The 57,554-nt window shown below is 55.0% G+C and overlaps 2 protein-coding genes across 4 annotated transcripts; both read left to right on the forward strand.

Moving 5' to 3' along the window:
- The first annotated feature begins 4,351 nt into the window (after positions 1-4,351).
- CCDC88B (coiled-coil domain containing 88B) lies at positions 4,352-18,234 on the forward strand. The gene is made up of 27 exons (XM_081153588.1): positions 4,352-4,421; positions 4,698-4,837; positions 4,981-5,092; positions 5,175-5,244; positions 5,319-5,377; positions 5,466-5,549; positions 5,629-5,772; positions 5,976-6,121; positions 6,250-6,331; positions 6,482-6,640; positions 7,147-7,293; positions 7,445-7,553; positions 7,746-7,882; positions 7,966-9,093; positions 12,015-12,142; positions 12,221-12,338; positions 13,130-13,225; positions 13,305-13,445; positions 14,000-14,256; positions 14,489-14,632; positions 14,822-15,008; positions 15,141-15,286; positions 15,536-15,634; positions 15,793-15,959; positions 16,495-16,701; positions 16,861-16,929; positions 17,742-18,234. Exons 1-27 carry the CDS (start codon positions 4,362-4,364, stop codon positions 17,795-17,797), a joined length of 4,392 nt encoding a protein of 1,463 aa, XP_081009714.1. The 5' UTR covers positions 4,352-4,361; the 3' UTR covers positions 17,798-18,234.
- Positions 18,235-20,215: 1,981 nt separating this feature from the next.
- Positions 20,216-30,711, forward strand: RPS6KA4 (ribosomal protein S6 kinase A4). Of its 3 annotated transcripts, none has more exons than XM_081153432.1 (17): positions 20,216-20,373; positions 20,470-20,541; positions 21,187-21,405; positions 21,496-21,611; positions 22,132-22,239; positions 22,477-22,557; positions 22,639-22,742; positions 22,834-22,984; positions 25,291-25,455; positions 27,353-27,481; positions 27,624-27,757; positions 27,878-27,971; positions 28,266-28,439; positions 28,532-28,726; positions 29,035-29,194; positions 29,383-29,546; positions 29,809-30,711. In XM_081153432.1, the coding sequence occupies exons 1-17, from the start codon at positions 20,319-20,321 to the stop codon at positions 30,001-30,003; spliced, it is 2,316 nt and encodes a 771-aa protein (XP_081009558.1). In that variant the 5' UTR covers positions 20,216-20,318; the 3' UTR covers positions 30,004-30,711. The 3 variants fall into 3 exon arrangements, with proteins under 3 accessions (XP_081009558.1, XP_081009560.1, XP_081009559.1); XM_081153434.1 differs by having other exon boundaries at positions 20,470-20,495; XM_081153433.1 differs by having other exon boundaries at positions 20,247-20,373; positions 29,056-29,194.
- The last annotated feature ends 26,843 nt before the right edge of the window (positions 30,712-57,554 follow it).

Consider the following 57,554-nt stretch of genomic DNA (forward strand, 5'->3'; position numbering starts at 1 on the left):
GAGCAGGAAGGTAGAGCTGGCCAAGTGTCAGGTAGTGGGGGCTGGGATCTTTTCAGCTACCAGGGCCCAGTTCTTGCGGGCTGCACCTGAGTCCCTGGGCACCTGGCCTGGCACTGGGCACATGGCCCTGAGCCCCACCCTCCCTGGCGTTGGCTTCCACTGCCTCCTTCTACCTTGTCCCGTCTCAGAAACTTGGCTGGTGGGGGAGGGAGTCCCTCAGACTCAAGACAGGAGGTCCAGGAGCCCAGAAGGCCCTGGAGGCTGTTTTTTAGTTCTTGAGCCTGCGACCCTGCACCACCTGGTTAGGGAGCTTGGCCTCCAGGCTGCTGGGGTGCCAGACAGGGCTCTGGGCCTGCCGCAGACGGAGAGAAAAAGCCTCTCTTTGACTCAGCCCTCGGTTCAGGACTCTGGCTGGACCTGGCCACCACCTACCTTGGCCTCCTTGAACTGTTCCTCCCCGTCCCAGAGCCCTCCTGTTCTGGCCTTGAGGTTGGACCAGGGCTCTCCAGAGAACTCCAAACCAGAAGGGAACTGGGAGATAGAGCCCCCCCCCCCCCCCCCCCCCGTGGAGAAGGGAAGCTGGGCCCCTGTGGGAGGAGACTGCAGGGAGACAGCAGCAGTTGACTGTGTTGTCCATTTCTCTGCTGTCTTTCTCCGACTCTCACCCACTTCCTGGGTCCTCATGCCATCAGCAGTGGGCACTGAGCTCCCTTAAAAACTGCCAGAGTCCGACCCGTGTGGTTCAGTGGTTGAGCGTCAACCCGTGAACCTGGGGGGGTCACAGTTAGATTCCAGGTCAGGGCACATGCCCGGGTTGCAGGCTTGATCCTCGGTAGGGGGTGTGCAAGAGGCAACTGATCAATGATTTTCTTTCATCATTGATGTTTCTCGCTCTCTCTCCTTCTCCCTTCTTCTCTCTGAAATCAATAAAAACATTAAAAAAAAAACAACTGCCAGAAAAAGCTATCTGAGAAGGGCAGTTACTATGGCACGGTAATAATAGCAAAAGATGCAAATATGTACAATATTTGTCAACACGAGCGTTTACATGCCGGGACAGCAGCATAGTAGAGTGCCACGCAGCCATTAAGGACAAGGCCGATGGTCCCGAACAGAAACGAAGCAGGCTGCAAAATATATTGCAAACAAGGAGATGCAGCGCTGTGGGTGTGGTTGCAACCATCTATGGTAGATGGACTTGGGCAGCTGCATCTCAGAAGGACCCAGAAAATGCTAAGGGGGGTCGAGGACTGGGAATTGGGAGTGATGAGGGGAAGACTTGATTTTTTTTTTCCTATACATTTATGCACTCGACATTTTTAAAAGACATTTATAATTTTTTAAAATAGGTTTTTATTGATTTCAGAGAGAAGAAAGGAGCGGGGGAGAGAGAGAAAAACATCAATGATAGGAGAGCCTTTGATTGGCTGCCTCCTGCATGTTCCCCACCAGGAATCAAACGGCAATCTCCTGGATCATATGTTGATGCTCAGCCACTGAGCCACAGTAGCTGGGCCACTCTTGACATTTTTGATCATGTATCTGAAAAATTCTTCTAAGGAAAAATTTATCCAAAGGAAGGGGACCACTGCCAGCCTCTGATGAACATCCCTCAGCAGCTAATCGAGCCTGGAAATCCCAGGATCCCTGTGTCAGGGGATGAGGGAGCCCCTCTGCACCCTCCACGCCACCCTCCACCCCAGCCTCCCTCTGCCTGACTCAGCTGAACCAAGTCTGAGAACCAGACTGAGGTGCAGCCAGGCATGTCTGAAGTGACAGATGTGAGAGCAATTGTGACACGGCCCCTGCCTCTGAGGCCAAGGAAGGCTGTGACCTGGAGATGTGATGGGGCCCTTGCCCTGCAGGAGATGAGGCCCAGCTCTGACGCTTGGCTAACCCCAGCAGGTGCTCCAGAAGACTTCTTGGGTGGGAATCCTTGGGGGATACAGACAGAAGTAAAATTCACAGGGGGTCCAATTGGGACAGACCCTTGATATTATTACTAGTAAAGATAATCACCAACCCAGGGACCATTTAATGAAGGCTTGAGCCAGGCACCAGCTCATGGAACCCTCATAATTCTCTGAGAGGATTACCCTCATTTCAGATGCACTGGGGCCAGGGGGGTTAAACAACACTTCTGCTGACAGCCCTGCATGGCTTCCCATTGCCTGGTCAGACCAGCTCACCTTGGTCACGAGCAACTTTGCACTGTGGCCCCACTGCCTTCCTTCAGTTGGTTCTACTACTCAATAGCCGTGTGGCTTTGAGGAAGTTATCACCTCTCCGAGTCTCCGTTTCCTCCTCTGTAAATTGGAGATAATCCACAGTCCTTATTTCATAAACTCGTCTGGAGCAAATGAATTCAGAAGTGTAAAGCGCTGGTAACCATGACTGGCTACCATGTGCGTGCCACGATTGTTCTTATGACCCCATATTTTATCAAACCTAAGATGTCATCGGTTGTAAAAGAAGCCACTAAGGAAAAAAAGAACACTGTCAGTTAACTATGTCCCAAGGCTCTTTCATCACTAGAATCTTTATTTTATAAGTCCCGAAGGAGCTCTTTTTGACTTAAATGTAGATTCTCATCATATAAAATTCTGATGCACACATAAAAAGGAAAACAGAAGCAAAATAAATTGTTTACAGTGTTCGGAAAATTTTTTCACATTTAGAGTCTGACAGAGATGCGATGTCTGTGTTTCACACCACCTCCTCCTGGGAGACCTTGAGTGTTGGGGACCAGCTCCCCTTCCAGCAATCCATGAGACCAGCGTACAGCTCTTAGATCGGTCTCTGGTCAGCTCTTAGATCAGCTTTGCAATCGGCTTCTGCTTTGGAAGTGTTACTGACAAGGCTGGCTGTCCTCCCCGAGGGCTCCTACCACTTGGGTTCTGGGGTTAAAAGAGTGTTCTGCCCTTGCCTCTGGGTTTCTCCCCAAGCTGCTGACGCCCTTTCTGCAGAGTTAAATGCTTCGGAAGGGTGGGCACGTGCAGGTCTGCTGCCAGCCAGACAGCAACCCTACATGTAACCTGACTTCAGAGATAAATATGAGAAATAAAGTCTTGGAATGGGCAAAACATGAATAATTTCTAAACTTTATACCGGCCATATTTCCAGCTGCCACAGAGCCACTGTACACTGTTCCCGCTGCCTGGAATGCCCTTCCTCACTCCCCACTTTGCCCAGTTAACCCAGTCATCACTGATCTCAGCTCCACTATTTAAAAAAAAAAAGTTTTTATTGATTTTAAGAGAGAGAAGAAGGGAGAGGGAGAGAGAGAGAAACATTGATGTGAGAGAGAAACATCAATTGGTTGCCTCCTGCGTGCACCCTAACCAGGGATAGAACCCACAACCTGGGTCTGTGCCCTGACCAGGACTCGAACCAGTGACCTTTTAGTGCATGGGCTGACGCTCAACCAACTGAGCCACATTGACCAGGGCTCCACTTTAAAAAAACATTTAATTTAATTTTTTTTGTTTATTTATTTTAATTTTTTTGAGCCCCCTCTGGATGCCTTTCCCGAAGTCAAATCCCTTCCCCATCTATGCCCCTAGTATCGCTGCAATGTTACACTTTGAGTGTGTGTGATTTGGGGGTAGCTCTCTCCCCAGCACTGGCGAATGAAAGAGTGAGGCCTGTAGCGAGCAGTGGCGGAATGGAGAGGTTCTGGCCCTTTTGTCTAAGAGACAAATGCTGCTGGCCTCTGCACTGAACCGCTCCCCTCAGAAGTCCCACACACTTATTTTACAAACGGAAACTGAGGCCTATGAGGTCACTTGCCCATGGTCCAGACATCCTGTCTCAGTCCAGTGTGCATAGAATATGGGGGTGGGCTTCAGAGGGGGCTTGCTGGGGGAGGCGGCCTCTGAGCCAGGCTTCGCAGGCTGGGCGACAGTTTGGGTAACTTGGAGAAACATCAAAAGGAAGGGAAGCCAGCAGATGAGAAGACACAGGTGTGGGCACCCAGACTCACCCCATAAGGCTGGGAGGCCCCTCAGAGGCTCTGGAAGGTGCAAGGCTGAGGTCACCCTCTCAGGTTTCAAGTTGGGAAACAGAGGCCCAGAGAGGGGAGAACTCACCTGCCATTGCCATCCAGCCATGAGTGCTGTGGGCCTTGCTCCTGGGGGGCCTCACCTTCGCCTGTTAGTCTCAGTCCCTGAGGAGATGCTGGGAGGATGCAGCTTGGCCAAGTGGGGGCAGAGGAAGGGCTCTGGGGGTGCACAGGCGCCTGCACCCGGAAGGAGGAAGCTGTACAGGGTGTCTGTGGCTGGGCCCGGGATCCCCCCCGGGGACTTCCTCTTCCTCTCAGGGCAGGTGTAGCTGCCACAGCGAGACCAACACCCTGGCCCGTCATGGACGGGGGCAAGGGACCCAGACTCAGAGACTTCCTGGGTGGGAGCCTGGCCACCTGGGTGAGGCAGCAGGTGGAAGGGGTTGGGGAGGGGAAGTGAGCAGCGGCGAGGGGCTGGTGTAGGGGTGGGGGGAGGATGGGGCAGAGATGGGGTCTGAGGGGGGTGGGCTTAAATGTGAGGCGGGAAAAGGGGTCCAGACCTGTGGGCACAGAGACATTCAAGGATTTGGTGAGGAGGGGGCCGTGTGGGCTCAGGGGGCAGGTCAAAGGGGCTCAGGGTTCACTCTCCTGGGGGGGCTCTCTCCTGGGCCGGCTGACCTGTCTCTGCTTCCCACAGGCGCTGGGACTGGCTGGGCTGGTGGGAGAGGTGGAGGAGCCAGAGGGGGAAGAGGAGGAGGGAGAGGGGCCCCTCTGTTCGGAGAAGAGGTTCTTGCGACTCAGCGACGGGGCCCTGCTCCTCCGGGTGCTGGGCATCATGTAAGGGGCATGGGGGCCAGCCTAGGAGCTGAGGGGAGGGGTGGGACAGGCTGCTGGGCAGAGCCTGAGGTCTGGGGGCGGAGCCTGGTTGAGGGGAGGTGGGTCCTTGATACCTTTCCAACCAATGCCCCCTGTGTCCACAGTGCTCCTAGTTCCCGAGGGGGCCTACGGATAATCAGGGGCCATGACAGTCCCGCAGCCCATCGGGTGCGGAACCTGAACCTCCTGTGGGGCCGACTGAGGGACTTCTACCAGGTGAGGGCTTGGGAGGGGAGGCTGAGTTGGGGGCTCTTTGCAGGAAGGTCCATCTCATTATCTCCTCCCCCTTCCCCCCCAGGAGGAGCTGCAGCTGCTGATCCTGTCACCACCCCCTGACCTCCAGACACTGGGGTTTGACCCCTTCTCAGGTACTCTCTCCCACCACCCCTTCCTGCGTCTACCCTCCCGCCACCTGTTAACCCCCTGTGCTTGTGCCCTGCAGAGGAGGCCATGGAGGAGCTGGAAGGCATCCTTCGGCTGTTGCTGGGAGCATCGGTGCAGGTGAGAGGGAGGGGAAAGGGCAGGGTCCAGCTTTGGCTGCAGAGGTGGGACACTCCTGTGCCAGCCTCCCCAACTTGTTCCCCTACAGTGTGAGCACCGGGAACTCTTCATCCGGCACATCCAGGGCCTCAGCCTGGAGGTCCAGAGTGAGCTGGCTGCTGCCATCCAGGAGGTATGGCTTTGGACTGGCACTATCTGGGGACACCCTGCCCCTGACTTCTTAGGCTGAACTGCTTTCTCTACTCACCCAGGTGACCCAGACTGGGGCCGGCATAGTGCTGGCACTGGCTGGGCCGGAGCCTGGGGAGCTGGCGCCTCCAGAGCTGGAGATGCTGTCCCGGACCCTGAGGGGGACATTACTGAGACTGGCACGGGAGCGTGATATGGGGGCCCAGGTATAGGGCAACAGGGGTACAGAGGGCCAGATGTAGGAATGGGAGGACCACAGGGACCCCATATGTGGGGGAGATAGGTGCTGAGGCCCAGGTGTGGGGTTGGGGGTCTTGGGGCTGCAAGAGCCAAATTCAGCTTGTGGTGCTTGGGGGAAGATGTGGGAGGCATAGTTTACTTCTGACCCCTGACCTCTGATCTCCCACAGCGGCTGGCTGAACTGCTGTTGGAGCGAGAACCAGCCCCTCTGTTGCCCGAGGCTCCTGCTAGGACTCCCCTGGAGGGCCCCTCCAACCACCTGGCCCTGCAGCTGGCCAACACCAAGGCCCAGTTGCGGCGCCTGCGCCAGGAGCTGTGAGCGCAGCAGGGAGAGGGCAGATTAGGGCTAGATGGGGCCCAGCCCCGTGGTATGGGTGGGACCAGGCCTGGGAAGGGCTGCGGGTTGCTGGTCCCCAGACCCCTCCAGCGTCTCTTTCCTCCAGGGAGGAGAAGGCCGAGCTGCTGCTAGACTCCCAGGAGGAGGTGCAGGGCCTAGAGGCGGAAATTCGAAGGCTCCGCCAGGAGGTGCGTTCAGATGCTTCCCACCAGCGCAGTAGTTCCTAACCTTTCCCCCGCACCTCGCGCGTCCCATTGCCTCCCTGTGCCCGGGCTCCTTCGCGTCCCCAGTCCTGTGGCTGCGGCTGGCCTGTCCCAGCTCCGCTCCATCTGGCCCAGGCCCAGGCGCTGTCGGGACAGGCCAAGCGGGCCGAGCTGTACCGAGAGGAGGCGGAGGCGCTGCGGGAGCGGGCGGGCCGCCTGCCCCGCCTGCAGGAGGAGCTGCGGCGCTGCCGCGAGCGGCTGCAGGCGGCCGAGGCCTGCAAGGGCCAGCTGGAGGTGAGGCCGAGCCGGGCCTGGGGGGCGGGGCTTGTGGAGGGGAGGGGTCTGGGGCGGGGCCTGCCGGGGGGAGGGTAGGCCCTGAGGAGGGGCGAATTTGGGCCCGGAGAAGAGAGATTCAGGCTTTACCGAGGGTACAGCCGTGGCTCTGAGAAATGGGTAAAGGCCCTCTGGACGGTGGGGCAGACGGAGGGGAAAGGTGGGGGTTGAGGGTAAGAGTAGGCCCTGGGAGGGAGGGCGGGGCGGACTGTAGGGGCGGTGGTGTCTGGAGAGAGTCCCTAGCAAGGGGAGCTGATAAATAGGGCCCAGAGGGATGCAACCTTGGAAGGCAGCTTCTGGGGGGAAGAGTGGGGCCAGGTGCTAGGGAAGTGGTACCTGGAGAGAGCCTGCAGAGGACTGAGTGAAGGAGGGGAGAGGTGGGGCCTAGAGAGCCCCATGGGTGTGGGGGTCAGGTGGGGAGGAGAGGAGCATCCAACCACTGGCTCTCTGACCCTCCTTCCCCCAAGGAGGAGCGGGCGCTCTCTGGGACTCTGGAGGCCTCGAAGGCCCTGCTGGAGGAGCAGCTGGAGGCCGCTCAAGAGCGTTGTGCTCGGCTGCATGAGACCCAGCGCGAGAACCTGCTTCTGCGGACCCGGCTGGGCGAGGCTCACGCGGTGAGCTTGCCAGAGTGACCCCCATGGTCCCCCAGGGTTCCCTAGTGATCCCTATGACCCCAACTCCTAGTTTTCCTTAGTGATCCTCTAGCCCACACACTTGGCCTGGTTATGGTGGGGAGGGCTTGTCTGACCCTTCCCTCCCGGCCAGGAGCTAGACTCTCTGCGGCATCAGGTGGACCAGCTGGCAGAGGAGAACGTGGAGCTGGAGCTGGAGCTTCAGCGGAGCCTGGAGCCACTCCCGGGCTCTCCTGGGGAGGGTGAGTGGTGCCTCAGTGGAGGAACTGGGGCTGGAGGGCTGCCTGTGTCTTTCTGCAGCTGTGGTAGGGATGGTTTCTGACTTCCCCCCCTTCCCCCAGGTCTCTGGGGGTGTAGGGGTTTAGGTGAGGAGCCAGGGAGTGTGGCAGGACCAAGGGTGGGGAGGGATCCTCACCTCATCTCACACACCCCAGCACCCCTGCCAGGAGCGGCCCCCTCGATACATGATGAAGTGAGGGAGGCAGAGGCGAGGCGGCTACAGAGCCTGGAGCGGGAGAACCAGGAGCTTCAAGCCCTGCTACAGGTGTTACAGGGGCAGCCAGGTGGCCAGGTGAGTCCCCTTCCCCAACCATCCTAGTAGGTTGTTCCTGGTGGCCTCCTCTGGGCTTGACCATCCCTCTCATGTGCCCTCAGCTCCCCCTGCTGGAGGAGCAGAGTGAGGACTCTGTGGTTCCAGAGCTGGCTGCGGCTCCCCAGACTCACCTGACCTCAGACCATGGCCCCCAGGGCTTGGTTGGCCAAACCCGGGATGAAGACCCCCAGGTCTTGGACTTGGCTTCCCCAGCATCAGAATCCACCCTGGAGGGGTTAGTTGAGTGTCCCCAGACATCTGAGTCAGACCCTCAAGTGATGGAAAGGCCCCTTCAGACGGCTCCCATGGTCCCCCAGACCTCGGACTTGATGCCCCAAGAGTCAGATCCTGCTGTAGAGACACAGGAGTCCCTGAAGAAGGCTGGCCATGGAGCCCCTCTCCAGAACTCTGCCTCTGTGGCTCCACCTCAGGGTCCTGAGATAAAAATTCAGGCCCAGCTATTGTTGGGAGGAGAGACGGGGGAGTCAGTGCCCAAGGCCCAGGGCCTAAGACAGGAGGTCCCTGAGAGCAAGCCCGGACTCACAAAACCCAGCCTCTATGTGCAGTTGGAGGAGCAGGAGTTCCCAGGCAAGAGGCTGGACCTACCCAAGGAGCAAATGGAGGCCAGAAAGCAGGAACTGAGGCTGGAGGGGATGATCAGGGACCCAGCCCAGAAGCCGGAAATGGCTCCTGAGGCCCAGGCATTGGAGGGATCAATCCCAGGGGACATCTTGACCAGTGGTTACCCAGAGCAGGAGGCTCTCAGAGAGGAGGTGGCTCTGCTGAGGAGAGAGGCTGAAGCCCTTCGAGCTGAGCTGGAGGTTCAGGCTTGGAGGATGGAGGCCCGAGGAGCGGAGGCTGCTCGCCTGTATGAGGAGCTGGCTCAGGCTCGGAGGGCAGAGGCTGAGGCCCACCGGGAGGCAGAGGCCCAGGTCCAGGAGCAGGCCCGACTGCGGGAGGCCGTGGAGGCAGCCAGGCAGGAGCTGGAGGCTGCATCGCGGGAGCGGGAGGCACTGGCAGAGGCACTGGCGGCAACAGGCCGAGAACGAAGGCAGTGGGAGCGCGAGGGACCCAGGCTCCGGGCCCGGGCTGAGGCCGCAGAGGAGCGGCTGCAAGTACTGGAGAGCGAGAGCCGCCAGCACGTAGAGGAGGCCGAGAGGGAGCGACGGGAGAGGCAGGCCCTCAAAGAGGTATGTGGGTGCTTACGTTTGTTTGGGGTCAGGAAATGGGGTTCCAGGCCAGTGGCTGGAGTTTTGGCTTATTCATTCCATCAGCAGCCACTGAGCCCAGCATCGAGCTGGGACTGAAGATAAAAAGACGAGGTCCATTCCTGCCTTCCAAAGGTATGCCTGGCTTGGGAAAGGAGCAGATGTCCCCTACCTTTGATGGGGTGGCTGCGGAGGTGATAAGAGTGTGGGCAGGGAGCCAGAGTGCCTGGGTGCAAATCCTGGCTCTCTGACTACAGCAGTCGCTCACCTGCACCCCAGTGCCTCCTTTTGTAAAATGGGGGTACTCTTCGTAGCTGTGGTCTTCTGGAAGACCAGAGAAGGTGGTGGTGCAAGAGCCTAGTTCATGCTGGTCGAGACACATTGGTTATGAAGAGCAAAGTATTGTGGGAGCCTGCGGGAGAGGGAGCTGATGATGACAGAGTTGGGGCAAGGAGGCTTTGGGGAGGGTTCTGGGGAATGGTCAAGATTTCACCAGATGGGGAAGGGCATTTCATCCCAAGGGAACAGCCTGTGCAAAGACTTGAAGGTATCAAAGATTTTTAGGAGCCCAAGAGGAAGGGGGGGGATAGGGGCCCGAGAGGTGTGTTGGGCTAGCTTTTCAGGTGTTCGTATTCCATCCTCAGTCAGGGAGAGCCACCCAGGGGTATGGTGACCTGTGTGAGTCTGGGTTTGAGGAGGGTCACTTTGGTGTGCAGGGGCCTGGAACAATTAGGAGGCAGTGCCTTATGGTTCAGGTGGCAGGTGAGTCTGGCTTGACTGAGAGAGGAGATGGAAGAGAGAGGAGGCCGGGAAACACCTTTATTCATTCATTCCGGTATGTTTGTGGGTGTCTCCTTGGCACTAGGCCCTGTACCAGGCAGCCAGCATGCCCAGACTCGGAGAAGTGCTCCCAGTCTGGGGTGGAAACAGGACTGTGCAGGGAGCCGTGGGGGTTCAGGAAGCATGTAGGACTCAAGGCTGGGACACATGAGGGAAGGCTTCCTGGAGGAGGGGTGAGAATGGCAATGAGCATGGAGGAGGTTCAGGTGGGAGTTTGTATGGGTGGAGCGTGAAGTGGGGAGTGGAGGGAGGTGAGAATTCATTTAGCAGGGTTCCTGTTGGACAGGGCTTCATCTTCCTTCCACGGAAAGGAGTTGTGGCTTTTTTCGTGAAGGCAGTGGGAGCCACTGGAGTGGAGTGGTCAGGGCTGTGTGTGGAAGGGCCCCTCAGGGGAATGGGAGGAGGCAGTGAGGCAATGGAAAGGGTGTTCGGGTCAGCGGGGACCAGTGCTGTGGGAGGGTGTGCCGCAGACAGGAATTGAATCTTGCGCCTGAGCAGTTTGGTTTCATCCCTGTTGTACTGACGAGGACACCGAGGTTCAGAAAGGAGGGCTAATTGGCTCTGAGACCTCATCCAGTACAGAGGAGTGGGGACCACACTGTTAGGTTGACCCAGGGTTGGGCATTATGCATGACGGGCCTGGGGAATGTGGCAATTGGGGGTTCGGGTAAGAGGGTAAAACTGAGAGGCTGTCTCTGGGGTCCACTGGGTAGGATGTAACAGATGCTGTTGGGCAGACCTGGGTTATAGCCCGAATCCCCTACTTATCACCTGTGTGGCTTGTGGCAAATTACTTAACCTCTCTGAGTCTTGGTTTACTCACCTGTAAAACTGGAATAAAAACGACCTGCCTCCCAGGCTGCTGTGGGATAACGAATGGAGAGAGCTTGGGGCAGCTGTGGAGAGGAGATGCCAGCAGGTGGGCGGTGAAGGCGAGGCTGGGCTGGCTGCTCAAAGGGCCAGCTCTGAGGACTGAGTGGGTGAAAGAGGCTGAGGACAATGTGGGCAACTTTGTGAGATTTCCTGGTCAGAGTACTTCCTGGTGACAAGTGGCTGTGGCGCAGGGGGAGGTGACCAGCCAGGGGGAGAGATCAGGGAACCTGAGGCCAAGGAAGTTGTCCACATGGGCCTCCTGAGCTGGATGGAGGGCAGGAGGTGCAGGGAGGGAGCACCGATGGCTGTGGTCAGGGCCTGGAGGAGGGCAGGGCAGGGTTCTGGGCCCAGTTCTGGTCTCCTTCATTGCATCACTCTTCTTACCCTCAGCCCTTGCCTGCCAGCAGCAGGGCATCATGGGACTTGTAGTTTTCAGTGAGAGGCAGTGGGCACGGGTGTCTGGAAGTTCATTGATCTTGGGGGGAGATCTGAAGGGTGGGGGGTTGCTAAGCCAGGAAAATCAGAGCAAAGCCTGTAGAATTGGTTTCCAGAGGGAGGATTTGACAAGCTGCTTGGCCGGAGTTGGCCCTTCCCTGTGGTTTTATCCTGCCAGGGCCCCCCACACCTCAGAATTGTTTGGTTTACCTCCCTCTGGGGGCCCACACCTTAAATTGGGCCTCCTGCGCCATTCTGCAATGGTGTGGTCCAACTGCCAGAGGCCGCTGGGCCCTAGCATCTCTGTCCCCTCCACCCCCAGTCCCCACTGTGGTTAGGCCTGGTGTTCACCAAGTTCCTGTCTTCTGTGGCCTCCCTGTGGCTGAGAGCGCTCTCCAGACCTGCTTCCGCTGAGCCCCTCTTTCCTTTACATGGCTAGTGTGGCCCCAGCACGTAGGGCACGTCCAGCTGTCACTAGGCACATCAGGAACCATGGACTCAGAGAGGTGACTCTGACTCCTGCCAGGCTTACAATCCCCAGTTCTTTCATACCCACTCTGTCCGGTGACCAGGCTTTGCTCCCATTTTACAGATCTGAGAGAGGAGGCCCAAAGAGTTACAGATGTTTGTCTAGGGTGACAGAGCAAGGACAGAAAACCAGGTCTCCTGACTCTCAGGCATCTGTCTCTGTCCCTCCCCTGCGTGATGGTGATGGTCTGTTCTTCTGGCCCTGAGCCTGCTCTGTCTACCCTTAGGAGCTAGAGAAGGCTGTGGTGCGGGGCCAGGAGCTGGGGGCCCGGCTGGAGCGTCTACAGAATGAGTTGGAGCAGGCGACTCTGGAGCGCCAGGAATTTCTGCGGGAGCAAGAGTTTCAGCACCAGAGGTGGGGGCGTTGCCTGAGGGCCAGAGAGTGTCAGGCAGAGACCTGAGGAGGGGTAGATGCCAAGGCTCCTTCTTGCAGGTACCAGAGCCTGGAGCAGCGGATGACAACTGAGCTGCAGGCTATGGCCACCAGCAAGGAGGAGGCGCTGATGAAGCTCAAGACAAGGGCCCTGCAGCTAGAAGAGGAGCTGTTACAGGTGAGGCTTAGGCCCTGGGAGCAGGAGAGGGGGGGCTCATCCCCTCTCTCCCTCCATTTTCCATGCAGATGTGCAAGGGTGCATGGGCTCCCATCCCTCCAATGCCCCCTCTGGTCTTGTTCCTCAATTCTTGGCCAGTTGCTCACCTTGTAACTCCTTTTGGGGCCTATTGGAAGGGGCACTGTACCGAGAGTGAGGCTGACTCTGCCGATACTGGGTGGTCTTCTGGGGGCCTTGTCACCTAATTTCTTAAATGGACAGAACCTGATGGCTTTGTTTTGAGGTGACTGCTATGTCTTTCTTGCTTGGGACCCCCACCCCTCCTAGTGAGCTCAATTATTGTTGTCATTGTCATAAGTCAGTCGTTATTTATGATGCCCCTGTAGCATATGGGCTCAGTGCTCAGCACTGGGGTGTGATGGAACCCAGTACCAAGCTGCCATACTCAGGGACAGAGGCAAGAAAACAGGCGACCATCACATAGTGCCAGGGGCCAGTGGGCACCCAGCAGACTGCTTCGTTGGCAACTGTGCAGTTGGTCAGGGGAGGCTTTCTGGAGAAAGTGATGTTGCAACTGGGACCCAGGGGAAGAGTAGGATGTACAGGAGGAACAGCAGGGCCAAGTCACCTGCTGCAACCAAGAGAAGGCGACAAGGGCAGAATGAAGAGTGATGGAGCTGCGGGAGCCAGGAGTGCAGGGTTGTGGGGTAAGGGTCCACTGTTCAGGTCCCTGTGCCATCTCCCAAGCACTGCTGCTTCCCTGCGTGACCTCCCAGGGCCTCTCCTTGCAGCTGCGCCAGGGCCCTGTGGGGCTGGAGCCCAAGGAGCACACTGAGCCCAAGATCATGGAGGCCCAGGACGGGCGGCTCATTGAGGTGGAGCGCAGTGTGAGTGGTAAACGGTGGTGGGCACAGAGGTTGTGGGGGGAAAGTGGCCTGGCCACTAACTCCCCTCCCTGCTGAGCAGAATGCAACACTGGTGGCTGAGAAGGCAGCTCTGCAAGGGCAGCTGCAGCTCTTGGAGGGGCAGCTGGGAAGCCTGCAGGGGCGTGCCCAGGAGCTGCTGCTGCAGAGTCAGCAGGCACAGGAGCACAGCAGTCGCCTGCAGGTAGGTGGCGGCTGGGTGCCCTGTCCCCCACCCAATCCTTGCCCACTTACCACTACCCCCTGCCCTTATATTGCTTCCTGCCCCTTTTCCCTGCCTCAGCTCCCAGCCAGCTGTCTCTCCCTGTTCCCTAGTCACATGTGCCTGTGCCCCTGACCCCAGCCACCTTGTTCTGCACCCCTCCTTCTTACCCCTGCCCACTTCCACTTCCCTGTTCTACCTGCTTCCCACCCCCACACCTGTGTCCATGTTTCTCGGTCTCCAGCCCTCTTCTCCGCAGCCAACCATTAGTTCCTACCACTTTCCAGGCCCACCCCAGCCCCATCTGTCACATCTCTGCCTTGTGCCTCTTGCCCTCCCTTCCATGGCCTGGCACAGGCCACGAGCCTCTCCTCTCCCCTTGCCCATTTGCCTCTGCCTCTGGCTCCATTCTGCCCCTACCCCAGCCCTCTGCCTCCTCACAGCTTTCACTCCCTGTCCTCTGCCCTGCCCTTTCCCTTACTCCCCTTCTGGCCGGGGGTTCCACCCCGTGACCCCTGCTCCCTCCTCTGCCCTAGGCCGATAAGTCTGTGCTGGAGATGCAGGGCCAGGAGCTGCACAGGAAGCTGGGGGTGTTGGAGGAGGAGGTGCGGGCAGCGCGTCGGTCCCAGGAGGAAACCCGCGGGCAGCAGCAGGCCCTGCTGCGGGACCATGAGGCCCTGGCCCAGCTACAGCGGCGGCAGGAGGCTGAGCTAGAGGGGCTGCTGGCCCGGCACCGAGACCTCAAGGCCAACATGCGGTCACTGGAGCTTGCCCACCGAGAGCTGCAGGGCCGGTGAGTCTCCCCCAAACACCCAGCTCCTCTCTCCCTGAGGGAAGCACCACCTAGGGCCCCACCTCCACTGCTGTGCCCTCACTGGGAGTGGTGAGCGCCTGGTGCATTCTGCCCGGTGGCTTTGCCGCGGCCTGTGCTTAGGAGATGGCAGACCTCCAGGCTCAGGCAGTCCAGCTGCCTGCTTGCCCTGACCCCAGGTCCCTGCAGCCCTCTCAGCCCTTGTCCATCCCAGGCACGAGCAGCTGCAGGCCCAGAAGGCCAACGTGGAGGCGCAGGAGTTGGCTCTGCTGGCAGAGCGTGAGCGCCTGATGCAAGATGGACATCGGCAGCGGGACCTGGAGGAGGAGCTGCGGAGGCTACAGAGCGAGCACGACAGGTACCAGCCCTGGCGCAGCCCGGCCCCTCTTGAGCCAGTTCTCAGTGTTTCCCTCTCTGAAGTGAGTTGGTGGTGACTCACTGTCCCTGTGGGGTCCTGCTTTGCTTCTACCTAACACAGCTCCTCGAATCCTCATGAGGAGGCTGGGGGGTGAGTTCCCTCAGAGAGCAGCTGTCCTTGCCTCCACAGGGCTCAGAAGCTGCTGGCAGAGGTGTCCCGGGAGCGGGGTGAGCTGCAGGGTGAACGTGGGGAGCTGCGGGGCCGGCTGGCGCGACTGGAGCTGGAGCGGGCACAGCTGGAGATGCAGAGCCAGCAGCTGCGCGAGTCCAACCAGCAGCTGGACCTGAGTGCCTGCCGGCTGACCACGCAGTGCGAGGTGTGGGGTGTGAGGGTTGGGGTGGCCCTAGTGGGGTTGGAGGGGGCTGGGAACGAGGACAAGGGGAAGGGCGTGGAAGTTGCCACCCTGAGCCCCATCAGGCCCTCCTGTCCTGCCGCTTGCCCCCTACAGCTCTTGACAGAGCTGCGGAGCGCCCAGGAAGAGGAGAACCGGCAGCTGCTGGCCGAGGTGCAGGCCCTGAGCCGGGAGAACCGGGAGCTCCTGGAGCGCAGCCTCGAGAGCCGGGACCACCTGCACCGCGAGCAGCGAGAGTACCTGTGAGCAGGCTGCGGGAGCTGGAGCCGGTCCCGGAGAGCCCTTTGGTTGTTTAGGGGAGATGCCCTGGGGGGTCCTGGGAAAAGGGCTGGGGCTGACCCCCAGGGGTTTGGGGCAGTGGCAGTTTGTCACCCCACACAGGAGTGAGTCAGTGTGCTAGCAACTGGCAGGGCTGTACCTGCTTAAACCCAAGCCTTGCTCCTGCCCAGGCCTCATGCTGCCTGGTCCCTCCCATTCTCTCCATCCCTCAGGGACCAGCTCAACGCCCTGCGCCGTGAGAAGCAGAAGCTGGTGGAGAAGATCATGGACCAGTACCGCGTGCTGGAGCCTGGGCCCCTGCCCCGGACCAAGTGAGTGGCTCCTTCACCCCTTAGGCTGGGGTCCTCCCTCTGGCCCAACTCAGGTCCAGGCCCAGTGAGGGTTTTTCCCTGGCCTTCGCATCCCCAACATGGCCCTCTTGTCCCCTTCCTCTGTGGCCTTACTCCCTCTTGTGCCCTCTTGCTCCCAGGAAGGGCAGCTGGCTGGCAGACAAGGTGAAGAGGCTGATGCGACCCCGGCGGGAGGGGGGCCTCCATGGGGGGCCACGCCTGTGGGCCGTTGGGGCTGGCAGCACCGAGAGCCTGGGGGGCCCCCCAGAGATGGAGCTCTCCGAGGGCAGGGAGGCGGATGGGACAGGTGGGTCTGGGGGCCAGGTGACCGGGATGGTCCCTACCCCATGTCCTTTATTCCCCACCCTAACGTCTCTGGTCTCTTCCTTCCTGTGTGGCTCATACATGTTCCCCGATGACCTTCCCTACTGCTCCCCGCCCCCCAGATGCTTTCAGTGGTGCTTTGCTCTGCATCCCCGCTGTGTCCCTCTCATCTGGCACCTCCCTCCTGCCTGTGCCGCCACCCACCCAGTCCTACCCATCCACAGTGGTGCCTAGGACCTTGGAGCAGCAGGGGACTTTAGTGAGAGGTCATTTATTCCAGTCAGCAGACGAGGAAACCGAGGCCCAGGGAGGGGAAGCGCCTTGCTCAAGGTCACAGAGTGAGTTAGTGTCAGAGCCAGCTCAGGGTCCAGCCTCCTGTCACCACCCTCATTCTCCCAGACCCTCCCACTTCTGCAACCTCCTCTCTTTGCCCCTGTGCAGCTTTGCCCTGCTGCTCCTCCACTCTGCTCAGCCCCTCCTTGCACTACTCTGATACTCCATGCCCGTGCCTCTTGCAGGGTCCCCTTCACCGGCACCCATGCGCCGGGCCCAGAGCTCCCTCTCCCTGCGGGATGAGACTCTGGCGGGCAGGCAGCGGCGGAAACTCAGCTCCAGATTCCCAGTGGGGCGAAGCTCGGAGTCATTCAGCCCCGGGGACACCCCCCGGCAGCGATTCCGACAGCGCCGTCCGGGCCCCCTGGGTGCACCCAGCTCCCATGGCAAAGGTAAGGGACAAGGGTCTCTGCTTCCATTAGCCCCAGCTCCCTGTGGACCCACCAGCTCCTTGGGAGAGGAAGTTTCCTTTCTGTCTCCTGTCTTCCCACAAGCCCTGCCTGCCTCTTTCCTGGTCCCTGTGGCCCAGTAGCTGCCTTGTGTCCCTCCAGGCCCTGGCGTGGGATGGGACGGCTCCGTTGAGACCCTGGCGGAACATGAAGCAGACACCAGCCACGAGGGTGAGTCGGGTGTTTGCCCTGTGTGTGGCCCTTGCGGCGCTCATTCATCCTTTCACTCGCTGGACAATGAGCCTTTACTAAGTGCCAGGTGATGTCTAGCAGGGGATACATGGGGAACATTCTGGTGTAGGAGGCAAACAGTAAACAATATGCACAAAAATAATAATGATCTACAATAGCCCAGTAGAAATATGATGTGAGTTGCAGGTATAATTTAAAATTTTCCGGTAGTCCCATCAGAAAAAGTAAAAAAAGACAGGTAAACTTAATTTTGATAACATTTTATTTAACTCAATAAGCCTGAATTATTAGCATTTTAACATGTAGTCAATGTAAAAAATCATTAAGATACATTATTTTTCATATGAAGTCTTTCAAGTCCACTGGTATTTTACACTCAAGCACATCGCAGCTCAGACCTCCTGGAATATTAGGAGGTGGTAATGTTCTGGGGAAAAAGGAAAGTAGGGTGAGGGAGGTCAGAAGCACTGGGTGGGTGGGTTGTAGTTTTAATTGGGGGTGCTCAAGGTAGACTGCAGAGGGGAGGTGAAATTGGAGCAAAGACTGGGAGGTGAGAGTTGGTTGTGTTGACATATCTGGGGAACAGCATTCCAGGCAGAGGGAACAGCGGAAGCAAAGGCCTGGCATTTTGGAGGCCTGGCAAGGTGGCTGGTGCAGCTGGGATGAGAGGGGGATACCTGAGAGCAGGTTAGAGGGGTGGAGGGTGGGCAGGAGATGTAGGGCCCTGTGGACCACGTCCAATGCTGAGAGTCCCCCGAGGGAGTGGGCCTGAGCTGAGCCTTTCCCTCCAGGCCTCGAGGTGCAGGAACCGGAGAAACATCCTCTCTCCCCTTCCCTCAGCCAGTGACACCGCAAGGACTGGGAGTTTGGCAGTGCAGTCTTCTCGCCGCTGGAGTCCTAGTGGGGGCCCCAGGCAGCCCAAGAATTTGGGGAGCCAGAGCCTCCGGGGCAGGTCCTTGGACAAGGAGGCCTGGGCCCCTGGGTCCTCCATGGCCGGCACGGGGGCCCTGAGATGGAGTAGGGATAAGCATGTGAGCAGGGGGGATAGCGGGCCCCCACGAGCAGCTCCTTCCCAGGGCTCTGGCTTTGCCATGCGGCCTTCGCTGAGGAGGAGGTTTCTGGGGGACCCCCCAGATGAAGGAAGCAGGCGGGAGTGGACAAGAGAGCCCCCTACCCGATCTAGGCGGGAGCTAAGGACCGTTGTCCAGGGACCTTGACCTGGGCCTATGTCTGAGCCTTAGCTGGACATGAGAATAAAGCTGGGAAGTAATCGCTTGAGTCTGCGCTGTGTGTATTGGCTGCATCCAGAGCCTTGAGGCGCCAGGGTCACCTGCAGCCCTGAGTCCTCTGCCAGTGGGGTCTGTGGCCATTGGCTTCCTTGCCTGGCACAGGGCAGCAACAGGCTTTCTTCAGGGGAGAGGCCAGTTGTGTTTGCGTGGATATCCCAGAGTGGTGGAAGGGGGGTGGGGTCTGGGCAGCCAGCAGTGCTTAAAAGGTGGGGTCTGGGCTCGGGGTGGGGGGTGGGGGTGGGGGGTGGGGGGTGGGGTTTAAACCCCAGAGGCCCTGCCCACTCCTCCCTAACCCTCTTCTCTCACCTTTTCCTGTCTCATCATTTCTCCCCCACTGCTTTGGGGTTGAGCCCTCCCCAGGGAGCTCCCAGCCTGGTGAGTGTCACCGGGCTGTCATGGAGGGATACAAGAAGTGGTGTGGACACAGGGCCTCCAGGATGACATCCAGGAAGGGGCAATTAGGCTGGGTGGCAGGACGTGAGTCAAGGCACCTGGGGCTGCCCAGGGTAGGGTGGGGCTGAGACTGAGGTGAGGCAGCCTGAATCTGAGGGTAGGCAGAGCTGGGAGGGGTAGCCAGACCAGCCTCCTCAGGGGGACCTGCAGCAGCCTGACTCAAGGGTTTCCACAGCCCCCTTGGGGATAACCTGCTGCTCTGCCTGCCTCTTTTTAGTTCCAGTTTCAGAAGCTGATGGGGTGGGAGTGGACCCCTGGCCTCTAGCTGGAAGCCCCCTCCCATAGGCTTCAGGGTGGGGGTTTGATGGCTGCCCACCCTGTTGGTGGCCCTGTTGGTTATCCGGGAGGGGGAAGAGGCTCTGGAGGACAGGCCAGCCAGGGCTCTCGGCCCAAAGGTGAGAGACCACCTGTGTGGCTCTAACACCCCTTTAAAAACTTTTTTTTTTAATTAAAAAAAGTTATTGATTGATTTTAGAGAGAGAAGGGGAGGAGAGAGCAAGAGAGAGAGAGATTGATTTGTTGCTCTGCTTATTTATGTATTCATTGGTTGATTCTTGTATGTGCCCTGACTGGGGATCAAACCTGCAACATTGGCCTATCAGGATGGCACTCTAACCAACTGAGCTACCCGGCCAGGGCTGATACCCCTTTGAGGCCTACTCTGGGTTCTGCATGGGCACCGTGCCAGGCTTAGGGACAGTAGGGGGCAGAACCACATGAGGGGTATGTGACATTGGGTGGGCTGTGAAGGTTGGTTGAAACCTGAGGTCCTTTTGTAGATCAGCTATAAAGAGATTTCTTGACCTCTCCCTGCCATGGGGTGGGACTTGGCTCCAGCACCCTCTCAGTGCCCCCTGTAGGTGCTCCCTGGGTAGGCGGAGCCCAGAGACAGGGCTTTGGTTCTCAGGGCACCTGAGCTCCTAGACACCTCCCCACCCATGCGAAGGCAAATTCCCAGGGGAGAGGGTCTCGGATGGGCTGTGTGGGTTCCTGGACCCAAACACCCTCTTAGGCTGCCCGACACCAAGAATGGTGGGCCAGGCCGAGTGAGGTGCTGGCAGCAGCTGGACAAGGGCACCGTGTGGCCTCCGGGGCTCATCTGTCAAGGCGACGCCTCCCCTATTTGCAGCCTTCCAGGAGGGATCGAAAACTGTGAATTTTATGAAATCTCTCATTTTCACTGGTGGCTAAGAATTAGAGCCGTTGGGCCGCCCTAAGGGCTGGCACCCTGGGGGGCACAGGCTGGGCGTCTCAGCGGGCGTCCCGGGGCAGACACCTGGCTTGGGGGCGTCTACGCAGCCGGGGCCCAGGTTGTCCTTGGACCCCAGGCAGGCTCCGGGGGGGGGGGGGTCCCAAGGTCCTCGGGAGGGCCGCGCGGTCAGGAAGCGCAGCGCCCCGCCGCCCGCGGGACCAGCAGCCCCCACGGTCCCCCGCGCCCGGCCCCCCGCGCGGGCCGTCGCGCCGGCGCCTGACTCAGGCGGGGCGGGGAGCAGGGAGGCGGCGCCGCCCGCTCGACCAGAGGCGGCACCAGGAAGCGCCCGCCCCGGCCCGGCCGCCATGTAACCGGCGCCCGCCCGCCCGCCCGCCCGCCCGGAGCCAGCAGCGCGGGCCAGCGACGCGCCCGCCATGGGGGACGAGGACGAGGAGGAGGGCTGCGCCGTGGAGCTGCGGATCACGGAAGGTGGGGCGCGGGGCCGCGGGGCGGGGGCCGCTGCCCGGGCCGCAGGGAGGGCTCTGCACTGACTGGGCTCCTTCGCCCCCTGCCCCGCGCCCACAGCCAACCTGACCGGGCACGAGGAGAAGGTGAGCGTGGAGAACTTCGAGCTGCTCAAGGTGCTGGGCACGGGAGGTGAGGACCCCCACTCGCCCGGCGGGTGTCCCAGGCACGGTGTCCTGGGCCTCCAGCCGGCACACCCGCCCGGGCCTGGGCCAGGCAACCGGCTATGCCCCCCACCCTTTCCTGGCACAGCCTCCTTGCCTGCCCCACCCCACCTGGCCAGGGTTTGCATGCCCACTCTCAGGGCCGCTCTGTCCTGCAAGGGCCTCCCAAATCTGTCAACACCTTGGGTGCCTGCAGCCCTCCCTAGTGATCTGCACAGCTCCTCTCCTTGCTCTGACATGAGAGCCGTCTTCTCCGCTTTGCAAACTCCCAGCTCAGGTTTGCACATCCCTCCCCTGGCCGCATGCACCTCTGCCTCCTTCCTTGGATTTGCATTCCCTCAAATCTGTCCGATCTTCCACGGGTTTGCGCATGCCCCGCCCCCACCTTGCTCTGCAGGCCTCCTAGAGTTGCATGCCCCCCAGCTGGTTTGCACACCCCATCCCTGGTTTTGCTAAGCACCCTCCTGGTGCTGTGCACACCTTTCCCTTCCTCTCACCCCAGCTCCTCCCTCCAATTTGCATACCCTCCTGGGTTGGCGTCACTCCCACAACCACCAGTCTGTACCACCCTTCTGCTCACAGCCTACCCTCTGCCCACTCCCTGCTCCTACAGCCTACGGGAAGGTGTTCCTGGTGCGGAAGGCGGGCGGGCATGATTCAGGGAAGCTGTATGCCATGAAGGTGCTGCGCAAGGCAGCGCTGGTGCAGCGTGCCAAGACGCGGGAGCACACACGCACTGAGCGCACGGTGCTGGAGCTGGTGCGCCAGGCACCCTTCCTAGTCACACTGCACTACGCCTTCCAGACCGATGCCAAGCTGCACCTCATCCTGGGTAAGGGCAAGCACCCACCAACCTTGGAGGCCAGGAAGCAGTTGGGGCCACTTGTGGGGGCTGCTTCCCAAACTCCACCCTACCCCCCAGACTATGTGAATGGCGGCGAGATGTTCACCCACCTCTACCAGCGCCAGCACTTCAAGGAGGCTGAGGTGCGAGTGTATGGGGGCGAGATCGTGCTGGCTCTTGAACACCTGCACAAGGTGGGTGAGGACCTGGCCACACACCTGTTGCCACGGGCACTGGGTCTGGGCCCTCTAAAGGGCCTCCAAACACGACGGCCTCAGGGCTCTCTCCCTGGGCTTCCTGGGAGATAGTGGGGCCCAGAGCTGCTTCCCCAGGCCTCCTGGAATGAAGGCCTCAGCACTGCCTGGTGGAGTTCTCTCACCTGGTGCCTCCCCCAAGGGGCTTTCCTCTCACAAGGAACTTGGGGTTGCCTCCTGGGGCCATGTTCACAGGACTTCCTCAAACTGAGACCTCATGCCTTGGCTTCCAAAGCCTTTTAGAAATGGGGCTCTTCACACAACTTTTCCTGCCTCTGGGACCTTGGGGCTTGCTCCCCCAGGAGTCCCCCATCGAGTCCCCCTTCCTTGCTTTTGCCTCTTCAATGGCCTTTCTTATCCAATGGCTCAGTCCCACCCCGGACCCATGCCTGCACTGGAGATCCCTTTCTCCTGGTGGTGTCCGGGGAGGAGTCCTCATTGCCCTTCTTGCGTCTGCCAGCTGGGCATCATCTATCGAGACCTGAAGCTGGAGAACGTGCTGCTGGACTCTGAGGGCCACATTGTCCTCACAGACTTCGGGCTTAGCAAGGAGTTCCTGACAGAAGAGGTGAGTGAAGACAGTCTCGGCACGCTGCACCCCCACAAGCCGTCCTCTTCCTGCCTCCTCCTGCTCCGTGTCTGGCTCTGCGTTTCTTGGGATGCAGAGGTCAATAGCCCCAGGCCCTGTGTTCAGGAAATTCCCACTGCTCCAACCCTCACAAGGGTCCAGCGAGTCCTACTCTGAGTCCTACTCTGAGCCTTGGGAGCTGCTGGGTGTCCAAAATGGGTCCTCTTGCCCTCCCAGAAAGAGCGAACCTTCTCCTTCTGTGGCACTATCGAGTACATGGCCCCCGAAATCATCCGCAGCAAGTCGGGGCATGGCAAGGTGGGTTGGCAGGGGATTGGGTGGTGGTGGTGGGGTGAGGCCAGGGTGGCTGCATCCCTCACCTTGGCTTGGCCCCGGCAGGCTGTGGACTGGTGGAGCCTGGGCATCTTGATCTTTGAGCTGCTGACGGGCGCCTCACCCTTCACGTTGGAGGGCGAGAGGAACACTCAGGCGGAGGTGTCCCGGTGAGTGGGGCTGGATGTGGAGGGCAGCTGAGGTAGTTGGGCAGTGGTGTGGGGGGGCTCGCTGCCCCTGACGCCCCCCAAATCCTCCCAGACGGATCCTGAAGTGCTCCCCTCCCTTCCCCCCTCGGATTGGGCCTGTGGCGCAGGACCTGCTGCAGCGGCTGCTTTGCAAGGACCCCAAGAAGCGGCTGGGTGCGGGGCCCCAGGGGGCACAGGAAGTTAAGAACCACCACTTCTTCCAGGTGAGGCTCCTGAGCTGCCTCCACGCCTCTCTGCACATACTGGAGCTGGGCTGCTGCTCTGGGCTCGGGGACACTGGAGGGATGGTCTGAGACTGGCCAACTTCACTTGATTTAGAAAAATCCCCAGATCTGGGAAGCAGGCATATGTTCTCATCCATCTCTAGTGAAATGTGGAAGATGTGTTCCTGGGGGAAAGAATTCTAGGTTCATCGACTGTCAGGACTGCCAGGGACTTGAGATTCATTAATCCTTCCATTGGACAGTTCAGAGAAGGGAGGTGACCCTCCTCCCCCACCAGGATCATACAGTAAATGTGTAGAGCTGGACACAGACCCAGGTCTCCTGTCAGCCAAAATTAGTAGTAAAAGCCACACTTTAGGTTCTTAGCATCCACCGAGGCGTTTTGTTCTTTGTCCCTGTACAGTCCGTGTGCCTGTAATTCAGATGGACGGTCAGGTAGCCATGTGGGTTTTGCTTACTTGCTGAGAGCATTTGCAGGTTGGAGTGCAGGGCAGAGTGAATTTTGTCTCCTTGAGAGACCTCTCTAGCTCGGGTGCTGTGCATGGCCAGTGTCATTCCCTAGCAGGATCCTGTAACAGTGAACACCTGCCGTATGTCGGCCCTTTGCTTGTATTTTTTCACGTGACCCTCAGAACCACCCTCATTATCCTCATCTTTACAGATGAGGAAACTGAGGTCCAGAGAGGTTAAGTAATTTGCCCAAGATCACCCAGCCTGAAAGTGGTGGAGCCCAGATTCAGACCTCTGACTTGAAGGCCCATGCTCTTCACTGCTATGTTCTGTTTACATGTGGGCATCAGATTTGCCACTTGTCTGACATTGTAACAAAAGCACTCATTTATGGGCATCTATTGCGGGCCAGGCACTCAGTTACCCTGATACAAGTGTCATCTCCTGGAGTCTTCCCTGCAAGTACAGTACCTGCCTAGAAGGGCCCTTGGAGATGTTTTCTCAGACAGGAATCTAAGTCTGCGGCCAAGGTGTTACTTTGTAGAGGAAGTGGCTAAGCAGTGTCAGTTTCCTTAAATGAATTCCTCAACCCGCCCTGAGTACAAGCCAGGCCCTGGGTGCTGGGAGTGGGTTGACCAGTAATCACACCAGAGAGGCTCCAAGGCCTTTGATGTTTAATGCTCAGAAGTGGTGTTCCCCTCATTGCCCCTTCTCTCAAGACAGCCTCTTTGGTGATGGCAATACTGAACTGAGGTCCCTGGTGGCAGAACTGGGGCCTTCAAGTCTAGGTCAGGCTTCTTGGCCTCAAGTGACAAAAACTCTAACTAAAAAATGGTGATATCCATGGAATAGAGTTTGGCTGTTTACAGATATTGGAATGAACAGTGGTCTAAATGAGATGCATTTGTTTATTTATTTTCTTATGTAAAAGAAATCTAGAGTTTGGCAGGCCAGGACTGCTGTGGTGTCTTCATGAATCCAAGCACCTTTTTTTTTTCTTAAATGCTCCTTCATTTTTAGCATGTAGCCTCCATCCCCAGGTTTGCTTCATGGTCCAAGATGATTGCTGGAGCACTTGCCATCTAGGCTGATATCCAGGCAGGAAGCAGGAAAGAAGGAGGGGAAGGGCCAAAAGGACACTTGTCAACTGTTCATCTTCCTCTTGAAGATCTTTTCTTTGATTCCTGCCTCCCAATATTTGCTTGCAAGTTATTGGTCACCCCTAACTATAAGGAAGTTTGTAAAATATTGTTTTAGTTTGCACATTGCTTCCTGGAATAAAATTGGGGCTATGGAACTAAGGAAGACAAGGAAAACGAATGTTGGGCAGGCAGTGAACAGGCGCTGCCACACTAGCTTAAACATAAAAGGGCATGTTTTAGCTTCCATAAGAGAAAAGTTGAAGGAAAAGTGTGCTGAATTCAGGCAAGGCTGCATCCAGGTGCTGAACCTACATCATTAGGAATCTCTTTGTCTCTTGGCTCTGCTTTTCTGCACAGGGACTTCATCATTAGAGGTTGTCCCCAGCAACTCCAGACCCACATTCTCTAAGATTTAAGTGTAATAGAAGAAAGATATTTGTTTGTTTTGCATACCAATTCGATTAAAAGCCCTAGAATTGACTAAGTGTGGTGGAGGGTGAGTCTCCAAGGGAAATAGGGATTGGGCTATCAGAGCCAGGGACATAGAAGCTGGGGAGGCAAGAAGAACCCCTTCCCCCAAGTGCAAGATAGACCCTTACCTCACTGAGGAGCTGCCCAGCGAGGGCGGCCTGAGCGGAGAGGGGCTCCCACTTCCTGCCCTTTGATTCCCATTCTCTCATTTCTTTTTTCCAGGGTCTGGATTGGGCTGCTCTGGCTGCCAGAAAGATTCCAGCTCCATTCCGACCCCAGATCCGCTCAGAGCTGGATGTGAGCAACTTTGCAGAAGAGTTTACTCGGCTGGAGCCTGTCTACTCACCCCCTGGAAGCCCCCCATCTGGGGACTCTCGCATCTTCCAGGTGAGAACTCATGGAACCCCAGATGTGGGGGAGCCAGCCTCTGCCATGGCTGACCCATGGGCACTGCATAGCCCTGCGTCTGATCAGGACTCAGCATCTCCCCGCCGACCTCTTTGCTTGTGGGGTACTTAGAGTTGTCAGTCATAGAGACCACCATGGCAGGACATGTCTTTGAACTTCATCGTTTATCTTTAAATTTCACATTAATTTTCCTTCTACTTCATCATATCTCTATTGATATGTAAAAATATTGTTTTAAATTATTGAATTATTCACTTGCTTAAGTAGATGCCTAGCAAGAGATGCCATATTTCTACTGTCGCTTTGCATGCCTATTGGCATACCATATCACATTCCTGGGGGCACAGACCCCCTCCACCCAATTATAGAAGCTTAGGCCCGTTAGACAAGACTAAACTCCTTTTCTCAGCATTCAAGGCCCTGCCTGGTGTGGTCCTTGCTCTGAGCCCTTTCCTCAGCGCTATTATCCCACTTGATGCTTTAGCAGCAATGAACTGCTCGGAGGTTCCACAACACACCTCTGTACCTGTGCGCATGCAGTTTCCTCCACCTGGAGTGCCCTCCCCACTGTTGCTCCCCTGGCAAACTCCCACTGATCTTTCTAGCCAGGTTGTGCAGGGCTGCCCCTATGTGAAGTCTTCCCCACTCCTGTGGCCCTGGGCTGCACTTTCCTTGTGCACCAGTCCTCTGCAGACAGCACCTTCTTCTGAGCAGTTTGTCAGGTTGTGTCCTGACAGCCCAACTGAGACTGTCTTCCCTGGTGTGAAGCTCCTAGAGGGCGGGAACTGTCTGTTTAATTTCTGTAGCCCTATGCCCAGTGTGGGGGCCTGGCCTATAGGACATGGTCTACAGCTATTAAATAAAAGCAGGCCAATATCAAGTATGGATGGATCAGTCCCCTCTGTGAAGCTCTCATGAGCCACAGCTCTGTGCTTGAAGGATCCACTGTCTCATGGTTCAGAGAAAGTACTTGTGAATGGATGGTTACTCTCATTCATTACTTCATACATTTATTTCATGACTCAAAAATATGTGTTGAGTGCCTACAATGTGCCAGGCACAGATGTAGGCACTGGGGATGTATCAATGAACCTAACAGACAATAATCCCACCCGTGTGGAGCTTGCATGCTAGTGCACAGTGGGGCTGCATTTTTAGGAGAAAAGACATTAAAATTAACCTTGAGAATCCCTTGAATTGAAAGGACATGGATCCTTAGGAAAGGCAAAATATTAATTCTGGTTTCTCTTTACATTTCTTCAGTAGCTTCCCCTAGGCCGAAGCTTGATTTGAAAGGAAGGAATAAAGATTTTTTGTTGTTGTCAGTGGGCACAGTTGAATTCTCACAAGCTAAGCAGGTGTGATGCCAGGTCACAGTCTTTTCATGCCTTTGCCCGTCACTTTTTGGGCTACTATATTGTGCCAGGCGATTCCCTTTAAGGCTGCATCCAGGTGCTGAACCTACGTCATTAGGAATCTCTTTGTCTCTTGGTTCTGCTTTTCTGCACAGGGACTTCATCTAAGATCCTGAGGTTGTCTCCAGCAACTCCAGACCCACATTCTCTAAGATTTAACTATAATCGGTGGGGGTGTCGCAGACTGGTGGGGGACAGACATGACCCCAAGTGATCATAGAACAAGTTGGAATAAAATGTCCACATGCACAAAAAAAAAAAATATTATAAAATAAAAAATAAATAAATAAAATGTCCGCACATCCCGTGTGTGCCAGGATGCAAAAGCAGCAAACCCCCCCCCCCCCAATCTTCCTCTGCCTGCCCTCCTCCCCACCAGGTCTGGCCCTTCCAGGGACTCCACCTCCATATCCAGCCCCTGGATGCCCACCCGCCCCTGACCCACCTCCCTCCCCAACCAGGGATACTCCTTCGTGGCACCGTCCATCCTGTTTGACCAAAACAACGCTGTGATGACCGATGTGCTGGAAGTACCTGGCGCTGGAGACCGGCCGGGCAGGGCGGCCGTGGCCAGGAGCGCCATGATGCAGGTGGGCCGCGCCAGGGCGGGGAGTTGCCTTGGGGAGGCTGGGCAGGTGTGACATGGGCGAAAACCGGGACCTCTGGGAGGTGGAGTGTGGTGTGGCCTCAGGCTCCCAGGTGGGACCTCTGACGCGCCCCCTCTACCCCCAGGACTCGCCCTTCTTCCAGCAGTACGAGCTGGACTTGCGGGAGCCTGCGCTGGGCCAGGGCAGCTTCTCCGTGTGTCGCCGTTGCCGCCATCGCCAGGGCGGCCAGGAGTTCGCAGTGAAGATCCTCAGCCGCAGGTGGGCGGGCCTGGGGTGCCTGGGGTGCCCCCCCCCCCCCCGCCAGCCTGGCCGGAGGGACGGAGTCCGGGAGGGCGGGGCTGGGGGACCGTCCACCCTGACCCTCTGCCCCGCCCCCAGGCTGGAGGCGAACACGCAGCGCGAAGTGGCCGCCCTGCGGCTGTGTCAGTCGCACCCCAACGTGGTGAAGCTGCACGAGGTGCATCACGACCAGGTGATGCCTTCCTGGGCCCGGCGGGGTGGGACGCGGGGTGCACGGAGGCGGGGTCTGAGGGGGCCGCGGGAGGACCGCAAGGCGGAGCTACAAATGGCCAGAGAATGGCATTTGGGGAGGGCGTGGGGGGTAGGATTTAAGGTGACCAAGGGGTGGGGGTCCTGGAAGCAGCAGGGGTGGTTCTTGCTGGTTTCCCTGAGGTCGGAGCTCCACGTTTGAGTCCTGAGGCTGGGGCGGGGGCCTGGCTTGCGGTGGGTCGGTCCAGGTGACCGTCGCCGACCCTGCTGCCGGCAGCTGCACACGTACCTGGTACTGGAGCTGTTGCGGGGCGGGGAGCTGCTGGAGCACATCCGCAAGAAGCGGCATTTCAGTGAGTCCGAGGCGAGCCAGATCCTGCGGAGCCTGGTGTCGGCCGTGAGCTTCATGCACGAGGAGGCGGGCGTGGTGCACCGCGACCTTAAGCCCGAGGTGGGCGCGGGGCCTTGGTGGCCGGGCCTCGGTGGCGGGGTAGTGCTGCCGCAAGGAGGGCGGGTCTCTGACGCCGGCTGCCTCCCTCCCAGAACATCCTGTACGCTGACGACACTCCTGGAGCCCCGGTGAAGATTATCGACTTCGGGTTCGCACGGCTGCGCCCGCAGAGCCCCGCGGGGCCCATGCAGACGCCCTGCTTCACGTTGCAGTACGCGGCCCCCGAGCTGCTGGCGCAGCAGGGCTACGACGAGTCCTGCGACCTCTGGAGCCTCGGCGTCATTCTGGTATGGGACCGGGTCCCCGGAGGGGTTCAGGATCACCCGAGTCTAAGGTTAGGGGTCTTCCTGATGAAGGGCAACCACAGGGGCGCTAGGGGCAGGGTTTGGTATGAGGCTGGGGCCAGAGGCCGTCCTGACGTGGAGGCAGGGGCGCTGTGGCGTTGAGAGCACCCCCTGTTGGAGGTCAGCGTCATCGCCAGTGGGCCACAGGAATTACCCTCGGGCAGAGGGGAATGGGCCTGGGGGTGGGCTGAGAGGTCAGCCTCCCCTTGCTGGCCCGCAGCCGCCGTCTCACTTTCCCCCTGGTCCCCCAGTACATGATGCTGTCGGGGCAGGTTCCCTTCCAGGGGGCCTCGGGCCAGGGCGGGCAGAGCCAGGCCGCGGAGATCATGTGCAAGATCCGAGAGGGGCGCTTCTCCCTTGATGGCGAGGCCTGGCAGAACGTGTCTGAGGAGGCCAAGGAGCTTGTGCGAGGTGCGGAGCCACAGTCACAGAACCCCTCTGGGGAGGGGGAGGCCATGGGGTCCTTCATGTGGGATAGGGATCGGCACCGGGTTCAGTGTCCTGGTGAGAGGACTGGTCCGCGCGGAGAGTGGGGCCCTTAGGACCCCTCTGGGGGCAGCCTCCACACACAGTCCGCCCCGATGCTTCCTCACCTCCAGGGCTCCTGACCGTGGACCCGACCAAGAGGCTGAAGCTCGAGGGGCTGCGGGGCAGCTCGTGGCTGCAGGACGGCAGCGCGCGCTCCTCGCCCCCGCTCCGGACGCCGGACGTGCTGGAGTCCTCGGGGCCCGCTGTGCGCTCGGGGCTCAACGTCACCTTCATGGTGAGGCGCGGGGCCGTGGGTGGGCGTGGGGTGTGGACCCGCCTGGAGAGGCGGGGTGCCCAGGGGGCGCAGTTCTCAAAGCCCGGGAAGGTGGGGTGAACTGAGCCCTGGTCTCTGGCCCGTTGGGGGCCTGACCTTTCAGGGTGCTGGAGGCCGGAGGCCAGGGGCCTGTTGGGCGGGAGGGCCCGGGACGGGAGCCAGAGCTAGGATCTAGAAGTCCAGGCCTGGCGGGTGGTGGGACCCACGGTGTGTTCTCTGTCAGGCGTTCAACCGGGGCAAGCGAGAGGGCTTCTTCCTGAAGAGCGTGGAGAACGCGCCGCTGGCCAAGCGGCGGAAACAGAAGCTGCGGAGCGCGGCCGCCTCCCGCCGCGTCTCCCCGGTGCCTGCCGCCCCCGGCCGGCCCCCAGCCTCCAAGGGAGCCTCCCGCCGAGCCAACGGCCCCCTGCCCTCCTCCTAGCCCCCGCCACTGTGACCCCTCTTCCCCCCATAGGGGCTTTGACCTGGCCTCCAGCTCATCGGCTCCACCCATCCCCAGGGATTGCCCTCCCTCCCCTCCCCCCACTCCAGACAGAGCAGAAGTATTTTTATAAGCAGAGAATTTTTTATGTCTTATCGGATAGAGTTAGAGATGCAGGGAGGGAGAGGGCCTGCCGGGGAGCCTGGCGGAGGCTGGGGTGGGGGGCCCTTTGCTAAGACTGCCTCTGTTGGCTGAAGGAGCTTCTCCCCCAGGGGGCTACTCCAGCAGGGAAGGGCTCCTCCCCATTTCTAAGCACTGAGTTCCCACGGGGAGAAACTCGGAACTCTCCCGTCCTCCCCCGAGGCTCTGCTCTCAAGCTGTCACTTTATGGATTGTCTGTGCAATTATGTCCACCAAAGACCTGTGTTGGAGGTTCAGGAAGGCCCTGGGGGACCCCCTGAAGCATTGTTGCCTCTCTTTATGTCACTTGCTTCTCCCCTGTTGGGGCTAAGGAAGGAGGTAGGCGACTCCCTAAAAGGGGAGGCCCCCTTCTTACCCACCCCTCTCCTTTGGCACAGCTGCCCCTGGCGGGGGTGGGGGTGGGGTGGCTTGGGGGTTTGGGCTGGGTATCCACAGTCACTGCCTCAGCTCATCTGGGAGGCTGTGCCTTTGACATCAAAATAAAAATCCACCCAGTGCTGTCCGTGGCATCTGTGTATTTATGTGGGTGTGAGTGGCAGTGGTCTTGGGCAGGCAAACTAACAACCAGTGGGGCCCGGAGCAGACCCTTCTTGGTAAGAGGGTACCCTCTTTGTCCTTGGCTTTTCATGTGAACTGTTGGGAGGCCTATCATCTTGGGTGTGTATCTGGACAGCTCTGCCATGTACATTTATAATTTTCTTGATTATAACTAGTGGAAACCCAACCTGAGCTTGCTTCAGCAGAATAGGAATTTTAGGCTCTTGTAACTACACAGTCCAGGGGTAGCTTCAGGCAAGGCCTGATCCAGGTGCAAGCATGATCAGGACTTAGCTCCCCAGTCAGCTTTTTATTCTGTTTCTTGGTGGTGTTGCAGTTTGGAGGACTCTTCTTTTGGCCCTAAGATGGATGCCAGGTGCTCCAGGGGCTAGTGGGAAGGATTGTTTAAAACTGCTTCTGTTGTAAATGATGCTGAGACAAGTTTGTACATAAATCTGTGCATTAAGATATACCATATTATTCGCCCATTTAAGAGTACAATTCAGTGACTTTTAGGATATGCAGAGTTGTGCAACCGGCACAGCAATCTAATTTTAGAACAGCTTTTCACTCCCCAAAGAATCTGCCCATTGGCAGTCACTCCTCGTTTTCCCTCAACACCCCAGCCCTGGGCAACCTCTTGTTTATGTTCTCTCTCTATAGATTTGCCTACAGACTTTGATATACCTTTTGAAATAGACTTTCAAATAATCCCTAGTAAATATTGCACTGACATACAGCCTCAGAAACATGGATATGAAAATGTCCCATTTCATCATATGGTCCTAAGCACTGAGTATCACCATTTTAAAACCTTTGCTGATCTGATGGATAAGAAATGGTCTCTCATTTTCAATTTCCTTATCCTTCATCCCGCATAAGTCACAGCCACCCTAAGAAAGTGTTCTTGGCCTCATTTCATGGGTGAAGGAACTGGGGCTCAGAGGTTGGGAGTAACCTCTGTTGGGTTGGGAAGGGCTGGGACTCAGAAGAGTGAGCCAGCTCTGGGTTGAAGCCCCCCTCTGCTCTGTGTGGTCAGGGGGCCTGCAGGGAGAGACAAATGTGACCTGGGCTGAGGTTGCACAGGGTGTGGACCAGCAGACTGTGCCAGGAGGCCAGACGCAAGGAAGTGGGGAGGCTGGAGGAAGTGATGGTTACTGGCAGTCTGTTTCTACACCTTCACTTTGGCCTCTGACCAGCCCAGCCTTACATGGAGGCTGTCTCTTTCAGGACAGCTGCAAAGAGCCCCTAATTCTACTCTTAAAATGGCCTTGGAAAGCAGGCTTGGACTCCTGGCTCTGTTGAAATGCTGATGCCCCTGAGAGGATTGACAACCCCGAAAACATTCACTTTCCAAGTTCACTGACTTCTGTTTGAACTGACATAGGGGTGCCGGCTTTCAGCCTGTGCTCCCTGCAACCACCATTTGACTCTGGACAAGCTGTTCCTCAGTGTTTCCTGGGGCTCTGAGAATATTCCACAGTGATGCAGTAGAGATTGCAAACTGGCTGCCTGTGACTGGCGTGCAGAGACTTTTTATGGGGGGGGGCGCCCATGTTTTAAAATGAGAAAATGCGTATGAAAGTCTGGATGTTTGACTCTTATTGATAAATTGCAGGGGCTGGCAGCCCTGGGGCAGTCTTTTTGCATGACCCAATCAGCTGGAGCAGAATCATGTGGCCACAGAGACAGGGCCTCTGCTTCCTAGTTTGCCACAGTCCCCATCACTCCCTATCACTCCCATCAGCTCTGTTCCATTTATTTCCCTGGCCCCTCTAGTATTTGAGTTTGCAATTCTGATGTAAACAGTTTCCTTCCACATTTGCTGCTGCACAAAAGTGCAGTTTGTAAAATGTCAAAGATGTTCCTTATATCTTTTTTTGTTTGTTTGAAAATTTAAATTTAGTTTATATTTGTGAAAAGATATAAACTTATATGATTCAAATGCAAAGGATACAAGAGTATGTAGTGAAAAATCTCTTTCCACATGCCCTGGCCCTTAGCCACCCATCTTTGGTTACCAGAGGCACCAATGTCACCAGTTCTTATGTAGCCTTTCAGGCATATTTTATGTGTAGTCAAACCAATATAATTATATATATATGTGTGTGTGTGTATATATATATATATATACACACACACACATATATATGGTAAAAAAATTCATCCTCATTGAATGTTAATTTTAGAAAAAAATCAGAAAAGAAAAATCATCTGTGGCATTACTCTCCATAGATAATCTGTTAGTAAACATTTTCATGCATTCAGTTCCAGATTTTTCTTTACTGATGGAGATTTTAGTTTTTATTATTTATTTATTTAAAAAATATGTCTTTATTGATTTCAGAGAGAGGAAGGGAGAGGGAGAGGGAGAGAGAAACATCAGTGATGAGAGTCATTGATTGGCTGCCTCCTGCACGCCCCTCACTGGGGATTGAGGCCGAAACCCGGGCATGTGCCCTGAGTGGGAATCAAACTTCTATCTCCTGGATCCTAGATCGAAGCTCAACCGCTGAGCCACGCCCGGCCGGGCCTGATGGAGATTTTTAAATTGCATCAAAATGTAAACAGCTTAGCCCTGGCTCAGTGGTTACAGTGTCAGCCCATGCACCAAAAGGTCTCGGGTTCGATTCCTGGTCAAGGGCACGAATGCACCTGGGTTGTCCCTTTGATCCCCAGCCTGGGCAAGGTGCGTGCAGGAGGCAGCCAATCAGTGTGTGTCTCTCCCCCTCTGTTTCTCCTTTCCACTCTAAAACAAATCAATGAAAAAAATATCCTCAGGTGAGGATTAACCAACAAACCAAAAAAAGTAACCAGCTTATTCCAGCCTGCCTCAAACTCAGCAATGGACTGTGAATCTGTATGTCAATGATGACATTAAATTTTTTTGTAGTGGTATAATATCCCATTGTATGGATATGGTAGGATTTATTTCCACCGCTCTTTTTGGCCACTTGGACTGTTTTCAGCTCCTTGCTGTTTTAAACGGTGCAGGAATGGACACCCTTGTCCCACACCTTTGCTCACCTGTCCAAATATTTCCTTGGGATACGTTTCCTAGAAGTAGAGCTAAAGGGCTACAGGATATGCCCATGCACACACCCTTTAAAGGCTTTGATATATGCGATCAAACTGCCCTTTAGGATGATCCTGTCGTTTAATGTGACTTGCAGCATCAGCGACAAGATCCAAGACCTGCTGTTTCTTTGAAAAGGAAATGATGCGTCTCACCAGCTGAGTGTGCCCTTGCTCACGCACCACCCGCCCGCCCGAGTTTTTCATGGCAGAGCTCCTGGGGGTCTCCAGAGGCCCTCTCCCCCAGCCTAGAGTCTGGCTGGGCCCTGATGGGAGAGAGGCGTGTGGCTTATCAGTGGGGTGAGAGGGACACTCCCCCCACCTCTGTGTGGAGGAGGTGGAGTTCCCAGGGAGAGGGGTGGGGTGAGGGTAGGTGGAGTGTGGTCAGGAAAACCTGAGCCCAGGGGAACCTCCGCCGAGGAACAGTGGGTCCAAACCCTGGCACTGCCCCTCCCAGACAGGCAATAGGGACCGAGCCACTGGGGCCTGGGTCTCCTCTGCCTCTTGAGTGAAATGGGGATAGATCAGTACCCACATGGGAGAGCTGGATGGTGGAGCAGGGATCCTGGCAAGGCCCCCTGCACACTGGAAGCCGGCCACAAATCGCAGCTTCAATTTTTGAAAAAATTAAGAGAAACGGGGGTATCAGGATTGGCCCAAGTATGCTCCTGACAGCGACCCATGTCTGAGCAAGAGAGAGGGGGCACTCTTCTTACCCTCCTGGCAGCCACAGGGCCCTCCTTCCAGCTCCTCCTGAGTGTCCTGTGCCCTCGGTGTAGTGTGAGGACCAGATAGGTGCCCCTGCCCTGCTGCTGTTGCCATGCAGCGTGAATCTGTCTTTCAGCTTCCCTGCCTGGCATGGTGTCAGCAGCTTGGGAGCAGACAAACCAGCTGGGAGTGGGTGGTGGTGGGAACACGCCCTCGTGTATGTGAGTACACGAATGTGTGTGCATGGGAGTAAACACGTGTGCGAGCACGGGAATGTGTGTGTGAGAGGTGAATGTCTATGTGTGTGCATGTGAGCAAAGCATTGTGTTGGGTTTGAGTATATGAGTATATGTGAGTGTGCATATATGGTGTGCTTGTGCATGCGTGTGAGTGTGAGCACACTCTCACCGGCACTGAGGGCCGCACAGAGCACAGGGTGGAAGCTTTGCAGCAAACACCTTGTTCTTCCAGTTTAGCCCCCCCCCCCCCCCAGGCTCCAGCTGCACCTTCTTGGCTGCAGGGATTTGCAGGACGCAGACCCAGAGCGGGGCGGATGGGCTCCGCCCAAGGCTGACCAGGTGAGCGGGAGACAGGCATTGGAGCTCGGCCCTGGGGGCCTCCACCCCCGCACACAGCCCGGCTCCCCCAGTTCTGGGCTGGGACTGCCGTTCCTTTTGGATTTCTGAAGGCAAGCTAAGGGCTTCTCAGCGGGAAAAGCAAGGAGACCAGTTTCCATAAGGTGAGTCTCCCAGCAGCCCCTGTGTTTGGCAGCTGCCCTGCTGGGGCCTGGGAAGGGGCGGGTGGCACCCAGCCCGCTGCGGGTGGTGGGTTGCCATGGGTGGAGTGCACACACCACCCCGGGCCAGAGCCTCTGGGACCCTCTGTTTCCCGCTGCTTCCCTCTTGGACCTCCCAATCCCTTTGACTCCCTGGGGCCCTGGAGACAGTCATGCTCAGAGCCAGACTCTGGGACACTTGAAACCAACAGCTGAGTGACAGCCAGGGGCACGTGTCTCCTGGGAAGAGGCACGTGTCTCCTGGTGGGTTCCCAGACCGCCTGTGTCCAGCTGAATCCGATTTCTGGGGGTGGGGTCGGGAATCTGCCTACGTAACAAGCTTCCCTGAGGCATGGTTTAGAGCCAGTATCTCACCAAGCCCCTGAAGTTTCCTGATGGGGACACCAAGACCCATAGAGGGGAAGGGACTTACCCACGGTCCCGGGGCTGCAAAGCCAAGTCTCCCAATGCCCCACTCATGCTTCCCTGCTCATCGGGCCACGCTTCCTGCAATGTGGAATTTTCCACAGGGACACAGATCCAGTTTTATGTTAGGAGCTCTCAGAAGTCAGTATCTTTACCAGCAATTCAGGCCGTCGCCACTTTATTGTAAGGAGGGTGTGCTGAGGAGTAAGGGGTGTCTGCCACGCCTCTCCCCCATGTGTGTTATTTTCCTGACCAGTGGGGGGCCAGCAGGTGCCTGGCAGGGCCTGCTCACTGACAGATATCCCCGCAAACCTGTCACGGGCGGGCTGCTGGGAGGACACTGGACACAGGGAGCCGGGAGAAGCTGCTTCTGAGCCCCTGATCCCTTGGCACCAGTGGGTCAGCAGGGAGGCATTTCTACCCCAAAGGAGTGGCAGACGCCATGCGGACTCTGCAGCTCAGTGCCTGTCAAGCTTTCTCACCCAGGCCCCCTGCTCTGCCTCTCCCCTGCCCATGGCTGGGAGGCTCTCAGCGGTGAGGCCTGGGGAGCTGACCCAGAGGAAGTGTCTTTCATGGGCTGTGGAAAAGGGAGACGCTTTTGGGATATTCCCCTCACCACCAACAAGGATAATGACATTGAACCCATTTACCAAGTCTTATTATGTACCAGGCCCTGCGCTAAACCCCTTCTGTGCCATCTAGGCACAAGTCAATGCCGTTATTATCACTATTGTTGTCAGACAAATACTAGTAATTGCTGATGTGATTGGGCACTTGCCCTGTGCCAGGAGCCAGGCACAGGGCCAAGCGTTGTCCACAGATGATTTCATTTCATGAGCAGGTTCGACATTATTATTATTATGTGTTATTGTTCCATTTTATGGATGAGGGAAGTTAGCTCAGAGAGCTTGTCCAAGGTCACAGGATGGCATTCAGGGGTGTTGGCCCTGGAACCCAGGTCTCTCCCATTGCTTTTCATAGAGAGTGAAAGAGAGAGAGAGGGAGAGATTGATGTGAGAGAAACACATGGAGTGGTTGCCTCCCATACAAGCCCCGATCAGGGCCAAGGATTGAGCCTGCAACTGAGGCCCCTGTCCTTGGCCGCCATCGAACCTGGGACCCTTCAGGCCTTGGGCTGACGCTCTAACCACGGAGCCAAACCGGCCAGGGCCGGACCCTAAGCTCTTAATCACAACGCCATTCTCTCTCTCAGTGTTATCTCTTACCTTGAAGGCATTCCTTTCTTCTGCTCTCAGTTTTAGCTTTCTTCGCACTTAGGGTCTGGTTTCCGCCTCTGCTCGTGGAGCATGGAGCCCTGTAAATGTCAGCTCTGGGCTTGCTTTATTGGAGGCAGACGTGCCAGCTCCAAAAGGCAGCAGCCTCCGTTGGCATAAATCATGCCAGGCATCACGTGACACTGTGGGGTTCCTCCTCTGAGCTCAGCTGTCATTCTGACCCACAACTTCGTGCCACAATGTGAGGACTGTGGGCCAGGAACTCTAGAAACCGGGATTTAGAGTCAAGTGTTTCAAGGAGAAACGCAAATAGCAGAAACAAAAGATCGGTGAGGGAACTCTGAAAACCCAGGAGACAAAGAGCCTGAGGTCCCAGTAGACCACCAGCTGAGCATTAGTCGGGCAGCTGCTGCTTTAAATCATTACTTAGCAGTGGGATTTGGTAGTGGACTTGGTAAGGCGAGCACCACAAATCGGTGTTGCATCTCAGGTGTAGAGTGGGCTGAGAACACCCAACACTTTGCCTCTTTTTACGATGCCAGAACTACTGTTTCTGGTCTCGTATCATTCTCTTCTTGTGACACCACCCCCCCCAGGAAACCAGGTGAGAAATTAATCTGAGGCTCTATTTCCTTCCTTTTGTCTAGCTCTCAAGAAAGTGTGTCCGAGGCTGCAATTTGCTTACCCAATATCCACACCCCGGTCTGTTGGGTGTGTCAATGGGCTTTTTATACCACATTTCTTAGCCTTTCAGAAAGAGGCCAATAAGATGTAATCAGTTATTGGGTGGAGTTTCTGGGAAAGCTCTTGGATGGAGGCTGACTCAGCTGGGAAGCATGTCCTTTGCCTTGCTCCTTTCTACTCCCTACTGCCCAGAATGTGGCTGTAATGTCTGGAGCTGCAGTAACTATTTTGGGATCATGAGGTGACCTCAAGTATGGGTCCCTCATGTTAAGGACAGCAGAAGGCAGGATAGAGGAACCGGGGTCACTGATGGCCATGGAGCTGCTGTGTTAACTCTGGACTGGCTGCCTCTAGATTTCTTTTAACATGAGACAAACATTCAACCTCCGTCTTGTTCTAGACACTGTTATTTTGGTTCTCTGGTACTTGTAGCCAGGTGCAATTCTTTATTGATACCAGAGGTTTTGAGCACAACGTTTCCCGCCTCTATTCATGAATAAAGAGGAGTTTGAAGTAGCAGGGTGTCTGTGGGGTGGCCACACTGGGAGGCAGAGCCTGCTGCTTGCAGGCCTGGGGCCTTGCGCTGTCCTGGCCCCAGTTGCAGGAATGGACAAACACGAGGTTTCGCCTCTCAGGACTGGGGGGGGGGGGGGGGGGACAAAATGGTTTGGTGCAGGAGTGCCCAGGGTTGGGAAGGGGAGGCAAGAGCAGGGGAGGGGAGGGAGGGCTTGAGGCTGGACACCTACAGAGCTGTTTTAGTGAGAGGCGCTCAGCCTCTGGGCTCAGGCAGTGTCCCTTCCAGGCGTGGGTGGCAAAGGACAGCATGGCTATGGGGTGGGCACAGAGCCTTGCATTTCTACCCCAACCCCAGCCTGACCCTGACTCTTAGGACTGGCAGCCTGGGGCCCCTGGGGGCAGACCTGATGGCCGGTGGGGGTGGGGCTGGGGTGGGGGGTGGGGCCTGCTTTCCTAGAGGGCAGGCCAGTGTTGGCTGTGTAGGACCAGAATGGCACTGGGTATTAGACCGGTGGGGTCAGAGCAGACCTGGGTTCAGCAGCCTCAGTACTTGAGCTCTGACTAGGAAAGGGTTCAGAGCCAAGACCCAAACTGTAAGAGAACATTTCTTGGTAAATCACAGAGGTAGAAAAAGTAATTCTTATAAGAAATGGGCTTAGGAAACAAGTTATAGAAGTAAAGGAACTTGGGAGTGCAAAAGCTAATGGTAACTCACCTGGGGGGTGGAGGAACGGGGGAGGGGGGAAGGCAGGACGTGCTCTTGGGAAGGAGAGCCACTGTGTCCTCCTTCCTCAGGGCTTTTTAGGGTGAAGATTTTATTATTTTATTTTATTTTATTATTTTATTTTATTTTTAATATATCTTTATTGATTTCAGAGAGAGGAAAGGAGAGGGAGAGAGAGAGATAGAAACATCAATGATCGAGCCCACAACCCAGGCATGTGCCCTGACCGGGAATCGAACCCTGATCACCTGGATCCTAGGTCGACGCTCAACCGCTGAGCCACGCCCGGCCGGGCAGGGTGAAGATTTTAGGGGAATTCCCAGGGGAAGATCAACAGAATATTCAGCAGTTTTCTAGGTGTGTCCTGTCAGGGTCTAGGTCTCTACTGATTGATTGTTCAGCGCCAGGGCAGGGAATCATTAGTCAATGCAGCTGGTCCTGAGGTTAGACATGGTACCACTTATCTGGTTTTACTGCTTTTCTGGGCCTGAAGCTGAAATACAACTGAAGCCTAGATGTTATCTCAAGAGGAAAGGTCAGGGGTCCAAACCGCATGACCAGTGACATGCTAGGGGAAGAAAGGCCACTCTGGGGGTGAGGTCCCACCCTACAATTGTCCGTTGCTAGGCACCTGGTGCTTTCCACCCTGGTGACCTTCTTCTGTACCTGGCCCATCGTCCTTGCTCTGCTCATGTCCGTCTAACTGCCAACCACAGAAGCAGGGAACACAGACAGGACAAGGCCAGAGAGGAAGACAGGTTTGGGCTTGTCGGCCCACGTGAAACAGCCCAGAAGGGGCTGAGGTGGGCTGGGGCTCTGTGGAGTTCAGCTGGGTGCTGGGAAGCGTGGCAGTTTACACGCGGATACGGACAGCACCTCATCTGTAGCTGCAGGCAGCTGAGCGGGTGATACAGGCAGTGGGAATCTGATGAACTTAATTAACATCATAAATTCTGCTCAGCTTCCAATGCCGCAGCTTTCTTATTACCTGGGGAGATTTCCCCTCTGCAAAGCTGGTCTCAGCAACTGCTCCAGAAATACCCTGAAAGTTCACAGCCCTCTTTGCTGTCGTGGAGCTCACACCAAGTTCTCTCAGTCTATTCAATATTTGCTTACTGAGTCAGCGATCAGCCACATGGCTTTAAAGCCATATACAGCTTTTATTTTTTTTAAAGCAAAAACTTCTATCTTAGTCTAAACAGCTCTGGCTGGCCTACAATTTGCCGAAGGACTTTGTTCCCAGAAACATCCCTTTGCCAGTTGAGCCTCATGATAAAGATGCAAAACATGCAGCCAGACCAGACGTGCACCAGCCAGCATCTCTGCAGTTTGTGAAGCTTGGGCTCTCCTCTGAGTTAGCTGGAAGGATATTTTAACCTCATTTAACAGACAGAGAGTCTAAGGCAGGGTCTGGCTTGTGTTGATGCGGCCAGTAGAGCATCCAGGGCTTGTCCCACCACCCTCCCAACTATTAGCAGCAAAGAAAAAGGGGCTCATCATTAGCCAAAATATTTGTTTAAGTGGAATAAAAGTGTTAGTTAAAATATATGCGTATCAACTCTGAGCCTGGCCCAGTACCAAGTGCCTTCAATATGTGATTTCATTTGGCAAAATAACATCATTCTTTGTGTCAACTCAGTGCTGTTTGGATTTTACTGGTCACCTGTTTTGTTTGTGTTTAACTTGTATACTTGTTTTGGCTTATAGTAAGAACTATAAACATAGCTTTTGTGTTTGTTCATGTTAAAAGTAATTTGTTCAGCAAGCGGTGCTGGGCAACTGGATTTCCACATGCGAAGGGTGGAGCTGGGCCCGTCCCCTACCCCGCATGCAAATATGAACTGAAAATGGGTCAAAGGCCCAACATACGAGCTGAGGCTATAACATCCTTAGACAGAAACTTGGGGGCAGAGCGTATGCCGTGGATTGGGCAATGAGTTTTTGGATGTGACACCAAAAGCACAGACAATGAAAGAAGAAATAGATCAATTGGCTACATGAAAATTAAAAACTTTTATGCATCAAAAAACACTCCACTGAGTGAAGAGCCGCCTCACAGGATGGGAGAAAATATTTGCAAACCATTAGCTGGTAAGGGGTTAATATCGAGCATATACAAAGAATTCCTACAACTCGACAACAACGAAACCAAGAACCCGATTGAAAAATGGGCAAAGGACTTGAGCAGACATTTTCCTGAAGAGGACATATGACTGGCTAATAAGCAGGAGAAGATGCTCCACATCACTAATCATTAGGAAACTGCAAATCAAGACCACAGTTAGATCCACTTCACACCCCCCCCAGGATGCCTATTATAAAGAACAAATGCAGAAAATAACACGTACTGGCGAGGACGGGGAGCAACTGGAAGTCTGCGCCGGCGCTGCTGCTGAGGGTGAGAGATGATGCAGCCGCTGTGGGAAAAGGGTTAGTGGTTCCTCAAAGACTGAAACATGAATTTCCACACGATCGTAGATGCCACTTCTGGTTATGCACCCGAAAGAATTAAAACCAGGGTCTGGAAGAGACGTTTGGCTCTTGACAACATGCAAAATGCGAACCAACTGGTGAGCGGCTCAACAAAACGCGGCCCCCGCGCGCCGTGGGCTGTTCTCGGCGTGAAACAGGAAGGAAACCGACACGCGGACCAGAGAAATCAGCTGGTCACGCAGGGACCCAAACTGCGTCATTTACTTACAGGGGATGCCTAGAGTAGCCGGTTTCATGAAGATATTCGGGAGCGTGGAGGCCACCAGAGGACAGGGAGGGGAATGGGGGGCGAGTGCTGAACGGGGACAGGGGTTCGGTTTGGGAAGATGAGAAGGTTCTGGAGCTGGATGGTGGTGATTGTTGTACAACAGTGTGAATGTCCTTAAGGCTGCTGAACTGTGCACTTCAAAATAGTTAAAATGCAAATTTAATGTTATATATTTTACCATAATAAAAAAATTAAATGAACCCCGGGAGGGTGTTTGTTCATCAAAGCTTCCAAAAACCTGGGTGGTTGTGGTCTTAGCCGGGGTCCCCGGATTGAGCATGCTGCCTGACCCAGCCCCTCCTCCAGGCTCTGTCCATGCCCACCCCGGTTTGGGGGTGCTTGCCGCTCCATGCAGCACCTCTCTTAGGGGAGACATGAATTCACTGCGCGTCCCTGCAGGGACTGGGGTGCCCTCCTCAGGTCAGGAGGAGCCAGGCCTCAGGCGATTGCTGCGGCTGGGGGAAGGGTCTGGAGCAGGTCCCCAGCCTCCCGCCTCTGTGTCTCTTGGGCTCCCCATGTGCAGGCTATACCTGTTCTCCTGTCCCCCATGGGGCAGCCTGGGGTGGGGGGACCTCACTGGGGCCTACAGTTGTCCAGGACTTCCGCCTGGCCTTGCCTGATGAGTTCGCCTCAGGGGGATGGGAGTTGCCTGGGCTGGCTCTCCCTGCACTAACTCCAGCGCTGGATGTCTGTGCCGGTTCTGTCTGTACGGCCCAGGTGGGCCAGCCCCTCTCTCAGTGAGCAGTCCTGAGAGAGCCAGGCTGTCTGAGCCCAGGTGAGGGGGTGCTGTGGCCTGTCATGCCGCCAGGCTGGGGCTCGGGTCTCTTGGGGACAGGAAAGGGGGCAGCCTGTTCAAGGAAGGTCCTCGCTGAGGTGGGGATGGTTTTCCTGATTGCCCCGGGCTCTCAGGTACTCTCCTCCCCTGTGCCCTGTTCTTCAGATGATCCCCTCTCCACCTGCCACCCTCTTGTCTCTCCCTTCCCACTGCTTTTTTTTGTTTTTTTTTGCTTTACCCACAAACAGTGCCAAGGTCAAAATCATCACCAGGAGCTACTGTTCATAGAGTATCTACTATATGCCCATTTGGATCCTTACTGACAAGCTGTGACTTTTGGCAAATTACTCGCCTATCTGAACCTCAGTTCCCTATCCTGTAAAATGGGCACGTTCGTACCAATCCTGCAGTGTTGTGAGTTGGATCCTGCCTGCCACCGTCTGGCACTCAGCCACCCATCCTTTCTTTCCTTGATCCGCCTCATTGCCTCGCGTGTTGATTTAGCTCTAGTTTGCACCTTTGGGTCTGCTGTGGGCTTGGCAACTCTATCACCAAGCTCGTTAGATTGTGGGTTAAGAAGTTTAATTAGGCTCTGAGGAGGTCAGAAAGCTGTCTGAAGGGGTCAAGTTCCCAAGCCTCAGAGTGTGGCCTCGTGGCATCTCTCTGGTCCCCAGAGACACTCTTCTCCAGCTATGTGGGAGGTGTCTGTGTTCCAGATGGTGAGGCTGCCAGAGAGCAGACTTCCAGGTCTCAGGACGCTGTGGAGCGGTGTGTGACCCCAGATCCGGGAGGGGATCTGGGAGGGAGAGGCCGCTGTGGCCTGGGCAGTGCAGACTCTGCTGTGCTGAGCCCTGGGAGCCACATACGAGGAAGAGCAGTGAGCCGGGAAGCATTCCTACAACTGAGGAGACAAGCAGGATAGAAAGGCCAGCAAACAGCACCGACGAGGCATGGATGCGGTGCAACTGTATCGGTCAGCTTTTGCTGGGCTGTGCTGAGTAACAAACACCCACCGAAAGGCAGTGGTTATGACAACAAAGGTTTGCTCTTGCTCACGGTACACGCCGCCTGTGGTGGCTGCAGCCCTGCTCCGTGGCCTCTTCCATCCAGGATACAGGCTGAAGGACCAGCGAGGAGCGTGCTGTGTTTGAGGCAGAGGGCAAGGGCAAGGGTGATGTTAGGACCATGAAAAGGCTCAAAGCCTCTGCTCGGAGTGACCGGTATCACTTCTGGTCATACTTTATTGGCCAAAGCAAGTCATATGACCATGTATGTCATTAGTGGGGGTGGGGGTGGGGGGATGGGGTTGGGGGGTTGGGGGGTTGGGGGGGTAGGGGTGACTCTGGCTGGCACAGAGCAGAAGCTCAATAACTTTGCTGACTGAATGAATAAAGCCAGTCTCTGCACCCAGCAGGATTTAAACATTTGTCTATTACTGTATCACAATGAACTACAAACTCAGCGGCTTAAGGCAACAATAAACACCACCTCACATAGCCTGCAGATCAGGAATTTGGGAGTGGTTTAGCTGGATGGCTTAGGTTTGAGATTCCCATTTCCTTGTGGCCAGGATGTTGGCAAGGGCTGCTCTAAACCTTCCCTGATGCACATGGGGCCCACAGGAGACATTTGATGCCGATGTCACTACCCCAAAGGGGACAGAACACTGGGGAAGGTGGTCTTGAGGTGGGGGCTGCTGTTCTTCAGGAGCTAAAACCTACCATCTCACTGAGCAGAGCCCCCACTTAACAATAAGAGGGGCAAAGGCAACAGCTTGGAAACTGGGCCTCTGGATCCCCGAAAGGTGACTTTGAGAGGCTGCGTTTGTTCTTGACAATTCTGGGCAGCTGAGGTTACTGTGACAAATGACTCCAGCGCAAGGCTGTGCCGTCAGGAGCAGTGAGGGATAAAAGCCTCCTTCTCACTGGCACCCCTTTAATTTTTTTTTTATTTTTTATTATGAACTATTTTCAACACATACACACGAGCAGACAGAATAGTACAATAGTCCATGTGGCCCTGACTGGTTTGCTCAGTGGTTAGAGCGCCGGCCCGGGTTCCATTCTGGCCGAGGGCACCCACCCCCTCTGCAGGCTCCGTCCCCGTCGGGGCGCGTGGGTGGCGAGCAGCGGGTGTATCGCTGTGTCTCTGTCACATCCATGTCTCTCTTTCTCACTCCTTTCCACTCTCTCTGAACAAGCAATGGAAAAAACAAAATAAAGTCCATATGCCTAACCCCACCTAGGTCTGATAATTAGCAAGATTTTGCCACATTTGTTTCATTTACTCCTCTCCTTCTCTCTTTTTATTTCTTTTTTCTGTTGAAGTATTTAAAATAAAATCCCAATCATAACGTGACTTCACTTCTGTATAAACACACACACACACACACACACACACACACACACACACACACTTTCTTATATAACTGCAGCTCCATGGTTACACCTAACAAAATAAATAAAAACACCTTGGGGCCATCTAATACCTGGTCCATAAGTACATTTTTCTGTTTGCTTCAAAAATGTCTTCTTATACTATGGTTGGTTTGTTGCAGTCTGGATCCAGAAAAGGCCTCTGTGTGTGGTTTCATCTTTAGGTTTCTTGACCTTTCTAATATAGGCTGGTCCCCTCCCTTCTCTTTTTATTTCTTTATTTATTTTTTAATACTCACCCAAAGATATTTTTCATTGTTTTTCAGAGAGTGGAAAGGAGAGAGAGAGAGACTGATGTGAGAGAGATACATCGATTGGTCGCCTCCCTCACACTCTCTGACGGGGGCCAGGGATCAAGACTGCAACTGAGGTGCATGCCCTTGGCCAGAATCAAACCCAGGACCCGTCAGTCCCTAGGCCAATGTTCTAACCACTGAGCCAAACCAGCTAGGGCCCCTCCCTTTCTTTTTAATTTAATGCCATTGACGTATTATAGAAGCCTAGGACCCTGAGGATCGCTCCAAGCTCTGGGCGCCTGTCTGCTGCCTCATAGTATTGCTTACTTACCACTTTCCCTTACATTTCCTGCAAATGGGTGTTAGCCTTAGAGGCATAATTAGAATTAGGTTTAATTTCTCTTTTTATAAGAATACTCCATGGATGGTGCCGGGGCTTCCCCTCACACCATATCAGGAGGCACACTCAGTCAGCTTGTCCCTCTTTTAGTGATGCTAAAAATGATCTGTGGGTTCTGATGGGGACAGCCTGTCCCCTCCACGGTAAAGTCTCCATAGATGTTCCCCCAATGAACCATGATTCTCAGTACTCACACTCTCATGTGGTCCTCATCCCTTGAATCTGGATGGCTCTGTGACTTACTTTCCACCCTAGGAGGTGGTAGGGGTGGCACTGATTTCCAAGCTAGGTCATAAGAAGCGTTGTAGCTTCCCCCTTACTCTTTCTGAACTCTCACTCTGGGAGAAGCCAGCTGCCATGCAAGAAGTCTGACTATCCCGAGACTGCCATGCCATGAGGAAGCCCAAGCTAGCCACGTGGAGAGGTCAGATGATGAGAGAGAGATGCCCCGCCAGTCCCCACTGTTCCTGTCATCCTGCCAAGACATGGGACAAGAGAATAATGGATGGAGCTGATAATTAGATGACTCCAGCCTCCATCTGACCCCAATTGACTGAGAGACCCAAGTGAGATCTGCTCAGCTGAGCCGGGTTGACTCTGACTGTGAGACATCATTACGATATTGCTATTGTTAGCTACTACACTTTGGGGTGGCTTGTTACTGACTGGAACACCCACCAACTTCTCCTCTAAATGTATCAATCATTGGTGATCATTGCCTGAATCAATAATTGTATTAGAAGTTACAAAATGCTGCTTTTCTAATTCTCTCATTACTCCCACATTTATCTGCAGGAATTCTTTCCCTTGGCAACTAGGGTTCCTTGGTGACCCTGAAATATGGACCCTACATAAAAGACAGGGAAATCAGGGGGTTCTTTCCTCTTCATTGGTGGCCTCCCTTTCGCAGCGGTGACCTGGCTGTTCTTGGATTCATGGCCCAGATCAAAGCAGGAGGGAGAGAAGAAGCCTGAGGAAGGTGAGCAGGGGACTTGGTTTCCAAGGAAACCGCAAGGTATTCATCCGGCCCTCTGAGGATTATTGTTTCTTTGTCCTGATGAAGCCAGATGCTGTCACCTTGTAAGCCTGCAGACGCTTGAGCAGGCACCCAAATGGGTCCCGAGGGGAGAAAACAATGGGCTTGGAGAGACTATGCGGGTGGCTGCTCCCTCCCCTGGGTGTCCTCTCACACAGTCTCCCCTTCTTCTCAAAGACACACCCTTACCCCAAAGCACCCTAGGCACAGACTCTGAAATTCTCACCAGAACTCCCTGGAGTGGGCACTGCCTGCACCCACCCATTCCCCCAGATGTAGGAATGGAGGCCCTGCAAGGTTGGGTCACTTGTCCAAGGTCATCTAAAGTGCCCCCTGCTCTCTACCTGTAGAATTGGCCCCTGACAGCCTGTCTTGCCAAATTCCCCTCTTCTGGGAGACCGCCTGGCGATGGGCATAACCATTGGAGTGGCATTAGCGGCACCTGGCAGGCTTGCGAAACACACATTTCTCAGGCCCACCCCCACGGTGTTTGATACGGTAGGTCCAGGGTGGGGCCAAGAACGAGCATTTCTGAGGAGTTCCCAGGTGCTGCTGATGCAGGACCCCACTTGGGGACAGTGCTGGAGATTAGGGTCCTTCCACCTGAGCACTGTTGACTGACAATTCCCTGTGAGGGGCTGCCCTTCGCATTGTGGGATGTGGGAGGCCGGCAGCATCCCGGCCTCTACCCGCTAGATGCCAGTAGCACCTCCAGCCACAGGATGACAACCAAAATGTCTCCAGACATGGTCAAATGTCCCCTGGGGGCAAAATTGCCTCCAGCGAGAACCTCTGTCCTCTCCCTTTTGCTGTGTCACTTATATTCGCACGAGAGGCACCTGTCCCCTCCAACACACACAGACACGCTCTCTCCCCCCTCATGGATACCGTCCCACTATAAATACACCTTTATAACTTGCTCTTTTTCACCTAACAACACAGGGCCCATTCACTCAGCAATTAGCCCGGCTGGCAGCAAAGAGAAACCGGTTTCTGCACAGATGACGCGGGGAGCAGCACTCGGAGCCCCCTCGCGACTCCGGACCAGGCAGCGGGCAGGCGGCCGAGGGCGGGCTCTCAGGTCCTGTCCCAGCAGGAGCAGGTCCCCGACTCCCCCACCTCGGGGGCTGTGCAAGGGCTGGGGTGTCAGCGCTGACAGAACTGCCTCTCTGGCTTCTCAAAGCCCTGGGCATAGCTTGCAGGAAAAGTGAGCCACCTGACAACATGACCATGACCGATGGCAGAGGTGGCCAGGGATACCAGCCCGCCACCTCCTTTCACCCTCGGCTGGGCTCAAGCACGGCCCGAGACCCAGAGCCTGCAGCCCGGGAGTGAGGGGTCCCAGCTGCCTACTTTTGCTTGCAAGTCGCCAGGCTGCGGTTGCACCAGGCCATGGCTGCCGCTATTGCCACCAGGCAGGTGGCTGCTGGCCATGCAGCCACGGTGAAGGCCCGTGAGGTGGTTCCTGGGACGTTTATGGAATATGAGCTTTTGCTGCCCTTGGTTGTCCCTGAGATCCTCTGTCTGACCTCACAGTCATTGTCCCCAAACCAGGAATTAGCCACTGCCCACCACCACGCTAGGTGGGGCCTGCTCTCAGGAACGCTGGCCAAGCAGGAATGTTAGGAAGGGAATCTGGGAAGGCGAGAGGTGCCCTTCATGGCCGCCTCTCCCAGCATCTGCTCCTCCCGCCTCCGGCCCCCGCACAGCTGCCAGGGATTTGGGTGGAACTGACTTTGCCTCCCACTCCTGCTATCCCGTCCCCTGGTCCGCAGGGGTTTTCTTTGGTCTAGAGAAGTCTGCTTCTCTCCCCGCAGCAGTGTGCTGGAGCCGGTTACAACTGACTCGTGAGAATCTGCTGTGTGAGTCTCTTTCCAACTGTGTGGGCAACTCGAAATTAGCCACGGTGGGAATATTTACACTATAGGAATTGGCAAATGCTTCAAATTAGGGCCTCCCTGCCCTCAGTGCTGGCTTACAACTAATTGTGATCAAGGAGCCAGAAGTCCCAGCAGCTGCTGGTGGCCACCATATGACCATAGAGGGGCTGATGGTTGGATGAAGCTAATGCCTGGGAAGACAGAACAGAGATAAAAAGAGCGTGGGTTTTGATGACATTGTCTGATCACGCCTCACCTCTGGACTTCTGGGTGACATTTCCCCATTTCCTTGAGAGCATCTTAAATGATACAGCTCGGCTGCTGGGGTGGGAGATTTTACCTGGTCAGCACCTTCAGGGCCCAGGCCTCTTGTTTTTGTCAAAGAATGAAATTCTTCCACCTGGTGAGTGTTGCTACCTGGTCCTTGCAGTCCTCCTGCTTTCTGAGGGGGCTTCTGTCCTGGCTGGGTCAAGTTCTCTGCCCCGGCCTTCCAGGTGGGCCAGCTCATTCCTGACCACATTTCCATGCAATATTCGGAGGCTGAGAGAGTCAGGAGAGGCCAGGAGTTGCTCTGGTGGGAGTGTGGGATCCTGGGTGTGCTGGAGTGGGGGGGGGGGGGGGGAGAGAGGTGGGGGCAGGGCTGGGAGAAAAGGAGAGGAGATTTCACATGGTGTAATTGGGGTTCTGTTGTCATTTTCTGAGAACTATTAGTCGAAGATATTTTAATGCTTCCAGAACAGGATAACCACTCTGCACAGGGACTGCATTGGACAGCGTATTTTGTCCTACCTTTGGTTCCACTGATGTCCCTGTTCCCCAAGGGGCTCAGATATCTGGGGCAGAGGTGAGAGTGGATGAGCCTGAGAAGCATCCTGGCTTGTTCTCCTGGGATTTGCCCTGAAAAGAAATGATGGACCCAGATATTCAGGGAGCAATCGTTCTACAGCTGTGGAAACCAAAGTGCTTTTATTTCTTTTTCCTGGAAAATCTCCTGACCCTACCCATGTACTTTGGTCTCTTTTGCACCAAAGAATGCAGAGCAGAGTAGAATGTAGTGACCTGAGGAAAAGGGAGGAAGCAGCCCAATTGTAGGAACATTTCTGGAAGGAGTGGAGAACCCTGTTTCTGCCCTGTGTCTCGGGGCACGCACAAGTCAGCCGGAAGCACAGCCAGTCAGCCTTCAGGCTGCTGGTTTGAGTCCTCAGGAGCAGTTTCTGGTCTTTAAAAAAAACACCCTTTGCATCCTGGCTTCCTCCTGCTGCTGATGGGGGGTCTCTGCTGGGCTCCGCTCCTTATCCTCCCCCCCCCCTCCCCCCCCCCCCCCGCCAGGCAGCGTGTCCTGAGCATCCCTCCCTCTGGAAACAAGGTTTCTCTTGGCCTCTGGGATCTTTCTGCCTCTCTCCTGGGGGTCTGGGGCCCACTTCCTGCCCTTGGGGTCCCCCCTCCATTCTGCCATTGGCACTCTTGTCTTCTGTAGGCATTTCCTCAGCCATGTCACCATTTCCACGGTGCCTGGTAGCCCCTCTCTCGGAAGAGAGGGCTGGCAGCCTTGAGAATTGTTTTCCAATCCTGAAACTGTTCTTCCCCAAAAGACAGCCAGCCATTTGCTGCAGGGCTGGGAGAGATTCAGGGACCCTGAAGAGCAGAGGTCTCACACTCCAGGGCTGGAGAGGGCCGGGCAGGGAACGTAGAGAAGTGGCCTGGGTCAGGTGTGAGACAGGAGGGGGAGGGGGGAGGGGGCTGTGGTGGACATGCAGGGGACAGCTCAGCTCTAGCCAACTGTTGTCATGGGGGAATGAAGAGGCTCAGCCTTGCAGGAATAGAGCATTTACCTCTCAGGGATACTGATGAGGAAACATGGGAGTCTGTATACACAGTACCTGTTGTGCAACAGGCCACCAGTACATGCAGCTCCCATCCCTGGGAAGTTTCCTGCTTCTTCCGAGTTGATCTCACCGTCCTCTGAATGGCTGTAACAGCTGTTATGCCCTGATCACATATTTCCTGATTAATGGAAGTATCCGTTAGCTGTTGCCACCAGCATGTCATGTAACAAGTCATCCCCAAACCCAGTGGCTTAGAATAAGAACGATTTATTCTCAAGACTTCATGGATTGGTTGGGGCTTGGCTGATTTGGCTGGGCTGCGGCTGCGTGGGCAGCTCAGCCCACGTGAGTCTCATCCTCCTTGGGCAGCGGGTGAGCTGAATATGGGGTCAGGTTACTATGGTCATGACTGTGGGCTCCAGGGTGGCCTGGCCTGGCCATGATTCACCCCAACAGTGGGTGCTCTACGCTGCTTCTGCCCTAGGGACCTTGGCTCCATAAACTCCTCCCTGGTGGCCTGAAAGCAGAAGCAGGGCCTGGCTTCACTTTTGCCCTCAGATCTGGCCCAGGTGCAGCTGCTTGATGGAAGCAAGGTCACGGGCAGAACTGAACTGCCAGGGTGTCTGGGAAATGCATTCCCCCCCCCCTTCTAGCAAGCAGCACGGTGCTCTGCAAGGTGTTGGGATGTTGGGCTTCTCCAATTATTTGACTTGGTTGTCTCCTTTTTTCCTTTCTTCACTTTTCTTGGCTTGAACCACTTCATCTTTACTTCTGGCCTCCCCCACCCCCTCTACTCCCAATTTAGAAGTTCCCCTGGGCTCCTGAATTCTACTGGTGGTTGGCTTTCTGACCTAAGCAACCTTCCTCAAATCTCTTATTCCTTCTTACCATGTCTCTCTTCTCCACCACTGTTTCTTAAATTAGCACATCTCCTATTGTTCACCTTTCTCCTAGAAACCCAGTTACCCACAATTTGGGGTATGGTTTCACACACAGCCCCTTTTTATTGGTGCTTTCATTCCATTGTGTTTAACTCTGTGCCAGAACGAGTTCTCCCATTGAATCCTCCAGAATGAAGCTTTTGTTCTCAGAGGAGCTTTCTTTTTTCACTTCCTCTATTAAATTTTGATTCTGGAAATTGCATGTGTGCCTGCATTCTGAGTTCTTGAAAGTCTTTCTGTGTTCTGTGTGCATGCTCTACCTCCCACCCCTGATGGTTTTCATCCATATCATCAGGCCTCTTCTCTTAGCACTGAGGGCAGAGGGGCCCTGGTCCAGCTGGGGTTGGCACCTTTCTTGTCCGGCCCAAAGGAGCAGCTCTCTGGATCTGTGCTGGCCCCACAGCGGGAGTCTGGCAGGTGGAACAGGGGCTGGTGGTGACCCACCTGGCCAGACTGGGACCTGCCACTGAGGCTGTACTTTTAGGTCTTGATGGAAGGAGCAGAGAGCCAGGGGCAAAAGCTGTAGGTATAGATCCCTAGGAGGCTATGGCCCCCCAAACTCACTTCAGATGTGGTCAAGGGGGTTAATGCCAAAGGACCCTGAGGCCATGAATAGTGAAAAGGGAGCTTCGCTAGGAGAGGAAGACTAGGGCCCAATCAAGCAATGTCCTTTATTTATTTTTATTTTTAAAAATATATCTTTATTGATTTCAGAGAGAGGAAGGGAGAGGGGGAGAGAGAGAGAGAAACATCAATGATGAGAGTCATTGATCGGCTGCCTCCTGCATGCCCCCTACTGGGGATCGAGCCTACAACCCGAGCATGTGTTCTGACAGGCAATTGAACCATGACCTTCTGGATCCTAGGTCCATGCTCAACCGCTGAGCCAAGCTGGCCGGGCATCATGCAATGTCCTTTATGTGGAGGAGAGCCAAATGTCTACATGGTGACTAGAGGGGGAATTGTTGTAAGGACAGTGCTTGGGATTCATGACATTTGGCTCATTTTCTTCCTGGCACAGAGCTAAACTACAGTTCCCAGCTTCCCCTGAAGCTAGGTGGGTCCATGTGACCATGTGATTGATTCTGGACAATGGAAAGTGAGCAGGAGGCACCATAAGCAGTGATCTGGGGGCCATACCTTGTGGATGACTGAATCACACGATGGAAGGATCTTAGATCTCTGAGTTGCTTCTTGGAGGAAAACTGCACAGGAGGAGCACCCAGCCAGGAATATCCATGTTAGACTTTGCATGAGCAAAAGATAAACTTTTGTTGTATTAGCTATAGAGATTTGGAGCATGTTTGTTACAGCAGCTAGCCTATGCTGACTAATACAGAGACATTTTCTGGAATCCCCTCAGCAGTCTCTCCGTATAGCTCATTGGCCGGAATTGGATCACATGCTCTCCCCTGACTTGTTTGCAGGTGAGGTTGATATCCAAACACCACCAGGGTTTTGGCAGTAAGAAAGAAGGTGGGAATTGATTTGGAGTAGGCAATCACCAGTGGCTGCTGTATTAGTGAGGCTAAACAGCTTTTGATATACTTATTGGCTAATTTTACTAGTTTTGTCAATTGCTTCTTTATATCCTTTGCCTATTTTTCTATCAAGTTTTCATCCTTTATTTAATGAATTATAAGGTCTTCTGATGAATTAGGGCTTGTAATGCACACCTGTCATTATTTTTATCATCTACCCATCATCTGATCCCCTTCCACTCTTTGAGGTATCCCCTGATTTCTGCTATGGAAGCTGGAAATATCAGGGGCTTGCTTTCCAGCTTCCCTTGCAGCTAGGATGCCAGACTGTGATTGAAGCTCTGCCATTCAGATGCTCTTGCTTCAGCAATGCAATTGGAAGCTAATGGTCAGAGGTAGCAGGAACTGCAGACTTTATTCTGGAGAGAGAGGAAGTCAGTTTCTGTTGCTTGAAAGAAAAGAAAACAACAACAACAAACCAACTGTGATATTAAACCTTTGTTTGTATTATCTGTTACAAATCTTTTTTCCAGTTATCATTTGTCTTGCATCTTATACGTACAATAGCTCTTCCTATAAAGAAGTTTTAGCCCGGCCGGGCGTGGCTCAGTGGTTGAGGGTCAACCTAGGATCCAAGTGATTGGGATTTGATTCCGGGTCAGGGGCGTGCAGGAGGCGGCCGATCAATGACTCTCTCATCATTGATGTTTCTGTCTCTCTCTCTCCCTCTCCTTTCCTCTCTCTGAAATCAATAAAGATATATTTAAAAAAAAAAAGTTTTAGATTCTTTTGCAGCCAAATAGACCCACCATTTCCTTAGCTGTTTCTGACTTTCAGGTCACGTTTAGAAAGGCCTTCCATAATCCAAGATTATAAAAATATTCACCCATATATTAAATTTAAAACAATTTAAAGTTATTATTTTATTCCAATATTTACATTTAAATGTTTTATGTTTAAATATATAAATAGTTTAAAAAGTCAATATTACCACTAGACTTAAAAAAATTAGTACTCTACTTCATTTCTGATTCCTGAGGCAACACATTCAGCTTTGCAATAGATGTTTCCTCTTTTTTGATCTCCGTTTCTAAATGAAACGGTTTATACTTTAATTCCTGGTTTGCAGCTGTATATATATATCTCTTCACTTGCTACCAAGGGAAATGAGATTTTATTTTTTTACCCTTCACCCTTCTATTATCTGTCACTGCCCAGTCCTTTTTGAATCCATAGGCCCCTCCATTTTTGTTGTTGTTGCAAATTATGTATTGAAGACACTGGTGTTTTGTCCGATAGTTTCCTGCAGCTTGGATTTTGCTGGTTGCATGCCCTTGGCGTTGCTGAACATGTTCCTGTGTACCTTGTAATTTGGTAGTTGGACCTAGAACAGGGGTTGGCAAACTTTTTTGATCCAAAGCCAGATGGTAAATATTTTTGGCTTTGTGGGCCGTCTGGTTTCTGTCTCAATTCCTTAATCTGCCGGAGCAGCGTGACAGCAGTCCCGGACAAGACGTGAATGAACGCGCAGGGAGGGTTCCAGCCAAACTCGGGGCCCCGGCCTGCGACCCCCTGACCGAAGGCTCAGTCAGGTTCCTGTTCGACTGGGCACCTCCCTGGCGGTGCTGCGTCCTTAAGCAGGCGCTCGAGTCCTATTGTCCCTTCTTCTACTGTGGCACAATACATGCAACACACATTTGCCAGCTTAACTGTTTTGGCTGTCCAGCTCAGGGTGTTAGATACAGCCACACTGTCGGGCAGCCATCAGCAACCCTTTTCCTCTTGTAAAATGGAAACTCTGTCCGCATTCAACACTCACTCTCCGTTCTCCCCTCCCCCAGCCCCTGGCACCCCCATGACACTTTGTCTTTACTATACAATTGTTTTTAACTTGAAAAATACAAAAAGAGGTAAAAACTGAAAGTGAAGTTCATCCATGATCCCATCACCCTTTTGGGGAAGTGTATAAATTAAGAAGTGAAAGTTCTGTCTCCTGGCCCCTCAACACCACTCCTCCCCCCCCCCCCCCCCGAGAATCTCTACCAACAGTTGGCTGAAGTTTCTTCCAGACCTTTTAATGTAGTTATGAGCCCATTATCTATGCATAGATAGGGGCACTGTCTTCCCATCTCCACCTCTGGGTGGCAGTTGGCTCACTTACCCTCCTGGCTTCCTGAGAGACCATGCTAGGCAGTGGGTCAAGGCCCTCCCTCCCCCAGGCCACTATGGGGAGGGGCCACCCTCTCCCCTTTCTGAATTTGTCCTTACACCTTTTCTTAGGATAAGCAAACACCAGAACCAAGCGGATTTTAAGGGACTTTTCCTTGGAATGTTCAGGAAATTTCCCCCAACAGTTAGGGGAAGGGGCAGAGACTGGACATTGTGTCCTGGTTGGGTCAATGTGGGCAGAGGCAGGCAGCAGCAGGGCTCATGAAGGTGCCACGGAAGCGCCTTGGTTCCTCCACTTTCCAAAGTTCTCTCCTTTTAGTCCTTTATGGTCAGGCCCCTAGGCCCAGGCCTTCCCCATCCCCTGGGCACTATCCTGCAGTCACATGAGTCCCTTTATCATTTGCAGAGACAGCCACCCTGGAGTCCACTAGGTGGCGCTCTCCCCCACTGCGTTCCTCCTGGCTTTACTTTGGGTGGTGGGGAGGGATAGAGCTCAGGCCCTCTGTTTCTGCTGATTTTGCCCCCGGGGGAGAGGGGTGGGAGAAGGGGGGAGAAGGAGGGTGAGCCCTGGTGTACAGGATAAAGGGTGGGTAGTGGAAAGCTGGAATCAGGTGCAGCTCACACACTAAGGTAACGGGGTGTCACTGTCACACTTTCGGCCTCCCTTTGGTGGAGGCTTTAAGGAAACGGGGACCAGCAAGCCCCAGTCCTTGCAGAGCTGGTTATGGAGAACTGGCTGTGGCACTTCTAGATGACCACCTCCAACCTATCAAGGAGGCAGAGCCCTGGCTTGGTGGCTCAGTTGGCTGGAGCATCGTCTTATACACAAAAAGGTTGCAGATTTGATTTCAGGTCAGGACACATACCTAGGTTGCAGGTTCTATCCCCAGTCAGGGTGTGTATAAGAGGCAGCTGATCAATGTTTTTGTTTTCCCTCTCCCTCTCTCTCTCTCTTTCTCGTTTCTTCTCTCTCTATAAATCAATAAAAACATATCCTTGAGTGAGGGTTAAAAAAAAAAAAGAATTAGCAGGAAGCTGAGGTCAGATGCCTTTACCCAAACTTGAACCAGTCCTCAAAGTCAGAATCCATTAACTGGAAGAGCAGCCGGTCCCGTGAGGAAATCCACGGCAATACCGAGGCAAGTGCATGGAGTAGTGATTTCTCTGGTCTTTCCCCGAAGGGACTGTATGAGTTTGCTAAGGCTGCTGTAACAAAGCTCCACAAAGTGGGTGGCGTAAACAACAGAAATGAATTGTCTCACAGTTCTGGAGCCCAGAAGTCAGAAACTAAGGGCTTGGTGGGCTTGGTTCCTCCAGAGGCCAGGAGGGAGGATCTGTTCCAGGCCTCTCCCCATGCTTCTGGTGGTTTGCTGGCATCTGTGGCATCCTTGGCTTCTAGACCCATCACTCTGGTCTCCGCCTTATCTTCACATGACGCTCTCCCTGGGTGTGTCTCTGTGTCCAAATGTCCCCCTTTTATAAGGACACAGTCATATTGGATTAGGGCCCACCCTCACGGCCTCATCTCAGTCTGGTCATCTGTGAAGACCATTTTCAAGTAAGGTCACATTCACAGGTATGGGGGTTAGGACCTCAACATCTTTTGTGGGAGAAGCAACTCAACCCATAGCAAGAAACTTCAGCCATTCATTATAGTAGCCGTGCTTGGGGAGGGGCTGTGTGTCAGCTCAGGTGCTCTGGGGGTGGACAGATGGAGCTAGAGATGCAAGAGGCTTGTGGGGCATCGCCTGTGAAAGGTACAGGGAGGGGGCAGGGGCGGCTGGGGAAGCTTACGGGGTGCAATGATGGTCTGATGCCCGTGAGAGGAGGGCGGGGAGGAATGAGGATTGGGGAGTAAAAACTCCAACTGCAGTGCCGCTCTGAGGGAGTCAGAGCCCACAGATTGCCCTTTAGAGGAAACCCCCATGGGAAGAAAATGCCAGGCCCTCCTACCCTGCTGTGTGTAGTCATGGGCCAGGAGCTGCCAGGGGAGAGCATGGCCTTGGCTCTGGCCCCATGACCCCACTGTGGAGGCTGTGAGCTCGCTGCCTCATGGCAAGTTTTCTCTTGAAGGGAGAGTTGAGTGGCACCTCTCCAGGGCTTCCACGATGGGCACACAGATAGTTCAAGGCTACCCGGAATCCCAGGGCCATGATGTACAGTAAGTAGCATAAGAGTGTGTGGGACCAGGTACTACTACGTGGAGTCCTCACCTAGGTCCATCTCACAATGAGCCTGTTATATCCAGAGACCCGCTTGGTGGTCATTTCCCCACTTAGCAGTAGGCAAAACCTTCATGCTGGTCCCTTGAGCTGCAGAATTTGAGCTGCTGTATTTGGAAAGGCCAAGTGAAAGCCCCGGTACAGCCTCCTTGATCCCTCCCCCGCCCAACCCAGCAAAGATAGTAAATCAAAATCGATATTGCATTTCTGGAGGAATAACAGAGATTAGTGTTGTCTTCAGAGACTTAAAGGATGCAGGAGTAGAGGTCTTTCACAGCCCTATTGAATTCACCAGTCTGGGACCTGCAAAACCAGCTGATCGTGGCAGACGACAAGGACAACTGGAGATTCCAGCAAGAAGTAGCCTCCAGTGCAGTTTCTACGAAGGACGTGGCATGTTTCTCAGGGCTGGTGAATATCATCTTGGGTGTATGGGATGTGGCTATCGATCTGGCCAACATCTGTATTCATGGCCTCACCCCAGGCCTATGTTAATTTTCCTGCTGTC

The sequence above is a fragment of the Miniopterus schreibersii genome (assembly GCF_964146895.1).
Source record: "Miniopterus schreibersii genome assembly, chromosome: 12".
In the NCBI taxonomy this organism is placed as follows: Eukaryota; Metazoa; Chordata; class Mammalia; order Chiroptera; family Miniopteridae; genus Miniopterus; species Miniopterus schreibersii.

What these genes read in the sequence shown, in the direction of transcription:
- CCDC88B (XM_081153588.1), top strand. Translation starts at nt 4,362, where the DNA reads ATGGACGGGGGCAAGGGACCCAGACTCAGAGACTTCCTGGGTGGGAGC. An exon ending in GGCTGGGCGAGGCTCACGCG is followed by an intron (nt 7,294 to 7,444) that starts GTGAGCTTGCCA and finishes CCTCCCGGCCAG; the next exon opens with GAGCTAGACTCTCTGCGGCA. An exon ending in CACCGAGAGCTGCAGGGCCG is followed by an intron (nt 14,257 to 14,488) that starts GTGAGTCTCCCC and finishes TGTCCATCCCAG; the next exon opens with GCACGAGCAGCTGCAGGCCC.
- RPS6KA4 (XM_081153432.1), top strand. Translation starts at nt 20,319, where the DNA reads ATGGGGGACGAGGACGAGGAGGAGGGCTGCGCCGTGGAGCTGCGGATC. An exon ending in AGAACCACCACTTCTTCCAG is followed by an intron (nt 22,985 to 25,290) that starts GTGAGGCTCCTG and finishes TCTTTTTTCCAG; the next exon opens with GGTCTGGATTGGGCTGCTCT. An exon ending in GGCTCAACGTCACCTTCATG is followed by an intron (nt 29,547 to 29,808) that starts GTGAGGCGCGGG and finishes GTTCTCTGTCAG; the next exon opens with GCGTTCAACCGGGGCAAGCG.